At 44.8% G+C, this 72,089-nt stretch overlaps 3 protein-coding genes and 1 pseudogene across 3 annotated transcripts; 2 read left to right on the top strand and 2 right to left on the bottom strand.

The window, feature by feature from the left end:
- The first annotated feature begins 34,101 nt into the window (after positions 1 to 34,101).
- Positions 34,102 to 39,376, top strand: LOC125543735 (rab escort protein 1-like). Its single transcript, XM_048707195.1, has 10 exons — positions 34,102 to 35,186; positions 35,269 to 35,391; positions 35,578 to 35,677; positions 35,892 to 35,930; positions 36,630 to 36,846; positions 36,929 to 37,004; positions 37,125 to 37,320; positions 37,974 to 38,054; positions 38,411 to 38,516; positions 39,144 to 39,376. Exons 1-9 carry the CDS (start codon positions 34,426 to 34,428, stop codon positions 38,498 to 38,500), a joined length of 1,683 nt encoding a protein of 560 aa, XP_048563152.1. The 5' UTR covers positions 34,102 to 34,425; the 3' UTR covers positions 38,501 to 38,516; positions 39,144 to 39,376.
- A 1,757-nt stretch (positions 39,377 to 41,133) lies between these two features.
- On the bottom strand, positions 41,134 to 42,973 carry LOC125543732 (annotated as a pseudogene).
- Positions 42,974 to 44,083: 1,110 nt separating this feature from the next.
- On the bottom strand, positions 44,084 to 44,527 carry LOC125543734. Its single transcript, XM_048707194.1, has one exon. It carries the CDS (start codon positions 44,525 to 44,527, stop codon positions 44,084 to 44,086), a length of 444 nt encoding a protein of 147 aa, XP_048563151.1.
- Positions 44,528 to 44,897: 370 nt separating this feature from the next.
- Positions 44,898 to 47,147, top strand: LOC125543733 (protein NRT1/ PTR FAMILY 5.2-like). The gene is made up of 3 exons (XM_048707193.1): positions 44,898 to 45,035; positions 45,156 to 45,373; positions 45,451 to 47,147. Exons 2-3 carry the CDS (start codon positions 45,176 to 45,178, stop codon positions 46,909 to 46,911), a joined length of 1,659 nt encoding a protein of 552 aa, XP_048563150.1. The 5' UTR covers positions 44,898 to 45,035; positions 45,156 to 45,175; the 3' UTR covers positions 46,912 to 47,147.
- The last annotated feature ends 24,942 nt before the right edge of the window (positions 47,148 to 72,089 follow it).

The following is a 72,089-nucleotide window of genomic DNA, read 5'->3' as shown; positions in this document are numbered from 1 at the left end:
CCGAGGGAGAGGGGAGAGTCAGAGTAGCTGAGCACCTCGCGGGGGTACTCGTCGGCCGCGAACGCATCGAAGATGCGCAGCGCGGAGAAGGAGGCGGCAAGCGCGCCAACGACGTCGTCCGCTAGCGCAACGGACTCGTCGGTGTAGGAGAAGGGCCTCGTCTGAAGCATGCTCCCGGCCAGCTCCTCGAGCTGCCCCATGGTGGGCGCCAACTGTCGTGGTGGGCGCACGGCAGATGCCAAGGGATGGCTAAAGAGAGGAGGAGGCTCGAGGGCGCTGGTGGACTCCAGAGGCGAGGTTAGCATGTGCGGGCGCGGGACGCTGGACATACCCAGGTTCGGGGCTCTCCGGAGAGATAATACCCCTAGTCCTGCCGAGTGTAGTTGGATGATCGATAGTACAATGTTGCTCCTGGAGCTGTATGGAGGAGGAAGGAAGCTGGCCAAGGCTTGGGCTGCTCCTTCTCTTCGGTGTTGCTATTTTGTGGCTAGTCCTATGCTTACTTGTTTTTCTCTCGTATGTGTTTTCTGCTTGCCCTCTCGCTCGCCCCCCGTATGATCGCGGGCTCCCGGGAGGTTTTATAGTCCAACCCCCCGGGGGTACAATGGTAATGTTACAAGTTGGTGGGTCCGTATTGTCGGTGTCCGGGGACCTGGGCTGGGTCCCGCTGAGGGCTTGTGGTTCGCCGGGTTCCCCTATGTGCGGGCCCCGCATTCCTAGGGGACTGTGCGCCGTCTTGTCGATCGTCAGGGCGTGGCCGAGTCGAGTCACGTACAGTGCTCTCCGTCAGGTTGCCGCTTGCTGTCGTCAGCGGTGAAGGCGGGGGCACTATAGCCACGCCGGCCCTGGTCAGCGGGTAGGTGAGGGGCACTGTTGCCACGTTCCTGCTGACCAGAGGCGTGGGCGGGGCACTGTTGCCTCGGTCACCGTTGATTGAAGTCTCGTCCCCATAATACGGCCTGGATGGGACGGGAGTTGACACGCGGCTGGATTGCGTAGCACGCCACGGGTGGCGCTGGCTTGTTGAGGAGACTTTGGTCGTGTCGGGTTCGGCTGTCTTGCACTAGTTGTTGGGGCCGAGTCGACGTGTCTTGCCGGGTCGGCTAGTCTGGCCGGCTTGCGGGGCTTGGCCGGGTCGAGCGACCCGGCCAAGCGCGTGCTGGTATTGAGGGGCGGTGCTGATACATCTCCAGCGTATCTATAACTTTTGATTGCTCCATGCTATATTATCTACTGTTTTGGGCAATATTGGGCTTTAATATCCACTTTTATATTATTTTTGGGACTAACCTATTAACCGGAGGCCCAGCCCAGATTTGCTGTCTTATGCCTATTTCAGTGTTTTGAAGAAAAGGAATATCAGACAGAGTCGAAACGGAACGAAATCAACTGGAGAAGTTATTTTTGGAAGGAAACGCACCCGATGGACTTGGACCCTACGTCAAGGAAGGAACGAGGTGCTCACGAGGGTGGGGGGCGCCCCCCCTAGGGCGCGCCCCCCTGTCTCGTGGGACCCTCGTGGCTCCCCTGACGTACCTCCTGCACCCATATATACCCACGTGACCTAAAACTTCCAAAATGTAACATAGATCGGGAGTCCACCGCCAGAAGCCTCCGTAGCCACTGGAAACCAATCTAGACCCGTTCCGGCACCCTGCCGGAGGGAGTAATCCCTCACCGGTGGCCATCTTCATCATCCCGGCGCTCTCCATGACGAGGAGGGAGTAGTTCTCCCTCGGGGCTGAGGGTATGTACCAGTAGCTATGTGTTTGATCTCTCTCTCTCTCTCGTGTTCTTGAGATGATACGATCTTGATGTATCGCGAGCTTTGCTATTATATTTGGATCCTATGATGTTTCTTCCCCCCTCTTCTCTCTTGTAATGGATTGAGTTTCCTCTTTGGAGTTATCTTATCCGATTGAGTCTTTAAAGATTTGAGAACACTTGATGTATGTCTTGCCGTGGATATCTTTGGTGACAATGGGATACCACGTGCCACTTGATGTATGTTTTGGTGACCAACTTGCGGGTTCCGCCCATGAACCTATGCATAGGGGTTGGCACACGTTTTCGTCGTGATTCTCCGGTAGAAAATTTGGGGCACTCTTTGAGGTGCTATGTGTTGGTTGAATAGATGAATTGAGATTGTGTGATGCATATCGTATAATCATGCCCACGGATACTTGAGGTGACAATGGAGTATCTAGGTGACATTAGGGTTTTGGTTGATTTGTGTCTTAAGGTGTTATTCTAGTACGAACTCTAGGGCTGTTTGTGACACTTACAGGAATAGCCCAATGGATTGATTGGAAAGAATAACTTTGAGGTGGTTTCGTACCCTACCATAATCTCTTCGTTTGTTCTCCACTATTAGTGACTTTGGAGTGACTCTTTGTTGCATGTTGAGGGAAAGTTATGTGATCCAATTATGTTAGTATTGTTGAGGGAACTTACACTAGCGAAAGTATGAACCCTAGGCCTTATTTCCACACATTGCAATACCGTTTACGCTCACTTTTATCACTTGCTACCTTGCTGTTTTTATTATTTCAGATTACAAATACCTTTATCTACTATCCATATACCACTTGTATCACCATCTCTTCGCCGAACTAGTGCACCTATACAATTTACCATTGTATTGGGTGTGTTGGGGACACAAGAGACTCTTTGTTATTTGGTTGCAGGGTTGCTTGAGAGAGACCATCTTCATCCTACGCCTCCTATGGATTGATAAACCTTAGGTCATCCACTTGAGGGAAATTTGCTACTGTCCTACAAACCTATGCACTTGCAGGCCCAACAACGTCTACAAGAAGAAGGTTGTGTAGTAGACATCAAGCTCTTTTCTGGCGCCGTTTCCGGGGAGGTGAGTGCTTGAAGGTATATCTTTAGATCTTGCAATCGAGTCTTTAGTTTCTTGTTTTATCACTAGTTTAGTTTATAAAATAAAATTATAAAAAAATGTCTCATACGCTTCACCTTTTTAATATCTTTCGTGAGTATGATGGAAAGGATAATTGTGCTCAAGTGCTAGAAGAAGAAATCTATAAAATGCTTGGCACTAAATATTTGAATGATGAGCATTATTGCAATGTTGTTAGTACGAATTCTTTGAATATCCATGATGCTAATGATATGCAAAGCCACAAGCTTGGGGAAGCTATGTTTGATGAAGATTGAGGGAGTCCTGGATTAGGGGGTGTCCGGATGGCCGGACTATACCTTCAGTCGGACTCCTGGACTATGAAGATACGAGATTGAAGACTTCGTCCCGTGTCCAGAAGGGACTTTCCTTGGCGTGGAAGGGAAGCTTGGCGATACGGATATGCAGATCTCCTACCATTGTAACCGACTTTGTGTAACCATAACCTTCTCCGGTGTCTATATAAACCGGAGGGTTTTAGTCCGTAGGACAACATACCCAACAAAAATCATACCATATGCTAGCTTCTAGGGTTTAGCCTCTCTGATCTCGTGGTAGATCTACTCTAGTACTACCCATATCATCAATATTAATCAAGCAGGACGTAGGGTTTTACCTCCATCGAGAGGGCCCGAACCTGGGTAAAACTTCGTGTCCCTTGCCTCCTGTTACCATCCGGCCTAGACGCACAGTTCGGGACCCCCTACCCGAGATCCGCCGGTTTTGACACCGACATTGGTGCTTTCATTGAGAGTTCCTCTGTGTCGTCGCCGTCAGGCTCGATGGCTCCAACGATCATCAATAGCGATGCAGTCCAGGGTGAGACCTTCCTCCCCGGACAGATCTTCGCCTTCGGCGGCTTCGCACTACGGGCCAATTCACTTGGCCATCTAGAGCAGATCGAAAGCTATGCCCCTGGCCATCAGGTCAGATTTGGAAGCTTAAACTAGACGGCTGACATCCGCGGCGACTCGATCTTCGACGGATTCGAGCCACTGCCGAGCGCGCCGCACTGTCACGACGAGCATGATCTAGTTCTGCCGCCTAACAGTGCCCTGAAGGCCGCACCCGCATCGGCTTCGACCCTTAATTGAGAGCCAACTGCGCCGATCAAGGATGGGTGGTTGGACGCCGCCTCGGGGGCTGCGATCCTAACGGCGATCGAGCCGAACACCAGCCCCGCACTCCGCGAGACTCATGATTCCAAGGAGCCGGACTCCTCTCCGGACTCCGAACCATTCGCGCCTCTGCCGATCGAATCCGATTGGGCGCCGATCATGGAGTTTACTGTCGCGAACATCTTTCAGCACTTGCCCTTTGGCGATATTATAAAATCACTAAAGTCTTTCTCTTTATCAGGAGAGCCCTGGTCGGACTACAGTCAGCGAGATTGGGATACGGACGATGAAGAAATTCAAAGCCCACCCACCACCCACTTTGTAGCCACTGTCGACGATTTAACCGACATGCTCGACTTCGACTCCGAAGACATCGACGGTATGGACGCCGATGAAGGAGACGATGACGAACTAACACCTATTGGGCCCTGGAGCGCCACCTCGTCATATGACGTATACATGGTGGACGCACCAAAATATGACGACGAGGAGCGGAAGAACGCACCGAAGGCTTGTTCCCTCGAAAAGCAGTCAAAGCGGCGACGCAAGCGCCGCCCCAAATCCTGCCTCGACAGAAATAGCAATCACACAAACCCAGCGTTGGAGCAGGGCGAACCGCTGCCGGACAACGGCAATCCGGATAATCAAACCAAACAAACAAATCCTATCAAGGATAATGGTCCGGACGACATAACGCCGGACAGACACCTGGAGCAGCAGACTGCCCGTAAAAGGCTTGTTGCCACCGCAAGGAGTCTGAAAAAGCAGAAGCAAAGGCTCAAGGCTGCGCAAGACACACTCCACATCAGATGGAGTAAAATACTCAACACAGCAGCGATGTACGGCAACAATCGCCCCTCCAAGAGCTACCCAAAGCGGAAGCTGCTACCTGAATTTGATGAGGAGGCCTCAGACCCCCCACAACCAAATATCAAAGAAGCCACCTGGTCGGATAGACGACCCCTCTACCAACACATAGCGGCATACAACGCCGCTCACAATACAATATGCGACCCATGCGAGGGCTTGCACCCAAAGGACGGCGCAACAAGATCCATCTACGGACCATGCAAGCGCGCCCCAGCATACAATGCAACACAACAAACATCCGAACAACGCGGTACACCCAGCTACAGGGGTGCCGCACACCCCCTATGTTTCACCGATGAGGTGCTGGACCATGAATTTCCAGAGGGATTCAAGCCCGTAAACATAGAGGCATACGACGGAACAACAGACCCTGGGGTCTGGATTGAGGACTACATCCTTCACATCCATATGGCTCGAGGAGATGATCTCCACGCCATCAAGTACTTACCCCTCAAGCTCAAAGGGCCAGCTCGTCACTGGCTCAAAGGCCTCCCCGAAAGCTCCATTGGAAGTTGGGAAGAGCTCGAAGACGCCTTTCGGGCAAATTTTCAAGGGACTTATGTCCGACCTCCGGATGCGGACGATTTGATTCATATAACTCAACAGCCCGGAGAGTCAGCTCGAAAGCTTTGGAATAGGTTTCTTACTAAAAAAGAACCAGATTATCGACTGTCCGGACGCCGAAGCCTTGGCAGCTTTCAAGCATAGCGTCCGTGACGAATGGCTCGCCAGACACCTCAGCCAAAATAAGCCGAGAACGATGGCCGCATTAACAAACCTCATGACCCGCTTTTGCGCGGGTGAGGACAGCTGGCTAGCCAGATGCAGCACCAGCGACCCCAATACATCTGAAGTTAGAGATGGAAACGGGAAATCACGGTGCAACAGCAATTACAAACGCCGGAATAAAGAAGACAACACGAAGGGCGCGGCAGTAAATGCCGGATTCAAAAGCTCTCGGCCAGGTCAAAAGCCGCCCCCTAAAGGAACCAGGGATGAACTGTCCAGCCTCAACAAAATTCTTGACCAAGTATGTCAGATCCATAGTACCCCTGGTAAACCTGCTAATCATACCCACAGAGAATGTTGGGTCTTCAAGCAGTCCGGCAAGCTCAACGCCGTACACAAAGGGGAGGATACACCAAGTGAAGACGAGGACGAGCCCCCAAGCAAGACACGGGGGAACAAAAGAAATTTCCACCAGAAGTCAAAACAGTAAACGTGTTACACGTGATCAAGGACAACGCGGCACTCCCAGGAAATTATACCCAAGTGCCTGTCACCGCGAAGTCCTGTCACTGATCGTCTCAACTGATCACTTTCGACCATCGCGATTACTCAGCAAGTATCTGACACGCAGGATGGGATTCCCTGGTATTAGACCCAGTAATGGCGGATATCACTTCACAAGAGTCTTGATGGACGGCGGCAGTAGCCTAAACCTAATATATCAGGATACAATCCGCGGGATGGGGTTAGACCAAACACAAATTTGCCATAGCAATACTACCTTTAAAGGAGTAACGCCAGGCCCAGGGGCTCATTGTACGGGCTCCCTCCTACTACAAGTTATATCTGGCTCCCCCGATAACTTCCGTCGCGAGCATCTAACTTTCCACATCGCTCCGTTTCAAAGTGGCTATCAAGCACTGCTCGGACACGAAGCTTTCGCTCGCTTTAATGCAATACCACACTATGCCTCCCTCACACTCAAGATGCCCGGTCCACGTGGCATCATTTCAGTGCACGGAAATATCAAGCGATCTCTGCGCACCGAAGAGAGTGAGGCTGCCTTGGCAGCCGCACACTAAAGGCGCCCGGACCAGCGAAAGCATCCAATAGGTCGTCAAGACCTCAGACATAACTAATTGAGTCCGGCGCCGCTACTTATACCGAATAAATAGTCACACCCCTATTTGTCAATACAAGGGGCTCAACGCGCGCAGACAAGTGGCAATTTCTTCTCATCTTGAATTATACGTGGTTTCTTTAAAAAAACTATCTTTTTGCACGACAACTTTTTCGCCTAAACTCCTCTCTTTTACAGATGATCATCGTGCTACACCCGTCCAGGATACGGCACAACGGAGACACAGGCACAGACGTGCAGCAGGGACCCGCTCCAAGGATTCTTTTTAGATTAAGACCCTGCGTAAACCTTTTTTACTGTCTCTTGTTGATACATATCCACCGTTGAGAAGGATGCTGACGTCTTGGCATGTGGCCACGCCAGAACAATGCACGTACCTGGACACAAGGGGCTTCTTACAAAGGCCATTATTTGGGCCCGGTTTATACCACAAAGAACGAATACCTTAGGGAGTGTTCGGCGTCGCGAGTTTGGCCCTATATGCATCAGCTCCGAATCATTGTCTTTGGTCAAATGTTGGGTTTGCCCGGCTCCTGTGTTTTGGTGCCTTACGTTCCGCTTTACCGGCTAAGGTAGCACCAGGAGAACTACTGCGATTGTGCCCTGGTTCATCCGGACGAGCACCTCAGTAGAGAAAGCCGAAAACTGACTGTCATGATATAGCGTGAGACTGGTCAACCACTCGATGACCTGTGGGAATGTTAGAATTCCTCTGCCTTAATGAAGGGCCGTTTTCCGGCCAGGCATGTACGCACCCCGGGATCGGGAGAGTGCGGAGCCACCAGGGGCTATCTAGTAGCCCCACTGTCAAACTCCTATGGCTAAGTGAAAGTGTTAAAGCATTATAGTCCGGTTGCCTCGCTCGCTCCGCTATCACCTCCTTAATAGGACCAAGACATTGGGTTAAGTGTGAACGCGTGTTTTTGCGAGCACCTCCGCATTATATGCGTGGGGGTTGAAGCCGACGACTGCAATCTTTCAGGTTGTACACATGTATACATAAACGGCCGCCCAAGAGGCATCATATTACTTTCAGGCAAAAGTATAAAAATAGCCTTATAAAAATTTATAAAAGCATTTCGCTTACAATGAGATTACATATCACTCAAACATAATATTTTTTGAGCATTGGGTCTCTATCAAACGAGCACCCTCAAGAACTTCTTCAAAGTAGTGCTTAGCAGCCCTTCGACCTATGGCCGAATCCCGCGCTGCAACAGTGGTAGCATCCATCTCCGCCCAGTATGCTTTAACACGGGCAAAGGCCATCCGTGCACCCTCTATGCACGCCGACCTCTTCATCACATTAATGCGCGGCACCACGTCAAGGAACTGCTGCACCAAGATGGAATAGCTGTTCAGTTTTAACCTTTCCGGCCATAGCTGATCTACAACAGACCTCATGGGGAGTCCGAACAACCTATTTAGTTCGGCCCATTCGGCTAATTGGTTAGTCAATGAAAGCGGACGCTCGGGAGAATGGAATTGTCTCCAAAACAGTCGGTCTACTTCACGGTCCGTCTGACCCTGGAAGTACTTGGCCGCATCGGCAACGCTCGCCGCCAAATCCATATACACATCCTCCGAACTCCATAGCCGATCCAGAGGGGCATACCATGGATCTTCGAACTTCCTCCGCAACATAAAGGATTTCCCAGCTACAATATCCCCGGCTTCCCGCAGCTCCTCCTTCTTCGCCCTCATAGCAGAGCGGAGGTCTTTTCTCGTCGCAGCAGCCTTCTCAAGGTCCGATGCATTCGCTTGGTTTTCCTTTTCAAGAACCCGGCAATGGTCGGCGGTGGCTTTTAATTCTATGGCCATCTTGTCTCGGCTCTCGCCATGCGCGGCCTTCTCGGCTTGCAACTCTTCGGCCGCCTTCAAAGCAGCCGCATTACCCAACCTAGCTTGTTCCTTGGCTCGGGCAAGTTCTGCCCGCAAGGCTTCAACAGTGGCAGCCCCATCTGCAGTCACAACATATTAAAGATACTGGCATCATGCTGCTCTTCCTATGTGGCATTTACCAGATAATGACACTTACCCTGTGCCTCGTCAAGCCTTTTGTTAACAAGCTCGATGTCGGCGTCCGCCGCATCCAACTGCCGTTCTAAATGGGCAAACTCGCTAGTCCGGCTATCCACCGGAGCTTCCATCACCTGCACATAGAGGCAGTATGGTTATTACCTGGGAATATGATCCTCTGTTCGTCGTCGTTTCCGATGACAACCAGAGTCTCAGGGGCTACTATCTACACAGGGCACACCTAGCATGTGCAGGACTATCATACATTCTTTTATGTACCTCAAAGCCTGTCAGTAGACTCATAAAAGCTTCATGCAATCCGCTTTCGGCGGACGAGATTCTCTCCATCACCGTATTCATCAGCACACGGTGTTCGTCTGAGATGGCCGCTCGCCCCACTAACTCCCTCAGAACATCCGATCGCACACTAGGCGGTGCCGGACTCTTTTGTCTGCTCTCTTCGGGAGCCGGACACTGGGAGCTTCGGGGGTCAATGGGATTATCTTCTAGCCTCACCGGACTCGGAGAGGCCCTCCGCGACGACACTTCAGGGTCGCCCGCTTCCGGAGCGGAGAAGTCTGGAGAGGCGTTTCGCTCTCCATCATCTCTGGAAGAAGATCCCCCAAAGATGAGCTCATTTGAGAGGGGCTAAGGCCCGAACTGCAAAGATATATGCGGTGGTTATTTTCTCAGAAGAAAAAGATGGCATATTTGTACTATTAAAGTATTTTGGGTCACTTATGACTCGCGGGAGAATTGATCCCCCCGCGGACTTTGTGCGGCAACAGCGCCCCCCAAGGTAGGACCCTCTGTGGGAGACTTCTTCTCCCGTTTGGAAGCTTCGGCTTCCGAATCCTCGGGAGCAGTCCTTTTCCTATTACGATCGTCTTCCTTCATGGAGACGCTCGCTCCCTCGGTTAGAATGGGCAGCGTTGGGGGCCCGCGTCCACCCGTATTATCCTCCACAGTATCTTCCTTCAAGGGCTCCGGGCAAGGTGCGGTCTGGAGCATCTTTTCCAATACCGGATTTTCCAAAACCTCAAGGAGGGGGGCCGAACACCGAATCAACTTCGCCTTTGTTAGCCAGTCCTGGTCAAAAAGCGAACTCTCAGAAATAACTTCGTAACAAAGGAGAGATAGTATATTCGGCCAGAAGATGCCTTACCTGTTCGGCGGCGCGGTTACTACTCAGGCCCACGTCCTCGGTGATTTCCGGACACTCCACCTGAGGTCCGAAGAATGACTTGTACATCTCCTCGTGCGTCAGGCCGAGAAAATTTTGAACGACACGCGGTCCCTCGGGATTGAACTCCCACAGGCGAAGAGGCCGGCGTTTGCAAGGCTGGACTTGGCGAACCAGCATAACTTGTATTACCGCAACCAAACTGAAATCTCCATTGAAGAGATCTCGAATGCGGCTTTGCAGTATAGGCACGTCCTTGGCTGGACCCCAGCTCAGACCTCTGCTGATCCATGACATCAGTTGTGGTGGAGGGCCCGAGCGGAAAACAGGGGCGGCCGCCCACTTGGCACTTCTAGGAGCCGTGATGTAGAACCACTCCTGTTGCCACGATTCAGACACCTCTGGGATGGAACCTTTGGGCCACGGAGCTCCCGTCATCTTGCGTATTGAGGCACCTCCACACACTGCATGTTTCCCCTCGATCATCTTCGGCTTTACTTCAAAGGTCTTGAGCCATAGGCCAAAGTGAGGGGTAACCCGGAGGAAGGCCTCGCACACGACAATAAATGTCGTGATATGAAGAAAGGAGTCTGAAGCTAGATCATGGAAGTCTAGCCCGTAATAAAACATCAAAACCATGACAAAAGGATCCAGAGCAAGGCCTAGACCTCGGAGGAAGTGGGAAATGAACACGACGTTTTTGTTGGGTTCGAGGGTGGGGACGGCCTGCCCTCGGGGAGGCAGCCGATGCAAGATCTTGGCGGTCAGATATCTGGCCTCCCTCAACTTTTTGATGTCTTCTTCCGTGACGGAGGAAGGCACCCATCGGCCTTGAAGGCTAGATCCGGACATGACTGAAGGTTCGGAGCACCTGACCTAAGCTTTGCGCGTTTGAGCTTGAGGTGGGGGAAGGATTCGATTGAGCACGGGAGGGAAAAATAAAAGCCTTGTCCCTTTATAAAGAGGGTGAATATCAAGCGTCCTCTCCGTGTCCGTTTGGACTTGCCTATAATCTAGGAGTCCTAGAAGCGGTTGGGTTACCCACGCCCGTATTGATGAGAATCCCGGAATAAGGGGACATGATCTCTGCTTTAACAAGACGTGCCAAGGAAACCGCCTCGCATGACGCGCTGAGGTGGGATAATAAAACGACTCGGATAAAGGCTTGGCCGAGGTGTGTCACACTACGGAATACATCAGCAGATTAGATTTGTGTAAATATTATTCTCTCTATGGCGATATGTGGAAACTTATTTTGCAGAGCCGGACACTATCTTTGTGTTCAAAATCTTCTATGAAGTACTTGGAGGAGGAACCCGCCTTGCAATGCCGAAGACAATCTGTGCGCCGGACTCGTCATCCTTGAAGCTTGGTTCAGGGGCTACTGAGGGAGTCCTGGATTAGGGGGTGTCCGGATGGCCAGACTATACCTTCAGCCGGACTCCTGGACTATGAAGATACGAGATTGAAGACTTCGTCCCGTGTCCGGAAGGGACTTTCCTTGGCGTGGAAGGCAAGCTTGGCGATAAGGATATGCAGATCTCCTACCATTGTAACCGACTTTGTGTAACCCTAACCCTCTCCGGTGTCTATATAAACCGGAGGGTTTTAGTCCGTAGGACAACATACCCAACAACAATCATACCATAGGCTAGCTTCTAGGGTTTAGCCTCTCCGATCTCGTGGTAGATCTACTCTTGTACTACCCATATCATCAATATTAATCAAGCAGGACGTAGGGTTTTACCTCCATCGAGAGGGCCCGAACCTGGGTAAAACTTCGTGTCCCTTGCCTCCTATTACCATCCGGCCTAGACGCACAGTTCGGGACCCCCTACCCGAGATCCGCCGGTTTTGACACCGACAAAGATGATATTTTTTGTCCCCCAAGTTTTGATGAGAAAATTTACTATGATGAAAGCATGCCTCCTATCTATGATTATTATTGTGATGACACGTATGCTTTAAAGAATAATGATAACCATGAAACTTGTCATCTTGATCTTAATTTTCAATCACATGATAGTTATTTTGTTGAGTTTGCTCCCACTACTATTCATGAGAAGAATTTTGCTTATGTGGAGAGTAATAAAATTTCTATGCTTATGCATCATGAAAATAATGCTTTAGGTGCTGGTTATATTGTTGAATTCATTCATGTTGCTACTGAAAATTATTATGAGGGAGGAACATATGCTGGTAGGAATTGCAATAATATCAAATTTCCTCTCTATGTGCTTAAAATTTTGAAGTTATGCTTGTTTTACCTTCCTATGCAAGTTGATTATTGTTCCCACAAGTTGTTTGATCACAAAATTCCTATGCATAGGAAGTATGTTAGACTTAAATGTGCTAGTCATATTCTTCATGATGCTCTCTTTATGTTTCAATTCTTATCCTTTATGTGAGCATCATTGAAATCATCATGCCTGGCTAGGGGCATTAAATGATAGCGCTTGTTGGGAGGCAACCCAATTTTATTTTAGTTCCTTGCCTTTTGTTCCTTTTTAGTAATAAATAATTCATCTAGACTCTGTTTTCTGTTTAGATGTGGTTTTATGCTTTTAATTAGTGTTTTTGCCAAGTAGAACCGTTGGGAAGACTTGGGGAAAGTCTTGTTGATCATGTTGTAAAAAACAGAAACTTTAGCGCTCACAAGAATCGCTGCCATTTTTATTTGGAGAGTGATATTTAGTTAATTCTTTTTGAAGATGATTAATAGATAAATCCTCAGGTCCAGCAATTTATTTGAGAATTTTATGAGTTCCAGAAGTATACGTTTGATCCAGATTACTACAGACTGTTCTGTTTTTGACAGATTCTGTTTTTCGTGTGTTGTTTGCTTATTTTGATGAATCTATGGCTAGCAAAATAGTTTATAAACCATAGATAAGTCGGAATACAGTAGTTTTAACACCAATATAAATAAAGAATGAGTTCATTACAGTACCTTGAAGTGGTGATTTATTTTCTTGTACTAATGGAGCTTACGAGTTTTCTGTTAAGTTTTGTGTTGTGAAGTTTTCAAGTTTTGGTTAAGGATTCGATGGACTATGGAATAAGGAGTGGCAAGAGCCTAATATTGGGTATGCCCAAGGCACCCCAAGGTAATATTCAAGGATATCCAAGAGCCTAAGCTTGGGGATGCCCCGGAAGGCATCCCCTCTTTCGTCCACTTCCATCGGTAATTTACTTGGAGCTATATTTTTATTCACCACATGATATGTGTTTTGCTTGGAGCGTCAATTTATTTTGTTAGGGTTTGCTTGCTGTTATTTATAATATTAAAAATGCATCTTTTATTTCAACAAAAGTGGCATTGATAGCCTTTACTATGCCTATGTTACAAGTATACATGTCGCTGTTTGAAAATGGAAAGTTTACTGCTGTTGCAATAATTCCCTAGAAAAGTAAGAATGTTATAAAATGTTGAAACCTTTTGCATATTAAGATATGATAAATTTACTACAGTGGGAATTTTCTTTAATAATTTTTGGAGCTAGGGAAGTATGGATGTTGCAGCATTCTTTACAGACTATCCTGTTTAGGCAGATTGCTGTTATGTTTGCATTGTTTGCATATGTTTGCTCCTTTAATGATTCTATTTGAGGATGGGACTATTAAATATGCAGAGACATTTAGTACGCAATGTTGAATAATAATTTTAGTGATTTTCTACAGTAGAGTATGATAAGGTTTTTGCAATGGTTTATACTAACTTATCTCACGAGTCCTTGTTGAGTTTTGTGTGGATGAAGCTTTTGAGATTTAGGGAGACCGTGATATGAGAGGAATTAAGGAGACACAAAAACTCAAGCTTGGGGATGCCCAAGGCACCCCAAGATAATATTTCAAGAAGTCTCAAGCGTCTAAGCTTGGGGATGCCCCGGTTGGCATCCCACCTTTCTTCTTCAACAATTATTGGTTAGTATCGGTTGATCCTAAGTTTTTGCTTCTTCACATGATGTTTGCCATTCTTAGATGTCATTTTATTTTTATTTGCTTGCTGTTTGAATAGAGTACCAAGATCTGAAATTATTAAATGTTAGAGAGTCTTCGCATAGTTGCATAATTATTCGACTACTCATTAATCTTCACTTATATCTTTCCAAGTAGTTTGTTGTTTGCTCTAGTGCTTCACTTATATCCTTTTAGAGCATGGTGGTAGTTTTATTTTGAAGAAATAGATGAACTCTCATGATTCACTTAGATTATTTTGAGAGTCTTAAATAGCATGGTAATTTGCTTAAAATCCTAATATGCTAGGTATTCAAGAATAATAAAATTCTCTTATGAGTGTGTTGAATACTATGAGAAGTTTGATGCTTGATAATTATTTTGAGATATGGAGATGGCGATATTAGAGTCATGCTAGTTGAGTAGTTGTGAATCTGAGAGATATTTGTGTTGAAGTTTGTGATTCCCGTAGCATGCACGTATGGTGAATCGTTATGTAACGAAGTCGGAGCATGAGGTGTTTATTGATTGTCTTCCTTATGAGTGGCGGTCGGTGACGAGCGATGGTCTTTTCCTACCAATCTATCCCCCTAGGAGCATGCGCGTAATACTTTGCTTTGATAGCTTCTAGATTTTTGCAATAAGTATATGAGTTCTTTATGACTAATGTTGAGTCCATGGATTATACGCACTCTCACCCTTCCACCATTGCTAGCCTCTCTAGTACCGCGCAACTTTCGCCGGTACCATAAACCCACCATATATCTTCCTCAAAACAGCCACCATATCTACCTATTATGGCATTTCCATAGCCATTCCGAGATATATTTCCATGCAACTTTCCACCATCCAGTTTATCATGACACATCCATCATTGTCATATTGCTTAGCATGATCATGTAGTTGACATTGTATTTGTGGCAAAGCCACCGTTCATATTTTTTTTCATATTTGTCACTCTTGATTCATTGCATATCCCGGTACACCGCCGGAGGCATTCATATAGAGTCATCTTTGTTCTAGTATCGAGTTGTAAATAAATAGAAGTGTGATGATCATCATTAAATAGAGCATTGTCCCAAAAAAAGGAAGGCCAAATAAAAAAAGAAAGGCCAAATAAAAAAAGGGGAGGCCAAAAAAAAGAAAGGCCAAATAAAATAAAAGGGACAATGCTACTATCCTTTTTCCACACTTGTGCTTCAAAGTAGCACCATGATCTTCATGATAGAGAGTCTCCTATGTTGTCACTTTCATATACTAGTGGGAATTTTTCATTATAGAACTTGGCTTGTATATTCCAATGATGGGCTTCCTAAAAATGCCCTAGGTCTTCGTGAGCAAGCAAGTTGGATGCACACCCACTAGTTTCTTTTGTTGAGCTTTCATAAATTTATAGCTCTAGTGCATCCGTTGCATGGCAATCCCTACTCACTCACATTGATATCTATTGATGGGCATCTCCATAGCCCGTTGATATGCCTAGTCGATGTGAGACTATCTTCTCCCTTTTTTGTCTTCTCCACAACCACCATTCTATTCCACCTATAGTGCTATATCCATGGCTCATGCTCATGTATTACGTGAAGATTGAAAAAGTTTGAGAACATCAAAAGTATGAAACAATTGCTTGGCTTGTCATCGGGGTTGTGCATGATTTAAATATTTTGTGTGGTGAAGATGGAGCATAGCCAGACTATATAATTTTGTAGGGATAACTTTCTTTGGCCATGTTATTTTGAGAAGACATGATTGCTTAGTTAGTATGCTTGAAGTATTATTATTTCTATGTCAATATGAACCTTTGTCTTGAATCTTATGGATCTGAATATTCATGCCACAAGTAAGAAGAATTACATTGAAATTATGCCAACTAGCATTCCACATCAAAAATTATCTTTTTATCATTTACCTACTCGAGGACGAGCAGGAATTAAGCTTGGGGATGCTTGATACGTCTCCAACGTATCTATAATTTTTGATTGCTCCATGCTATATTATCTACTATTTTGGGCAATATTGGGCTTTAATATCCACTTTTATATTATTTTTGGGACTAACCTATTAACCGGAGGCCCAGCCCAGATTTGCTGTTTTATGCCTATTTCAGTGTTTTGAAGAAAAGGAATATCAGACGGAGTCAAAACGGAACGAAATCAACTGGAGAAGTTATTTTTGGAAGGAAACACACCCGATGGACTTGGACCCTACGTTAAGGAAGGAACGAGGTGCTCACGAGGGTGGGGGGCGCCCCCCCCTAGGGCGCGCCCCCTGTCTCGTGGGACCCTCGTGGCTCCCCTGACGTACCTCCTGCACCCATATATACCCACGTGACCTAAAACTTCCAAAACGCAACATAGATCGGGAGTTCCGCCGCCAGAAGCCTCCGTAGCCACCGAAAACCAATCTAGACCCATTCCGGCACCCTGCCGGAGGGGGTAATCCCTCACCGGTGGCCATCTTCATCATCCCGATGCTCTCCATGACGAGGAGGGAGTAGTTCTCCCTCGGGGCTGAGGGTATGTACCAGTAGCTATGTGTTTGGTCTCTCTCTCTCTCTCGTGTTCTTGAGATGATACGATCTTGATGTATCGCGAGCTTTGCTATTATATTTGGATCCTATGATGTTTCTTCCCCCCTCTTCTCTCTTGTAATGGATTGAGTTTCCCCTTTGTAGTTATCTTATCGGATTGAGTCTTTAAAGATTTGAGAACACTTGATGTATGTCTTGCCGTGGATATCTATGGTGACAATGGGATACCACGTGCCACTTGATGTATGTTTTGGTGACCAACTTGCGGGTTCCGCCCATGAACCTATGCATAGGGGTTGGCACACGTTTTCGTCGTGATTCTCCGGTAGAAACTTTGGGGCACTCTTTGAGGTGCTATGTGTTGGTTGAATGGATGAATTGAGATTGTGTGATGCATATCATATAATCATGCCCACGGATACTTGAGGTGACAATGGAGTATCTATGTGACATTATGGTTTTGGTTGATTTGTGTCTTAAGGTGTTATTCTAGTACGAACTTAGGGCTGTTTGTGACACTTATAGGAATAGCCCAACGGATTGATTGGAAAGAATAACTTTGAGGTGGTTTCGTACCCTACCATAATCTCTTCGTTCGTTCTCCACTATTAGTGACTTTGGAGTGACTCTTTGTTGCATGTTGAGGGAAAGTTATGTGATCCAATTATGTTAGTATTGTTGAGGGAACTTACACTAGCGAAAGTATGAACCCTAGGCCTTATTTCCACACATTGCAATACCGTTTACGCTCACTTTTATCACTTGCTACCTTGCTGTTTTTATTATTTCAGATTACAAATACCTTTATCTACTATCCATATACCACTTGTATCACCATCTCTTCGCCGAACTAGTGCACCTATACAATTTACCATTGTATTGGGTGTGTTGGGGACACAAGAGACTCTTTGTTATTTGGTTGCAGGGTTGCTTGAGAGAGACCATCTTCATCCTACGCCTCCTATGGATTGATAAACCTTAGGTCATCCACTTGAGGGAAATTTGCTACTGTCCTACAAACCTATGCACTTGCAGGCCCAACAACGTCTACAAGAAGAAGGTTGTGTAGTAGACATCAGGTGCCAACCCCGTTGTTTTTTGAAGAGGATCCGGGTTCTGTTGCCTGCCCGGGGTCCATCCCCCCGACAGTCGTGCTACTCCGGTGAGCCTCTGTCCGCAAGCGCGACAGGGACAAGGGCCTCCTCCATGTCGTTCCTCCTCCATTCCCCGCCCTCGAGCATGACGCATCCATGACGGCCTCCTCCCACTGTCCCCTCCCCCGCAGAGGTAGGTGTCTCTGAAGTTCGTCCTGGCTAGCTGCATTAGTTCGGTCCCGCCGCACCCTACGCCCCTGCCCTACCTCCACCCACCGGAGCCCCTGCCACCACGCAGCCTCCTCCAAGTGCAGCCCAATCGCCGCAGAACTTGGCGCATTCGCTGCTACCACCTCCAGCCGTTCAACTATGCAGCCCTAAGACGTTCGCCGCCTCAGCCATCCGGTTCCCACTGCTGTAGTGCCCGGATGAGGCCCAGGTCCTCCTTCCTGGCTCATAATTTTGATTGCATATACTGTCCATCGTTTTGCACCAGACTTATTCAGAGAGATGGTCAATGATTCTTGCCATGCTGTGCTACTGCAAGTTAGGAAAGGCAAAATGTGTATGAAACACAGTCTCGCGGGTATTTGGTTCTGGAAAAATGGTCTGAGTTCGGCATAGACTGCTACTACATTCAGTACTCCATACTCAGGAAGTAATTGTTTTTTCATTGAGAGGCTCGTGAAGTAGTTGTTGTTCTCACAGATCAAACCTAATTGGCACCTCGATGATCTCAGGGTCCAAGTTACGCAAGTATTTTAGTTCAGGAAGATTTGGTATAGATAAATTTTGCACGGGTTAGTTGTGGATGCATCATTTGTCTATCAGATTAGGAATTGATTACTTGCTCATGTATATATGTGAATGAACCTTCTCTGTATCAAAAATAGTATTGTGTTGTTCATCATATGGTATGCACCTCAAATATTCTTTTGGACCTTGGTTGATATGTACAGAAGTTTTCTTAGACCAAAAGATGACCTTCTCTCTGCCCTGCTGCTGACCTTCTTCCTTCTGTTGCACCCTCCTCCCCTTTGATGTCTACTACACAACCTTCTTCTTATAGACGTTGTTGGGCCTCCAAGTGCAGAGGTTTGTAGGACAGTAGCAAATTTCCCTCAAGTGGATGACCTAAGGTTTATCAATCCGTGGGAGGCGTAGGATGAAGATGGTCTCTCTCAAGCAACCCTGCAACCAAATAACAAAGAGTCTCTTGTGTCCCCAACACACCCAATACAATGGTAAATTGTATAGGTGCACTAGTAAAGCGAAGAGATGGTGATACAAGCAGTATATGGATGATAAATAAAGGTTTTTGTAATCTGAAAATATAAAAACAGCAAGGTAACTAATGATAAAAGTGAGCACAAACGGTACTGCAATGCGTTGAAACAAGGCCTAGGGTTCATACTTTCGCTAGTGCAAGTTCCCTCAACAATAATAACATAATTGGATCACATAACTATCCCTCAACATGCAACAAAGAGTCACTCCAAAGTCACTAATAGCGGAGAAAAAACGAAGAGATTATGGTAGGGTACGAAACCACGTCAAAGTTATTCTTTCCAATCAATCCGTTGGGCTATTCCTATAAGTGTCACAAACAGCCCTAGAGTTCGTACTAGAATAACGCCTTAAGACACAAATCAATCAAAACCCTAATGTCACTTAGATACTCCAATGTCACCTCAAGTATCCGCGGGTATGATTATACGATATGCATCACACAATCTCAGATTCATCTATTCAAACCAACACAAAGTACTTCAAAGAGTGCCCCAAAGTTTCTAGCGGAGAGTCAAGACGAAAACTTGTGCCAACCCCTATGCATAGGCTCATGGGCGGAACCCGCAAGTTGATCACCAAAACATACATCAAGTGGATCAATAGAATACCCCATTGTCACCACGGGTATCCCATGCAAGACATACATCAAGTGTTCTCAAATCCTTAAAGACTCAATCCGTTAAGATAACTTCAAAGGGAAAACTCAATCCATTACAAGAGAGTAGAGGGGGAGAAACATCATAAGATCCAACTATAATATCAAAGCTCGCGATACATCAAGATCGTAACACCTCAAGAACACGAGAGAGAGAGACAGAGAGAGTAAGAGATCAAACACATAGCTACTGGTACATACCCTCAGCCTCGAGGGAGAACTACTCCCTCCTTGTCATGGAGAGCACCGAGATGATGAAGATGGCACCGGAGAGGGATTCCCCCTCCGACAGGGTGCCGGAACGGTCTAGATTGGTTTTCGGTGGCTACGGAGGCTTCTGGCGGCAGAACTCCCGATCTATTGTGCTCCCTGAAGTTTTTAGGGTATATGGGTATATATGGGAGGAAGAAGTACGTCAGTGAACCTCCAGGCTGTCCACGAGGCAGGGGGGCGCGCCCAGGGAGTGGGCGCGCCCCCATCCTCGTGGGCATCCCGGGACTCTTCTGGTCCAACTCCGATACTCCGTGGGCTTCTTCTGGTCCAAAAATAAGTTCTGTGAAGTTTCAGGTCAATTGGACTCCGCTTGATTTTACTTTTCTGTGATACTCTAAATCAAGGAAAAAAACAAAAACTGGCACTGGGCTCTAGGTTAATAGGTTAGTCCCAAAAATCATATAAAACAACATATAAATGCATATAAAACATCCAAGGTTGATAATATAATAGCATGGAACAATCAAAAATTATAGATACGTTGGAGACGTATCAGCATCCCCAAGCTTAATTCCTGCTCGTCCTCGAGTAGGTAAATGATAAAAACAGAATTTTTGATGTGGAATGTATCTAACATATTTATCCATGTAGTTCTCTTTATTGTGGCAAGAATATTCAGATCCATAAGATTCAAGACAAAAGTTTAATATTGACATAAAAATAATAATACTTCAAGCATACTAACCAAGCAATTATGTCTTCTCAAAATAACATGGCCAAAGAAAGCTATCCCTACAAAATCATATAGTCTGGCTATGCTCTATCTTCACCACACAAAATATTTAAATCATGCACAACCGCGATGACAAGCCAAGCAATTGTTTCATACTTTTGATGTTCTCAAACTTTTTCAATCTTCACGCAATACATGAGCGTGAGCCATGGACATAGCACTATAGGTGGAATAGAATGGTGGTTGTGGAGAAGACAAAAAGGAGAAGATAGTCTCACATCAACTAGGCGTATCAACGGGCTATGGAGATGCCCATCAATAGATATCAATGTGAGTGAGTAAGGATTTCCATGCAACGGATGCACTAGAGCTATAAGTGTATGAGAGCTCAAAAAGAAACTAAGTGGGTGTGCATCCAACTCGCTTGCTCACGAAGACCTAGGGCATTTTGAGGAAGCCCATCATTGGAATATACAAGCCAAGACTATAATGAAAATTTCCCACTAGTATATGAAAGTGACAACATAGGAGACTCTCTATCATGAAGATCATGGTGCTACTTTGAAGAACAAGTGTGGTAAAAGGATAGTAGCATTGCCCCTTCTCTCTTTTTCTCTCATTATTTTTTTTTAATTTTTTTTGGGCCTTCTCTTTTTATGGCCTTTTTTTATTTGGGCTTCTTTGGCCTTTGTTTTTTTCGTCTGGAGTCTCATCCCGACTTGTGGGGGAATCATAGTCTCCATCATCCTTTCCTCACTGGGACAATGCTCTAATAATGATGATCATCACACTTTTATTTTCTTACAACTCAATACTTAGGACAAGATATGACTCTATATGAATGCCTCCGGCGGTGTACCAGGATGTGCAATGACTCATGAGTGACATGTATGAAAGAATTATGAATGGTGGCTTTGCCACAAATACGATGTCAACTACATGATCATGCAAAGCAGTATGACAATGATGGAGTGTGTCATAATAAGCGGAACGATGGAAAGTTGCATGGCAATATATCTCGGAATGGCTATGGAAACGCCATAATAGGTAGGTATGGTGGCTGTTTTGAGGAAGTTATATGGTGGGTTTAAGGTACCGGCGAAAGTTGCGCGGTACTAGAGAGGCTAGCCATGGTGGAAGGGTGAGAGTGCGTATAATCCATGGACTCAACATTAGTCATAAAGAACTCACATACTTATTGCAAAAATCTATTAGTTACCGAAACAAAGTACTACGCGCATGCTCCTAGGGGGATAGATTGGTAGGAAAAGACCATCGCTCGTCCCCGACCGCCACTCATAAGGAAGACAATCAATAAATAAATCATGCTCCGACTTCATCACATAACGGTTCACCATACGTGCATGCTACTGGAATCACAAACTTTAACACAAGTATCTCTCAAATCCACAACTACTCAACTAGCATGACTCTAATATCACCATCTCCATATCTCAAAACAATCATAAGGAATCAAACTTCTCATAGTATTCAATGCACTTTATATGAAAGTTTTTATTATATCCCACTTGGATGCCTATCATATTAGGACTAAATTCATAACCAAAGCAAATCACCATGCTATTTAGAGACTCTCAAAATGATATAAGTGAAGCATGAGAGTTCATATATTTCTTCAAAATAAAACCACCGCCGTGCTCTAAAAAGATATAAGTGAAGCACTAGAGCAACAACAAACTACTCCGAAAGATATAAGTGAAGATCAATGAGTAGTCGAATAATTATGCAACTATATGAAGACTCTCTAACATTAAAGAATTTCATATATTGGTATTTTATTCAAACAGCAAGCAAAACAAAAGAAAATAAAATGATGCTCCAAGCAAAAAACATATCATGTGGTGAATAAAAATATAGCTCCAAGTAAAGTTACCGATGAACGAAGACGAAAGAGGGGATGCCTTCCGGGGCATCCCCAAGCTTAGGATTTTGGTTCTCCTTGAATATTACCTTGGGGTGCCTTGGTCATACCCAAGCTTAGGCTCTTGCCACTCCTTATTCCATAGTCCATCGAATCTTCACCCAAAACTTGAAAACTTCACAACACAAAACTTAACAGAAAACTCGTAAGCTCTGTTAGTATAAGAAAATAAATCACCACTTAGGTACTGTTGTGAACTCATTATAAATTCATATTGGTGTAATATCTACTGTATTCCAACTTCTCTATGGTTCATACCCTCCGATACTGCTCATAGATTCATCAAAATAAGCAAACAACACATAGAAAGCAGAATCTGTCAAAAACAGAACAGTCTGTAGTAATCTGTTTCAAACGTATACTTCTGGAACTCATAAAATTCTCAAATAAATTGGTGGACCTGAGTAATTTGTCTATTAATCATCTGCAAAAAGAATTAACTAAATAGCACTCTTCAGTAAAAACTGGCAGCAATTCTCGTGAGCGCTAAAGTTTCTGTTTTTTTACAGCATGATCACAAAGACTTTCCCCAAGTCTTCCCAAAGGTTCTACTTGGCACAAACACTAATTAAACACAAAAAACACAACCATAACAGAGTCTAGATAAATTATTTATTACTAAACAGGAACAAAAAGTAAGGAACAAAAATAAAGTTGGGTTGCCTCCCAACAAGCGCTATCGTTTAACGCCCCTAGCTAGGCATGATGATTTCAATGATGCTCACATAAAAGATAAGAATTGTGACATAAAGAGAGCATCTTGAAGAATATGACTAGCATATTTAAGTCTAACCCACTTCCTATGCATGGGGATTTTGTGAGCAAACAACTTATGGGAACAATAATCAACTAGCATAGGAAGGCAAAACAAGCATAACTTCAAAACTTTAAGCACATAGAGAGGAAACTTGATATTATTGCAATTTCTAAAAGCATATATTCCTCCCTCATAATAATTTTCAGTAGCATCATGAATGAATTCAACAATATAACCAACACCTAAAGCATTCTTTTCATGATCTACAAGCATAGAAATTTTATTACTCTCCACATAAGCAAAATTCTTCTCATTCGGAATAGTGGGAGTATCATAAGAGACTCGAATACTATAAATTGTTTCCACATTAAAAGAGTAATGTTCAGAAAAAGGGTAATCATAATCATGACAAGTTTTATAAATATAATAATCACTACTTTTTATAGCATATGTATCATCACAATAATTATCATAAGTAGTAACTTTGTTCTCATCATAATCGATTGAAACCTCTTCCAGGATAGTGGAAACATCACAAAATAAAGTCATGACCTCTCCAAATCCACTTTCATAATTATCAAAATAAGATTCAACATCCTCCAAAATAGTGGGATTACTACTTCCTAAAGTCGACACTCTTCCAAACCCACTTTCATCAATATAATCATCATAAGTAGGAGGCATGCTATCATCATAACAAATTTGCATATCAAAACTTGAGAGGCTAAAAATATCATATTCATTAAACATAGCATCCCCAAGCTTGGGCCTTTTCATATCATAAGCATAATCACTCTCATCATCAATAGTATGGATAGCACCAATAGTATAGCAATTATCATATTCTTCCAAGCAAGTGCCAAAAAGATTTTCAAGATCATAAGAAGTATCATTATCTTCCATAATTATATTTTCATTAGGCACAATAGTTATAGGAGCAACATTATTTGGGAAAGATATCTTTTTACCTATCTTCCTTTTTCTTTTCTTCTTCTTCACCACATCATGTGTGGGTTCAATCCTCTTTTTGGAGCTCCTTATTAATGAGATTGGTTGAATAGGAGGCTCCTCCTCGTTACCTGATTCATCATAAGAAATAATAGGAGAATATTGGGAAGTCTCTTCCATTTCATTAGTATTCTCTTCATCCTCTATTTGTTTTCTTTTCTTTATGTAATTGGCAATATAAGGATTTTTGATGCAATTCACCGCACAATACATATAAATTTCCTCTAGATCAAAATGAAGAACTCTATCAAGGGCAAATTCTTGAATAACCTTAGTTATACGTTTCATTTCTTCATAACCCAAGAGCAAACTAAGTTCATTATGATGTGCAAGGGAAATCAAATCATCACAATTTTTGGACACGATACGATCATGAAACAATTTGCATTGGGTACTGAAATGATCATGTTCATTGCAAAGTTCACAAGTACGGCTAAGAAAATTTAAATTTTCAGCACAAACTTCTAGCCTTTCTTGCAACAATTTCGTTTCTAAATGCTTATGCCTCTTGCAATATCTATCTTCCCTATTTGGTGTGTACTTGCAAACCCAATGCACTCCACAAAAATTGACATGTTTATAGGAGACATTTTCATCATAACTAGTGCAATCATCATTAGTACTATGGATATTCAAGGAGTTCGTACTAACAACATTGCAATCATGCTCATCATTCAAAGATTTAGTGCCAAACATTTTAATGCATTCTTCTTCTAACACTTTGGCACAATTTTCCTTTCCATCATACTCACGAAAGATATTAAAAAGATGAAGCGTATGAGGCAAACTCAATTCCATTTTTTTAGTTTTCTTTTATAAACTAAACTAGTGCTAAAACAAGAAACAAAAAGATTCGATTGCAATATCTAAAGATATACCTTCAAGCGCTAACATCCCCGGCAACGGCGCCAGAAAAGAGCTTAGTTGACGGGGTGTTAGTGCCGCTTTCCTCGCCTCCCCGGAAACGGCGCCAGAAAAGAGCTTGATGTCTACTACACAACCTTCTTCTTGTAGACGTTGTTGGGCCTCCAAGTACAGAGGTTTGTAGGACAATAGCAAATTTCCCTCAAGTGGATGACCTAAGGTTTATCAATCCGTTGGAGGCGTAGGATGAAGATGGTCTCTCTCAAGCAACCCTGCAACCAAATAACAAAGAGTCTCTTGTGTCCCCAACACACCCAATACAATGGTAAATTGTATAGGTGCACTAGTTCGCCGAAGAGATGGTGATACAAGTGGTATATGGACGGTAGATAAAGGTTTTTGTAATCTGAAAATAAAATAAAAAGCAAGGTAATTAATGATAAAAGTGAGCACAAACGTTACTGCAATGCGTTGAAACAAGGCCTAGGGTTCATACTTTCGCTAGTGCAAGTTCCCTCAACAATAATAACATAATTGGATCACATAACTATCCCTCAACATGCAACAAAGAGTCACTCCAAAGTCACTAATAGCGGAGAACAAACGAAGAGATTATGGTAGGGTATGAAACCACCTCAAAGTTATTCTTTCCAATCAATCTGTTGGGCTATTCCTATAAGTGTCACAAACAGCCCTAGAGTTCGTACTAGAATAACACCTTAAGACCACAAATCAATCAAAACCCTAATGTCACCTAGATACTCCAATGTCACCTCAAGTATCCGCGGGTATGATTATACGATATGCATCACACAATCTCAGATTCATCTATTCAAACCAACACAAAGTACTTCAAAGAGTGCCCCAAAGTTTCTACCGGAGAGAGAGTCAAGACGAAAACGTGTGCCAACCCCTATGCATAGGTTCATGGGCGGAACCCGCAAGTTGATCACCAAAACATACATCAAGTGGATCAATAGAATACCCCATTGTCACCACGGGTATCCCACGCAAGACATACATCAAGTGTTCTCAAATCCTTAAAAAGACTCAATCCGATAAGATAACTTCAAAGGGAAAACTCAATCCATTACAAGAGAGTAAAGGGGGAGAAACATCATAAGATCCAACTATAATAGCAAAGATCGCGATACATGAAGATCGTAACACCTCAAGAACACGAGAGAGAGAGAGAGAGATCAAACACATAGCTACTGGTACATACCCTCAGCCTCGAGGGAGAACTACTCCCTCCTCGTCATGGAGAGCACCGGGATGATGAAGATGGCCACCGGAGAGGGATTCCCCCTCCAGCAGGGTGTCGGAACGGGTCTAGATTGGTTTTTGGTGGCTACGGAGACTTCTGGCGGCGGAACTCCCAATCTATTGTGCTCCCCGAAGTTTTTAGGGTATATGGGTATATATGGGAGGAAGAAGTACGTCGGTGGACCTCTGGGCTGTCCAAGAGGCAGGGGCGCGCCTAGGGGGGTGGGCGCGCCCCCACCCTCGTGGGCAGCCCAGGACTCTTCTGGTCCAACTCTGATACTCCGTGGGCTTCTTCTGGTCCAAAAATAAGTTCCGTGAAGTTTTAGGTCAATTGGACTCCGTTTGATTTTCCTTTTCTGCGATATTCTAAAACAAGGAAAAAACAAAAACCGGCACTGGGCTCTTGGTTAATAGGTTAGTCCCAAAAATCATATAAAAATCATATAAATGCATATAAAACATCCAAGGTTGATAATATAATAGCATGGAACAATCAAAAATTATAGATACGTTGGAGACGTATCACCCTTCAGGATGAAAAAACTTCATAACGCAGTGGTGTAGAACCGCCGACATTACTCGTCTATTTTGCATCACTATTTCTATCTTGAAAAAATTGATAAAATAAATATATGGGAGAAGGTCATGTACGTGTACTAGAAAAAAGTTTGCGTAAAAACATAGAAGACATTATTATCGAGGTGCTCATTTATACAAAACACATAGAGTTAAGAGCATAAAAAATCCTTTACAAAAGATGAGGGGTCCATTTGGACAAACAACGGGTATTTGCGAAAAAAAGGTTCAACAAAAAGGAAAGAGAGTTAACAAAACTCACAAGAGGTTCACGAGTCAAAAAACAAGAATGCTTAAAGTTCAAAATACGAAAATACTTGACAATAAAAAAGAAAAATAACATTCAAACAAATCGAAAACTTCAGTGAGATCAACAAGTAGATTTCATTCTGTCTCTCACTTCAAAACACATGAAAAAAAACATGTAAAAATTACGTGAGCAGTTCATCATTAAAAAGACGAAGTTCTAACGAGAACAAATGGAAGAAAGTATCGCTAGTGATCATGCATCCCCCTGGATCCGCCGGCGGCGGCACCTCCTCCCCCTGATTCCGCCCGCGGCACCACCCCCCTTGATCCGTCCGCGACCTACCCCCCGCACTAAATGCGTCATCGGACCCCTGCACAGTCGCGCGCCGTCGGGACCCGACATCCCCGTGCGCCATGGCCCCCGCCTGCAATCCACCCAAGAAACCGCCGCCAGTGGAACACTCATTGTTGCGCGAGAACTGGTCCATGCGGGCGGCCTTCTTGTTGTCGAAGTTCATGGAGGACTGGGCATGCAGCTCAAGGAGAACTCGACCTACAGTTAGGTGGCTCATCCAGGAGCAACTGAGAGGCAACGGGAGGTTCCTCCTTCGGTTAGTGTTCAACAGGTCGAAATGACGCTGCCCAGCGTGGCAGATGCAACGTCAATCCTCCATGCGTGCTTTTGAGCCGTGCCGGCACATGTTGATTTTTGGCTCCTCCTGGATTGCGCCATGTGCAGGTCGAACAAAATGTTCACGGCAGGTCAAGTGAAAAACTAGTGGCAGGACGAACACAAATGATTTTCTACAGGAACAAAAAAATGATTGTGCTACTTGCCACAGAATAAAAAGCTCAATGTGCTTTTGAAAAAGAAAAATAGAAACTGACGTTTGAAAATGTTCAGCAGAAGTTCATGTCAAACTAACGGGGTGATTCAGCGTTTATTCTTGAAAAGGTGGAGAAAATTGTACATGTTGTCTAGGTCAAAAGTTTGGGTTTAATTTATGTTTTGCGAAGGTCAAAATGTTGTGTTCGAGAAGGTCAACTGTGTTATCTCAACAAGTTCAAAATAAATTTAAACATGCAAGAAAACAAAAAGAAAGGATAAGTTCAATTTCTAAAGATGACGCAGTTCGACGTGCTAAACAATGTTGAAAGAAAACAAAAATAAAAGGAGAAGTTTAATTTCTAAAGATGACGCGGTTTGATGTGCAAATCAATGCAAAAACACACACACAAATGTTGTTTTGGTGTCTTGAAATATTTTTATTCATAAAAAAGAATTAAGAAATAAAACCAGGAAGTCCATATTAAAAAGATAGAGAAGTTCGATGATTATAGAAAACTAAGATTTTTCTCGTTATTAAAAAATGGAAGCATGAAGTTTAAAAATAAAATAACAAGAAGTTCAACTTTTAAAAATTGTGCGCTTAAAAATTCATAAAAAAGATGAAGGAATTCAAATTGAAATTCATAAAAAACTCAGATATTTTCACGTAACCGAGAGAAGTTCAGATTGATAATTCCCAGAAGTTCACGTACTACACGGTGTGCATTTTGTATGAACAAAAAGAATGAAAAAGCAAAGGCTAAAAGTTTTGTTTCTAGAAGTTCAAGTGCTCGGCCCAAAAAAGTTCAAAAATTCTTGTGAGGAAGGTTGAACAAAAATACATGACCGAAGTTCAAGGTGAAAACAACAAAAAATTCAACTACTACACGGAATGGGTTTCAGATAAGAATATAATAATAGAAAAGAAAGAGCTTAAAAGGTTTGTTGCAAGAAGTTCACGTGCTCCTCCGTGCACGGTTCACAATTTATATTGTGGGACACCCGGCCTCCAATTACATATTTTAAAATGGCAAAAAATGACGTCCCACCTTCAATTGCGTGTAATTCGACGTATACACAAACATGCGACAGAAGTTCATAGTGAAAACAACGAGAAGTTCAAGTACTGCAAGGAATGCATTTCAGGTGAAAAAAAAGTATAGAAAAATAAAAGCTTAAAAGGTTTGTTGAAAGAAGTTCAAGTGCTTTCTCCGGGGAAGTACAAAAATTCTTGTGAGAGAGGTTCACCTGGTATTTCCATGTTCGTAAACACAAAAAAGAAATTGTTTTTTGCCTTTTAAAATAATTCTCTCAATCCAAAAAGAAATTTTGGGAGCAATTTGATTTCAAAAAGAAAATAAAAAATTCGAATTATGAAAATGGAAAAAGTTCTTGTACTACATGGTGTGTTTAATATGAGAAAAATGAATAAAAAGGCAAGGTCCAAATTTTTTGTTGTTATAAGTTCAAGTCCTCGGTCGGAGAAAGTTAAAAAAATATTTGTGAGAGAGGTTTGTACAAAAGGAATATCATTTGTGTAACACTGACGAATGAATGAGATAATTACAAATGAAAGTACGTCACAGAAGTCCAACGTGAAAACATCACGAAGTTCAACTACTACGCTGAATGAATTTCAGATGAAAAAAACTTTTAAAATCATCGCGAGTATGAAAAAACGATCAACACGGGAAAGTTGTGTGCTTACAGCAGCTTTCCACCGGTATATCACTTGCTCAATTCTGGTGAGTGGGTGGAGAGCTACGAGCAGTGGATGGAGAGCTACGAGCAAAAAATCACGTGAAAAACAGAGTGAAGTTCAGGTACATGCGCCGAGAAGTTCAGGTTCTTCACGCGGTGCATTTTCGAAGAATCTGTTTCGTGATAAAGGCAGAACGAATGATCTCGCCATTTTTGAAATTACAGGAAAATGGCTAGGAATCAGAGAAAACCATCAACATGGAAAAGTTTCGCATTTTTCGTAGCTTTTCAGCGGTATATTATTTGCCTCATTTCGATAAAGTTTGTAGGAATTACGAACAAAATACGTTTTTAGCCATTTAAAAAATTGACTTAAAACCGTAAGGAATTGGGAGAAACAATATATACAAAAAATTTCCGCATTTGTTCAAGCTTTCCAACGGCATATCATTTGCTGCATTTGGACACACGGTTAAAAAATTAGCTCAAAAATACGAACTCGATGGAACTTGTATCATTTTCTAAATTACTTTTAAACCGTTCAAAATTAGAAAAAAACTTTTAACATGAAAAATTAGCGCATTTTCATAAGCTTTCCAGTGCCATATTATTTGTCTCAATTGGATTAGCCGTTTAGAAATGGCATCAAAAATACAAACTCGTATGTTTTGTTTGTGAAATTCTATGATTTTCCGAATTACTCTTTATTCATAGGGAATTAGAGAAAACTTTCAACATGTGGAAGGAGCGGTTTTGCAACAGCTTTCCAATGCCATATTATTTGCCTCATTTCGATAAATGATTTAAAAAAGCGATCGAAAATACGATTCACGTTTATTGTATGAAGAAAAAACGGTTTTCAAAATTGCTCTTAAATCGCTTATACTTTGCCAAAAATTTAACTTGGGCCATGATACTGATGTCCATAGCTTTCCAACGGTATATCGCAAGCCCCGTTTGGGCGATGTTGGCGGAAGTTCAACCTAGCACTGAGAGAAGTTCAGGTCGAACAACTGAGGCAGTAAAATTGCAAAAAACGCAATTTCATCACGAGTCGAGAGCAAAATTTGACAATGAGCGAGATTCCTATTTAAAACCGGTATTTAGTTGCTAAAAACGTTCCTAGATTACACTAACATCATATAGAACACGACTAAACAGAATAATTCGCGGGGGAAGCCACGATTGCGAAGATAGCGCGAAGGTCGGGTTCATACAGAGGGAAGTCCAGGCGCATTACTCAGGCAGTTTGGTTGTGATCAGAATATTATTCTGATCCCGTGATCAGAATAATATTTATATAGTTACTATTCATCACCCCGGGTGTAGAATAAGTTATTCTTCAACCGAGGTAATTTTACAATCGCTTCATAAATAAATTACATTTGGAATTTAAATAGTTACATTCATATTGATTCATTACGTAAATTTTGGTATAAGAAAACAAGAAAATAGGTTATAAGACCAAAAATATCGCATTTTATGTATGTTTTTCGTTCGTAACTTTACGTAACATAAAATATTTTTTACGGGGAGTATATATTTTCTTACGTTCTCTTTTTAGTATGGCATAAGACAAAATTTATGAAATCTAAAAATATGATGCATTGATTTCAAAATAGAGAGGGGGTGAAGAATAACTATTCCTCACCTAGGGTGACGAATAGCGCGACCCTATATATATATGTGTGTATGTGTGAGGAAGTGAGGAATTTATTTGAAGAGTGACAAATTCCTGAGATGGTCAATTCCATGGTGTTAGTGCTTATATTGGAGTTTATATCAAAGTGATGCTAGCTTTATGTCGACATCAAAATAGAAAGCTACGATACTGGTCTTACGAGGCCATGCTACATCCTTGATCAGAGGCCAAGCGTTATGGTATGGTCAAGCTGCCAATTCTTTAATCATGGAGGCTCTTGCTGTCAAAGGCGGAATCAAGCTCTCTTGTGATCTACTCCTTCCGTTCCAAATTACTCGTCGCAAAAATGAATGTGTGTAGAACTAAAATATATCTAGATATATCCATACCTGCGATAAGTAATTTGGAACGGAGGGAGTAGGTCTTGGCAACATCACGGTAGAAATTGATGCGAGTGAAGTGCTAAAATTGTGGAGGGGTTGGGATCAGGGTTGAACTAAAATTGCATCGATTCTCAAAGAGATTGAAGAGCTTCGTGGCAACTTGAATTTTTTTTCAAAGTGAACTTCATTATACATGAGGCTAATGAAGGGGCACATCTTTGTGCCAAGCAGGCTTCTGCTAGTAGAAGATGTATTTGAAATAATTTTATACCCACTTTTTAGTTGTTTGCCTGCAGAATGATTGTAAGCCCATTAATTAATTAATAAAAGCTCTTGATTCAAAAAAGGGACCACCTTTGGTGGCAAACCTTCGCTTGGGGTTAGCATTTGCGAACGTTTTCCATGGAATTTTTTTAGGGGAAAGCCACTTGATGCACTTATTAAAATCAAATCAAAGTTACATCATCCACGATGTCCGAAAGTAAAAAAGCTAGAAGGATCACCATCCCAAATAAAAATAGAATTTAAATTGAAACTATGTCTAATAAGGTTGTGCGCTAATCTATTAGCCTTTGTAGGATAATGAGCGAAGGATAGCGCACCAATATAGTATGCTTTTTGAAAACAATTAGCTGAAATAATAGTATAGGGGCTCCAAATCTCGATCACACCATTGCATGCTTAAATAACTTACAACTAGTCGGATTCAACAACGACTTGTTGACATCCAAATCCTTCAACGAACTCTAGTTCTCGCTGAATAGCCATTGCTTCCGCTGTTGTTGCATCAAGGAGATGATACAACAACCAGGATGCTCCTGCAAGAGCCTCTTCTTGGCTGTTTCGAAGAATTGCCGCTGCTGCATCTGTTCCATCTTTAAAAAAGCGGCATTAATATTTTATTTATAAGAATTGACAGGAGGTTTCATCTACACAACTTTATTGGTTTCTGAACGTTCTTGCCCTTAACAAATTCTCGTCGCTGCCACCATATATACCATGCCCCGAACACCAAATACTCAGAATCCCAACCTACCAAGAACAGGTGACTGTCTCCCCGGCCGCATGAGTAATTCTTCAACGATCACACTACCCAACCTGTCAATATGAATGACTTTGCCTATTGTTTCATGTAACCCGAGTTTCTTTCATACTTCTTTTGCTCTTTCACATGCAAACATCATACGCAGCATATCTTCCAACCCTTGCTTGCATGTCAATATGAATGACTTTGCTTATTGTTCCATGTAACCCGAGTTTCTTTCATACTTATTTTGCTCTTTCACATGCAAACATCATATGTAGCATATCTTCCAACCCTTGCTTGCATACTGGGCATTGAGGCTGTACCTTGATGTGTCTGTTTGCTAACATCGACATCCCTGAGACAATACCATGTAAAGCACGCCATGCAAAAAATTTCACCGTGCTTGAAATTTGTAACTTCCACAAAATATCCATACCAGGTTTGCATTCATAGCTCCTTGGCCACCACCCCGCCTAGTTTGAGCACCAAATTGATGTTCCCATTCAACATATATAGTAAGTTGATCGGACTGAGAATGAGAACGACTTTGTATATCGCCATGCCACAAAATCTTCAGTCATGTTCGTGCTCAAGGGTTTTTTTATTATTCTTTCCGCATCCACCTAAATAAATTATCTCTAATCAGAGCCTCATCCCACTATCCCGTATAGGGATCAATTAAATCATCTACATTTTGTAGAAGTCTTTGGATTTTTACATTTATTACTTTCCTATTCGGACTGCTAGGCATCCGATGGTCTTCCCATATGTTGACATTTGCTTCAGCACCAACTCTCCACATGCGTCCTCTCATAAACGTGCGTAGCCCAGCTATTATGCTCTACCAAGTAAAAGAGGATCACTCTTTCGGACCCGCTTTCAGTAATTCCATCGGGGTAATACTTAGTTCTGAGAACAGTTGCACACAAAAAATTTAGTTTTGTAATCAACCTTCAACTTTGCTTTGCTAACATAGCGAGACTAAATGCATGCAAAACTCTAAACCACATGCCTCCATTCTTTTTTGGTGCACATATTTTCCAACACGCCCATCAATATATTCTCTTTTGTTCTACAGTATCTCTCCACCAAAAGCTAGACATTTCATTTGTTATGAGATAACAAATCTTTTTGGGAATATTAAAAAATGCCATAGCAAAATCAAGGAGAGACTGGATAACAACTTTCAATAAAGTTTCTTTGCCGTCCACCGGAATTTTTCTCACCAAACCTTCGAGTCGCTTTATTACTCTTCCAAAAAGATGAATAAAACTGTCACTTAGCATGTCAATTCTTCATAGAGAAGACATTTTCTTTTGAAAAACTGCCATCATTTGATCTTGATCAAACAGCTGCGAGGCGTTCGCTGTGAGTTTCTTCCCAGAGAAAACCTTTACCTATACCGGCTAGCATTATACCGGGGAAAGAAAAGCATCTGCGTCGCCTTCCTCCCAAAACCCAAATCGAACTCGCGGCGATCTCTCGCCTTCCCAAACCAACAGACTCTGTACGGTCTTCTCGCTCTCGCGCCCCTCCCACAGTTTGTAGCGTGGCTGGCAGCAGCAGGGTGCCTCGCCGGCAGCTGGAAACAAGTATGATCTTGCCACTGAGCTGTGCCTCCAACGTGTTTGCGTGAATGCGCAGGTGGCGCGCTTGCTTTCTTCCACGCACTAGATCTTGTGAATTTTCCGTCTCCACCTGATTTTGAGATTCGCCGCTGACCATGGCTGACGCCTCCGTCGCCGGCGGTTCCATGGACGACTACCCAACCATCGACCCAACCTCTTTCGACGTGGTCCTCTGCGGCACCGGCCTCCCGGAGTCCATCCTCGCCGCTGCCTGCGCGGCCGCCGGGAAGACCGTCCTCCACGTCGACCCCGACCCCTTCTACGGCTCCTTCTACTCCTCCATCCCGCTCCCTTCCGTCCCCTCCATCCTCTCCCCCAACTCCTCCACCCCTTGTCCTCCCTCAACCACAGCCTCCTCGTCCGCCACCGCCGCATACACCGCCGTCGATCTCGAGCGCCGCAGTCTGTACTCGGAGGTTGAGACCTCGGGGACGGTTCCCGAACCGTCCAGGCGCTTCACGGTCGACCTGGTGGGTCCCAGGGTGCTGTACTGCGCCGACGAGGCCGTGGACCTTCTTCTGAGGTCAGGAGGAAGCCACCATGTGGAGTTCAAGAGCGTGGAAGGGGGTAGCCTCATCTACTGGGATGGTGCGCTCTGCCCGGTGCCAGACTCTAGGCAGGCCATCTTCATGGACAGCACACATCGGTCAAAGGAGAAGCTTAATCTTAGGGATAATCTTAAGGAGAAGACCCTCTTGTTCAGATTCTTCAAGCTTGTCCAGTCACACATTGCCGCATCGTCTTCTGGTGATAAGGATGGGGAGGGCGAAGCCTCTGGTAAGATATCCGAGGAGGACTTGGACCTCCCCTTCATCGAATTCCTCAAGAAACAGCAGCTTCAACCCAAGATTAGAGCGTAAGAGCATGCTCAAGTGTAATAGTGTACTCTATTTTTTTTAGCAATTTGACTGATTTAGGCTTTTGTGTCTTGTTTCTAGGGTTGTGCTATATGCAATAGCCATGGCAGATTATGATCAAGATGCTGCAGACTCATGCGAGAAATTGCTAACGACGAGAGATGGAATCAAGACCCTAGCTCTTTATTCCTCGTCCATTGGGAGGTCACTTTGCTCACTCGATCCTTTTTTGGTACTCTTTTGAGAAGACATATCTTCTATGATGTATATACCTTTGTTGGGTAATCTGTTTAGTCTGGTGTAGCTTAAGAGATGTCTAACATGTGGTGATTTTATATGTGACTTGCTGTGGTCTAAATTTTCTATATGTGCTCATTTTATCTTTAACAGGTTTGCTAATGCCCAAGGTGCTTTCATTTATCCTATGTATGGGCATGGCGAGCTACCGCAAGCTTTCTGTCGCTTTGCTGCTGTTAAGGGTGCCCTATATGTAAGATGTTATTCTCAGCTATGTTATTTTTCTTTTTGATAAATCTTACATATACTACTGGAACGTGATGATAGTGATGATGTGGTAGGCCAAGGGTTTAGCACCTCTCTGCTGGAATGACCTGCCCTTTTAAACCAGAACATGGCCAATTATATTGTCTTTTTTGTGACTCTTTGATACTTAGACTCTGGTATATCTCTCTTCTGTCAATCAGGTGTTGAGGATGCCAGTCACAGCCCTTCTCATGGACCAGGTATGATAAAATTTAAGCTCTATGCTGGACGTGTTCGTGCCAATGTTTGTCTGTCTGATATAGTCAATTGTACAATATAATCTTTCCTTTTTGTTGCTCAGTATTTATATATTTTCATTATAGATTTTACTGTCATCTTCAAATGTGTACCAACAAATTGCAAATCGGCATAGGATTCTATGACACCCACTTGATCCAGCAAAGATAGAGTAGAGAGAGTTGGCAAAATTACCTGCTGCTGCTGCTGCTGCTGCTTCAAGAGGGAAAAGATGCAGTGTTACCATAATTAGGTTCTCCTGTACTATCAAAGTCTGGAAAAAGATAAAACAATCTGCAAAATTCATTTTTTTGCATCTTTAGATGGTGAAAATTTGTTGGCAACCACCATGGTTATGCATCTCAGTCCTGAGCTCAACAAGAACAGTTCTGCCAAAGTGTTTGTCCAATCTGCAAAGCAGTCAGGGAGAGCCTGATTTCAAGTACATGCAAGGGATATTTTTTTTTCCGCTCAGGATAAGAATGATACTGACTCATTTAATATATTTGAATGCATTAGGTCGATTCCCAGAATCAGTAGATCAGCGATCATTTTCAGTGTTTATTTGCCTCTGAGTGATGTCGCATGCTTTAGTTAGGGATCTGCACGATCAATTTTGTAATCTGTGAATAGCACCCAACAATCAACATTCTCTTGTTCAGGAAAAGAAGCGTTATATAGGCACCAGATTGGCTTCTGGTCAGGATATTTTGTGCCAGCAGTTGATACTAGGTCCCTCATACAAAATTCCTTCATTGGACATGCCAGCTGATGCTTCAGACTCAAACTTGACGAGAAAAGTTGCCAGGGGAGTATGCATAATCAGCAGCTCCATAAAAGAGGCTTCATCAAATGTTCTGGTTGTTTTCCCCCCAAAATGTGAGGACAGTTATTTCTCCTCTGTTAATGTTTGTATTGCTTGAATAAGTGATTTGCTTCTCATTTGTTTCCTTCATTTTAGCATTACAAGAGCAGCAAGCTACAGCTGTTCGGGCGCTTCAGCTGAGCAGCAATGTAGCAGTATGCCCTCCTGGAATGTAAGTTACGTATGCAGTGTTAGTGTTTACTTTTCTGCATCTGACATAGGAACAACTGCATTTGAAATTGTCACCATATAGGCAGGCAACTTTGCTTACAAGCTGATCTCCACCTTGCAGGTTCATGATATATCTGTCTACTCCCTGTACCGATGCCTTTACGGGAAAGCAGTACATAAACAAGGCTATGGAGGTTCTTTTCAGTACTCAGGTTTCAGATGATTCAGAAGGCCATTTGGAGACAACCAGCAAAAACATCGAGGATACAAAGCCAGTGCTAATCTGGAGTTGTGTGTATGTTCAAGAGATCACACAGGTGCATTTATTTGATCATTTTCAACACTAGTAAAAATATGTGCTGTTAAGATGTCATATACTGTATTTTTTCGAAAAAAAGGGGCGCTTTATTACGTAAAAGGTTTAAGTAACACCCGGCCTCTGCATAACTAAGATGCACACAGCCAATAAGTCCTCACACAAGCGAAAAAAAAATAAAAAGGAAGGCGAAATACAAAGAAAAATGTATATTTGTATAGCGCCTAAACCATCGGTGGCCCAATCCTAAGATCATGCTGCCACCCATGTTGGGTAAAAGTATCCCTCGCCGTAGCCTCCAATCGTGTACACACCTCCGTAAACAGGTCTCGATTCTCCACTCGTTGTAGAGAGGACCATAAACGAAGCGTCCCAGTACATCTGTAGATAACCTGCATGCATAAGCGAAGTACTTTTATCGTTAAAAATCTTATCATTTCTACATAGCCAAAGCGACCAAATCACGGCAAGCGCTCCCACCCTAAGTAGAATTCTAAACTTGTGATCAATCCCATGTAACCAGTTGCCAAATATATTAGCAACACTACAAGGAGGGTACAAGCCAGAAGCTATTTGGATGATTGACCATATAGATTGATCATATACTGTATGTATTTGTATTAAGACATCCATTGTCCCGTCTTCCACTATCAGGGAACATCTGGTACTGTATTGTCATGCCCCATGCCTGATGAAAACCTGGACTACAGAGATATACTGGAATCAACAAAACAGGTATTGCGTTCGTTATGTGTTGGTAAATTTTATTCTTATTTCTGTACTTGCAGGAGATACAGGCCAGGATTCTGGCTCATCATGGAGGCTTCAGAACTGAATTGTACATGTCAATAGCGAGTGCTTTATTACGGTGTTTGCATTGAAGAAAGAGTAACTAGTACACCTATATAGTGCTGGAGTGAATTCGTCTAGTTGTTAATTTCGTTGTGTCTGATGTAGGCTTGGAGATTAGCTCTTCATTTACTTGATAATGTCTCTAGCTCTGTCGAGCATAATGAGATGTGAACACAGAAAAGGCACATGCAACCATCTGCCCTTCATCTTATAAATTCCTCTCATTGTTTTTCTTGCAGTTATTCACAGATACTTATCCTGACGAAGAATTCCTGCCTAGAAACGCAGCTCCTAAATATGCCGATGATGACTCTGATCTTGCAGAGTAGAAACATGTTTGCAGAGGTAATAACATCCCTGCATGTGGAACTTGTACTGTTTTCTCATTTTATTGTTACATGTGAAGATATCAAAATCATTGCACATGGAGCTGTATATTTACTCATAGTTATCTCAGTGTGCTTGAAAATGTTATAACATTTACACATCGGACTTTGCACTGTTTGCTCATAACCTCATTACATTGAAATGTGAACAACTGTGAATTTGCACATCAAAACTTTTGAAACAGTTTTCTCCAGACCTGCTTGGATCCTGAATGAGAAAAGATGGGTTAACAAAAGAAATGCCAGGGAAGCTCCACTATCAATTTTTTTTATAGAACACCAAAATATGTTGCTGTTGAAGCATCTATTTAAATATTGGTCACATTCTCTCCGGAAGGTACATATGGTGCCAAATAACCCAAAATATCGAATAACAAAGAGTTAAATATATCTCAATTTCGTTAGGACAATGTATGGTGATAGATGATGTGACATGGCTTTCGTTTTGAAGTTCACGTGCTCTGGTAATTCCCAGTTTGGCTTGGTCAAGGTGCACTATTGGTTACAATGTTCTTGTGAACACTATCATACTGGCTCACCTTACAAAAAAAAAATCTTGTCCTGAGTTGGTTGTTATTTTCCGCAGGGTTAGAGTTTTTCTGGACAAATATTCTACAGAAGATACATGAAGGCATTTTAGATACATCGCACCAACATGGATGATCTGCTCAGTGAGCGAGAGCACAGACAACGTTGATGGTTGTATGGCTTGTTGCAGTACCTGTAGTTGTTACTGCACAAGCTACATGTGGCGCCTTTCATTTGTTGCACTGGTTCTTTGTATGAGTGAAACAGAGTAATGAAATTGAGTTTAAACTACTGGTCTGATGCATCCATGGAGTCTGTTACCATAACTATCCTTGGAGTCGAAACAAGGATAACTTCGAGGGCACCGGCCTTGTGTTGTGCGGGTGATGAGCTTGCTGTCGATGTATCGTCAGCGCATGTCGATCACTGCAATTGGTGCTGGGATCTTCTGGAGTGCATGCCTCTTCACCTTTGCTGGAAAGTCCCGGGTCTGCTCCTCCCATAGCAGTCATGACTATACTGTCTGGCGGAGGTGGAGGGCGGCATGTTGGTGGAGCGGGGCCTCCCCTTGGTATGTGTTTGTGTTGTTGGCGTCTGTTGCAGTGTTTGACATGTTGTCGACGGGAGTGGGGTTGGCCTTGTTGAGTTTTGATGTTTGGAGTGGGCTTGACCTTTGATAGATGTATTGGGTTTTGCTCGGTTTTCTGTAATTAATTGGGCAACAATCTTAATTAATATAACTGGTAAAGCTTTTGCCTGTGTTAAAAAAAAGGCTTCCATATTTCGAAAGATCACCCAACGGAACATTATAAAAGGATGTACACCATAGGACATTGATCTCGTACCCTGCATAAATATCAACATGATGAAACAGTGAAATTTTGGTAGAAGAACATAAACACTATGTATTTAAAAAGTTTGCTTCAAAACCAAACGCGTTCCACACCCGTTTCATCTGGTTTTCATGGTGCATTATAGTATGCCATCTACCATCAAGTCCACATGGTATTTTGGTTTGGTATCTATAATCATCTAATTCACTATGCTTCCTAATTTGGAGCCCTCTCGTTCAGTTGAGGTGTTCACTTTTGGATTTCGTTCATGATTTTGACAGGGTCAACTATTTCTTAGCGAGCTTTCTCATTCAGTTGAGGTACTATTCAATTTTTGATTTGATCCATGATCTTGGTTGGTCAACGATTTTTCAAATTAATCGGCAAAACCAACCTATAACAACACATTGGTCCTGTGCGCCCTCTCACCATCTAAACAAAGAAGCGCCGACATGTGACATTGTAGAATAGAAACAATATCAGTACATGTGGTCATGAAAGCAAAAAACCTTCCTCACATAAGTTTTGGTTGATTAGCAGATAACACAAAATAACATCATCCAGAAAAGCCCACTAAAACATCACATTAAAAAGAAAGAAAACAGACTTCAGCATCTTCCCCACACGTTAAACCAATTTTGTGACCAGAAATTTGAAATGAAATCCTCATTCGAGGCTTTCTCTCAAGCTGGATCGATATATAGGCGCTCCCATTTTTATAGTCGCTTCTAAATACTTCATCACCATAAAATAACAGTCTGGATCTTTTGCACCAGGATACTTATTTTGTTTTGTTTGTTCCATTATATCCATGATAGTGAAACCTAACCCTTTTCTGGATCGTATGGAATTTTTTTGAAATAGCAGCGTGGATGCAGAAGCCTTGATCTTCATCCTTTTTGAAATACAGAATAAATCCGAGTAGATAAGCACAAATCAACTACAGCTAATTGTTTTTATTTATTTGATGAGAAGACTGTCCTATTTAGAATTGTAGTTGCTTGATACTCGATCGTGTATTATATAATTCCATTGCTTGATATTCGATCGTGTAGCAGTTAGCTAGTCAGAATCGTATATACAGTTAACTAGCATTGCCCGTGTCACGGAATTAGACCCATCGATCTCAAGTTCTCACCCTTGCGCATCGAGAGCTCAAGTCAAGTGCAGCTGGGAGAGGAGTGCTGTTAGGGTACTGGTAGATACTCTCTCGATCTATTACATGCACAGGGGAATTCGAGATACAAGTGCGAATTACAAGCTCTGGCTAGAGTACAGGAATGGAGAGCGAGAGAAAGAAGAAGGAAAGGAAGCCGCCGCCGTTCGTGATCCACTGGATACCCTCCTCGTTGCCTCCTCTCCACTTACTTATAGCTGGCAACGATTCAACGTATGCACAGCCCAGCCCAGCCCATATGCTATCCACGGATGGGCTGGCCGGTTAGGAGGGCTCCTAACATCCCCCCCTCCTTGAAATGCGGCTTGCCCCCAAGCCGCTGTCCTGAAGAGCTCGCCAGGATCCCACGGTGCTTGAAGATCATCAATCATGTTGGAGTCGCCATGGTAGTTGTCGCAGTAGTAACCATTGTTGAGGTGGACTTGAACGAGCTTGAAGAAGCGGTCGTAGTCAACGGTGGTAGCCGAAGCCGGGGTGGATTTCGACGTGGTCGCAACAGTAGTTGTGGACAAGGTAGGCCCCCCCCGGAGGATGTATAAGACTTGAAAGGCTCACACCACCTTGATCCCACAAAACTTGTTGTACCTTGAATCCATCGGAGTCCATGTAGTAGCCGAAATGAAATGTAGTGGCATGGACGAGGTAGGCCGCAGTTAAGATGATGACACACTTTCCTCCTTCGAAGACCACTAGCTGAGCCAATTCGGGTAACAACGGCCATGCCATCCCTCCAGGATCCCAAGATATGTCCAACAGGTAGATGCCCTGGTCAGATCCAATCACATCCATAGCATAATTGAGCACATAATCTGAACCGAGCCACAACAGGGAGCAACAATTGTTAGAAACATCAAGCCGTGAATTTGGAATGTCGAGGTGCTGGTCCAGAACTAGCATAATGTCCAGGTGCTGCCACTGTACTGAAATGTTCATGTGTTGCCTTGTGTCTGGCATTTTGTCAGTCCTAGGAAAAGGTAACTGGGGAAAGAACTGCTGCTCAAAATGTGTGAATGTATATCTGCAGGAAGGCCATGGTTGCAGCTTGACTGAAGGAACTAGAAAAATATGCAATATTCTGAACTTCGCAAGCACACCACGATCTTTTGTTTGATCTGGTCCATGCCGCAGCTCATAATCAATGTCAGCAGAAGATAGTAGAACCAAGCACCACATCATCACCTTTAGACAAATCGGAAACAAGCAATCACTTTTTGCAATCTGAGAGAAGCGCTGGCTGGACTCCGCAATGATACACATAACATGCCATTGTGAACCGCTACTAGAAGTAAGAAACCCCGTGGTTATTCTGAACAAATAACCCCCTGGATTCCAAGGGAACAAGCATAATGTAGAATCTGAATCAAACTGCCTGAATGAACACAGCTCGTGGAAATTAGCTTTTACTAGCAGTGGCCATTCCCCTCGTAGCTCAAGATTAACTTGTCTGAAATAGTCCTCAAGCAAGTAAATAACAGTAGCACAGCCTAGTTCATATGGCCCAATTTGCATGAACTGAAGAAAAAATTTGTTGGAACATCCTGCGCTTAGAGCGCCCATTTCCTGCATGTTCTGAAATAGATGTGCAGCCATAGAACAGATAAGTAGACGCCATACCACAACACCCAGGTTCAGATCACCCATAAATTGCATTATCGGCTGACTCAGGATTGGCATATCTCTCAGCGCCATGGGGATCCAACAAGCCAACTTCTCATAAGTACATGGTTTCAGTCGCGCACTTGGCAAATGCCTCAAGGATGCTCTCCAAGAATTCAGATCATGAGATAAATACTGCATCGCATATGTAACCTGCGGTAGCAGCCCTGTATGCTTCAGAATCACTTCTTCAGGAGAGGAAGCAAATGACGACCATGGCATAAGACAAGGCCTGCTAGTACATGTTTTCCTCTTGGAACTAAGTGGCCATGCAACTTTCCATTGGAAATGTTTAGAGCAATTAGGGAAAACAGACAGAGTGTTGAATTTCACTCTCTTTGATCCAGCCTCACAACAATTGCTTGGCTCAGCGGAAATCAAGAAAGTGTGCTGCCCTTGTTCAGTGATGTTAGCTAGATCAAAAGATAGCACTGGCTCACACTGTATTAACTAAAAACCAAAAATGCTCGTCGTGTTCCAAGCATTGTGTTTTTTCGCACGCCGAAACTGATGTACAGCCATAGGAGTAAGACCAGGATGATGCATTCCCAGAGCAAGAATAATACTGCATGTACAACGTTCCGAAGACCACTGTTTACTGTAAGAAAATAGCTTGGCGTGCTTACGGTGACAGGAACCAACATTGTTCTGTTGCAAAGACCATAAGCACAAGGGCTCGATAGAGGTTATCCGGATGCAGTGTACATTGTAATTGCCCACAAGTTCTCCAGCGTGACATGATTCCATAGGAAAGGTGCTACTAGTCATATCAAGCAATTGGACAAACTGGAATGGATGTGCCCTGAATGTCCATGTATGAAGGCCATAAATAGAAGTAGTCACCGAGAAGTTTCAATGGGCAACACTAGAATGACAGACCTCTGATGGCACACTGACTGCAAATGATGGCCATGGCATCGGCCGTAGCAGCAGGCCTTGGTGGCTTGGGTGCGGCGAGATGTCCAAGTCATGCTTCTAGAACGGCTACATCGAATTGACAGTCTTGGTAGCAGGACAAACGAGGTCGGCGACGAGCTCATGTGTGGCTGCTGGGAGTAGCGACGCCGTCGTGACTGGAGATGGGAACGAAGTGGCACCAACTTGGTTGGAGCATTTCGTCGAACAAGAGAAAGGCGTCATGCCGATGTAGACAGGGGACACTCTGCGGGAGACAACAAGGACCTCATGGAGCTTGTTGGTGGGCAAGGAGACGCTTGAGAGGACGGCAAGCTCGAGGGCGACGTCTGGAGTGGCCGCCACGAGTGTGTACTCGTCCGGTCCTGCAACAACGACGCCGCGGGTGCTGTCGGCGACGGACTTCCATGACGGAACCTAGACGTGGAGCAGCGGGTTGATGCTGGCCATCACAGGAATGGTGAGGGCGCCGAACTTGTCGCTGAGGTCGACGACGGACTCGTGGTAGACGATGGTGACCTTGTCGACGCTATTGGTGGCGACAACTTGGTTCAGGCCATCCGTCGAACAGGTGATGTGCGCCATCACGATGCAAGCAGGGGGCGCGTCGTGGATGACCTCGAGCACTTCCTGGGGCTTGGTGGTGGAGCCGGAGACGTCGGGGACGGGTGTAGGTGAGGCGTCCGTCGTGGTTGAGGCCGCCGGATCGACAAGCGAGGTGACCACGGGAGGGTCACCCACTCGTGCAATACCCAACACTGAGCTCATCTCGTCTGCCTGAGCACATAACCTCTCCAGATACCACAACAACTGCTCCTTGGCAGGCATGGCATCCCACTCTGATGGTTTGACGGCGGGCATGGCGTCGTCCCCGGTGGAACGGAGGAATCGGGTGTGGACGAAAAAAATTGGGGAAAATTGAGGAGTGAAAGGGTGGTGGCCTGGCTCTGATACCAGATGTTAGGGTACTGGTAGATACTCTCTCGATCTATTACATGCACAGGGGAATTCGAGATACAAGTGCGAATTACAAGCTCTGGTTAGAGTACAGGAATGGAGAGCGAGAGAAAGAAGAAGGAAAGGAAGCCGCCGCCGCCGTTCGTGATCCACTCGATACCCTCCTCGTTGCCTCCTCTCCACTTACTTATAGCTGGCAACGATTCAACGTGTGCACAGCCCAGCCCAGCCCATATGCTGTCCACGGATGGGCTGGCCGGTTAGGAGGGCTCCTAACAAGTGCCAATGGCGGGGACGCCGCAGCTGGAGACCGGCGGCGGCGAGTACACGCAGGACGGCACGACGGACCTCTGCGGCAACCCGGTCATCCGATCCAACTGAGGAGGCTGGAAAGCCTGCTCCTTCGTTCTTGGTAAGGAAGCTCCGCGTGCCTAACCTTCATTTCGTTGCACGTAAGGTCGTAAGGAAGAAGAAGCCCGATATCCCTGGTCTGCAACGCCGAAGAAGCCATGGCTGACCAAGTGACCTGCAGTGTACGAGGTGTTCGAGCGGATGGCGCACTATGGTATCGCGTCCAACCTGGTGCTGTACCTGACGAGGGAGCTGCACCAGGGCACGGTGCGCTCCGCCAACAACGTCACCAACTGGGCCGGCACCAGCCTCATCACGCCCGTCCTCGGCGCCTACATCGCCGACGCCCACCTCGGACGCTACCGCACCTTCATGGCCGCCTCCGCCATCTACCTTCTCGTAAGTCCTTCCCTTCCTTCATACCTCGGCCCGATCGCAGGCAAAAGCTCTCGCTGAAAATGAAAAACTTTGCGCAGGGAATGTGCCTGCTGACCATGGCCGTGTCGCTGCCGTCGCTGAAGCCGCCGGCGTGCGGCACCGGCACGGCGGACCCGAGCTGCGAGCGCAAGGCGTCGAGCCTGCAGCTGGGCGTGTTCTTTCTGGCCCTGTACACCCTCGCCGTCGGCACAGGCGGCACCAAGCCCAACATCTCCACCATCGGCGCCGACCAGTTCGACAAGCACGAGCCGCGGGAGCGCCGGCAGAAGCTCTCCTTCTTCAACTGGTGGATGTTCAGCATCTTCCTGGGCACGCTCTTCGCCAACACCGTCCTCGTCTACATCCAGGACAAGATCGGCTGGACCGTCGGCTACGCGCTCCCCACCATCGGCCTCGCCGTCTCCATCGCCGTGTTCACCGCCGGAACGCCCCTGTACCGCCACAAGCCGACCTCACCCGAGAGCTCCCTCGCCAAGATGGCCGGGGTCATCGTCGCCGCCGTCCGCAAGTGCCGCGTCCCGGCGCCCGCGGACCCGCGCGACCTGCACGAGCTCGACCCCGAGCACTACGACAGGAAAAAGACGTCCCCGCTGCCCCACACGCCGAATTTCAGTGTGCTGAGCAAAGCGGCGGTGAGGACCGGGACCGGGAGCACGTCGCGGTGGTCGCTGAGCACGGTGACGCAGGTGGAGGAGACGAAGCAGATGCTCAAGATGCTTCCCGTGCTGTTCATCACGTTCGTGCCGAGCGCGATGCTGGCCCAGATCAACACGCTGTTCGTGAAGCAGGGCACGACGCTGGAGCGGCGCGTCGGCGGCTTCGACATCCCGCCGGCGAGCCTGCAGGGGTTCGTGACCGTCTCCATGCTCGTCTCCGTCGTGCTCTACGACCGCCTCTTCGTGCCCTGCACGCGGCGCCTGACAAAGAACCCGCGGGGCATCTCGCTGCTCCAGCGGATGGGCGTCGGGCTCGTCCTCCACATCGCGATCATGATGGTCGCGTCGGCGACCGAGCGGCGCCGCCTGGCCGTGGCGCGCGAGAACGGCGTGCTCGACAGCAGGGGCACGATGGTCCCGCTCTCCATCTTCGTGCTGCTCCCGCAGTTCCTGTTCATGGGCGTCGCCGACGCCTTCCTGGAGGTGGCCAAGATCGAGTTCTTCTACGACCAGGCGCCCGAGGGGATGAAGAGCCTCGGCACGTCCTACGCCATGATCAGCCTCGGCGTCGGCAACTTCCTCAGCAGCTTCCTGCTGTCGACGGTGTCGCGCGTCACGCGGCGGCGCGGAGGAGGACATGGAGGCTGGATCCAGAACAACCTCAACGCCTCGCGGCTGGACCTCTACTACGCCTTCTTCGCCGTGCTCAACTGCGCCAACCTCCTCGTCTTCTTCGCCGTGTGCCGGATGTACGTGTATAACGCGGACATCGCTGACGGTGGCAGGGAGAAGCAGGGGAGGCCAGGAATGGTGAAGGAGCCAACCGTACCAGCTACAGAGTAGTATCTCCTGGGAATTAGCACATACCCAAAACCCAAAATAACATTTAAAATGTTCAATTTCAGATTTCACATAAAAAATCAGTTGCACCAAAATAAATGTGCAATTGCACGCAATTACAATAGATAAAATATGCAATTGCACACAATTACGACAAATAAAACATGCAATTGCGCAAAACACAAAAGAGCAATGTTATTCGTGCGAATGGATCTTACAAAAAGTTTTACATACTGGTACAATCGGAAGGTAGTTAGGGCATGTACAATGATTGATAAAACAGTCTTATTTTAAGCCTTGCATGTAATTTAGATATGCCAGCAAAATATGTCTACAATGGGTTATATCTTAGTAGTATCTCTAGTAATTAGCTATTCCTAAAAATATAGTGAGACATATAGGGCATGTACAATGGTTCTATCTTAGGAATGCAACATAGGATAAATGATGAGTGGGTAAGAGAGAAAACATAAGAAAAGGTTCGTCTTCTCTTATCTAAGAGAAGACAAGAGATGATCTCTTAGCATAATATGTCTCACCACGTTTTTGAAAATAGCTAATTATTGGAGATAATGCTAAGAGATAACTCATTGTAGATATGTTGTTTTGTCATCTCTAAACTACATGCAAGACTTAAGATAAGACTATTTTATCAATCATTATACATGCCTGAGATCATCTCTTAAATAAGAGAAGACAAAACCTTTTTTTTATGAATTCTTTTTTTTCCACATCAGTATTTATCCTACGTGGCACTTCTAAGATAGCATTATTGTACATATCCTTAGCTAAAATCATGGGGCGGTTACCCAACCTTCGTCCGCAGCGTTCCTTTGTTCGCCCTACCTCATTTCTCTTAGGTTTTGTCCGCCAGTCCGCCTCCCTCTGTTGATTTTTGTTTCATTCCCCATCGATTTCTCATGTCCCACCTTCTTCCCAGTTCTCTCGTTCCGTCTGAAGTGCACCCACGGACATAGCGAGCAAAAGAACTTGTTCTGCTAGCCCCGCCACCACGCCCGTTCGACCAGCCATCCGCACTCCGCCGCCCATACAAGCTCCGCCACCTCCTGTACGTGCTACAGATCGCCAACCCGTCCGCACACAACCTCTGATGTGCCGTCGGTGCTAGAGCTGCGCCGCGCCGTTCATGCTCGATGTCCATCGCCGGCGGTGCGAGCTCCACTGCCACCCATCCAAGTTCTGCCTACTACTGTTTCTCGCATGCCCGCCACTCAGCTTGGTTCGGTCGAATCTCTCCTGCTGGTTACTGGCGTTGGGATATCGTCTCATGGTCGTCGTTGCATCAACTCCCGACCCGACCGCTATGCTGGCAACCGCTGTTTCTGATGATGTTGCTTCCACCCTTGTCACGGTTCATATCCTTTCTCTACTAGCTTTCCCTTCACAGAAGATTTTGTGGTTGATCTGTTGATTGGGCTAGGTAGACATTGTTGAGTGTTTTGCGGTGGATGTGATATGGCTGCGACTGACTGACCAACCCCATATGTGTTTAAGTAGACAGTAAAGCTTCGTGCGCTGCTTGTGAACTACATCAGTCCAAAAAAGCATATTTTAATTACTGGGGTTGTTCCTATGCTTGCACTACATTTGGTTTTTATAAGGTTTGGGATCTTCTTACACTGCGTAACACGTTAATTCAACGATTCTAATGTGGTTTGCAAGCCACCGATCTGCTGTAGAAGTACTCGCTAAATCGCAGTCCAAAGGTGTTACACCCACGATGCGGCTATATCTCCCACGTGTCGAAGCACGATTTAGAGGCATAATCGCATTGTAGGCATGTCACAAGAGGGGTAATCTTTACACATCCCATGTACTGAATAAGAAAGAGGTATAGGGTTGGCTTACAATCGCCACTTCACACAATATATGAATATAACATTACATCATCCAGCAAGGTCCGACTACGGAACCAAAATAAAAGAAGACCACCCCTAATGCTAGATCCCCGATCGCCCCGACTGGACTCCACTACTGATCAACTGAAACGAAACAACACAATGAACAAGATCTTCATCGAGCTCCTCCTTGAGCTCGGTTGCGTCACCTGCACAGTATCATCGGCACCTGCAACTGGTTTTGGAAGTAATCTGTGAGTCACGGGGACTCAGCAATCTCACACTCTCGCGATCAAGACTATTTAAGCTTATGGGAAGGAAAATGTAGTGAGGTGGAGCTGCAGCAAGCACTAGCACATACGGTGGCTAACTTACACAAATAAGAGCGAGAAGAGAAGCAAAGCACGGTCGAGAATCTATGATCAAGAAGTGATCCTAGACTACTTACGTTCAAGCATAACTCCAACATCGTGTTCACTTCCCGGACCCCGCCGAGAAGAGACCATCACGGCTACACACGCGGTTGATGCATTTTAATTAAGATAAGTTTCAAGTTCTCTACAACCGGGCATTAACAAATTCCCATCTGCCCATAACCGCGGGCATGGCTTTCGAAAGTTCAAAACCCTGTAGGGGTGTCCCAACTTAGCCCATCACAAGCTCTCACGGTCAACGAAGGATATTCCTTCTCCCAGGAAGACCCGATCAGACTCGGAATCCCGGTTACAAGACATTTCGACAATGGTAAAACAAGATCAGCAAAGCCGCCCGATGCGCCGACATCCTGATAGGAGCTGCACATATCTCGTTCTCAAGGCAACACCGGATGAGACATCTTACGAGTAAAACCAACCCTCAAGTTTCCCCGAGGTGGCCCCGCAGTCTACTCAGTTCGGACCAACACTTAGAGAAGCACTGGCCCCCGGGGGGGGGGGGGGTTAAAAAAAAGATGACCCTTGAGTCTGCAGAACCCAAGGGAAGGTGATAGGTTGTTAGTGCAAATGATAAAACCAAGGTTGGGCCTTACTGGAGGAGTTTTATTTAAGGCAAACTGTCAAGGAGTTCTCATTATAACCCAACCGCTTAAGGAACGCAAAATCAAGAAACATAACACCGGTATGGCGGAAACTAGGGCGGCAAGAGTGGAACAAAACACCAGGCATAAGGCCGAGCCTTCCACCCTTTACCAAGTATATAGATGCATTAATTTAAATAAGAGATATTGTGATATCCCAACAATAAACATGTTCCAACATGGAACAAACTCCAATCTTCACCTGCAACTAGCAACGCTATAAGAGGGGCTGAGCAAAGCGGTAACATAGCTAAACAACGGTTTGCTAGGACAAGGTGGGTTAGAGGCTTGACATGGCAATATGGGAGGCATGATATAGCAAGTGGTAGGTATCCCAGCATAGACATAGCAATAGAGCGAGCAACTAGCAAGCAAAGATAGAAGTGATTTCGAGGGTATGGTCATCTTGCCTGCAAAGTTCTCCGAGAAGACGAAAACTTGATCCTCGTAAACGTACTCAATGGGTACCTCAAACAACGAACTCGTCTCCCGGCTCTACCCAAGACAAGAACACAAGCAAAGGAAACAACAATCAACCACGGTGCAATGCGCAAGCAACATGGTGCAAAACATGGCATGATATGCGGGATGTGATATGCAATGCATATGCGAGCTCCGGGAGAAAAATATTAAACAAGGCATCAACTTGGAAAACCAAGAGTGCCGCTAGAAAGATGAGTTGATTTCTGTCGAAATCGATATAAAGATCACCAGAAATGGATGCACGGTTTGCAAATGGCAAGCAAAACAATAATGGCACTAAATTGCGATTAATAACATGATGCCATCAAGAATGCAACAAGAAACTAAGCTACTGCACTCCAACATAGCAACAAAGCACATGGCAGTGATCCATTCAAGAAGCTTGACAAAATATGAACACTGAGCTACGGCTAAATCATACAATAGCAGGTTCAAACAAGCATGACAAAAGTGCAAAAGATATCAGGTTCACAGACTTAGTGAAGATAACATGTCAGGATTAACATCAGGAAGCAATGTTTAGATCAAGATAACAACATGCTATAGGAACAGAACATAGCAAACAAAGGCATGGCATGAATCTACTCAAAGCATATAACAAAAGTCCCTTACTGACCATAAGCCAAAAAGGATCAGAAGATATGATGGCACCCATGTAAACATAGCAAGTTTCGTTAACAGATTCAGACTTAGCAGAAAACTGGACATGGCAAAAACAGAGTTACGTAGGCATGTTTGCGAGCTCGATGCACTCAACACAAGGCATTGCATGACAAAATAAGAATACACCCAACAAGAAGACATGTTAAAGTAGCTAACCATGGCAAGAGCAATCTCATAGCATGCAAGGATCAACTACAACAACCTCGCCAAAATTTCTTAACACGTAAACAATCTGCTAGGAACATTTTATAGCAAAAGTAGAGTAAGATTGAGTCATGCTAGAGTACTCCATAATTGCAAACAAAGACATGGATGGATAGAACATAACAATATCTCAAAATCATCCTTAGTGAACATGCTCAAAAGAGGCATGGATCACTCTATAGCAACAAGAATACATGGCATAAAAATAACATCAGGGAAATGACTTAGAAGAATTCTAAGTCCCTGAAATCAGCAACATCACGAGAGCTACTTTGCATGCTTGTGCTAGTCACCATATTGATCACAAAAATACATGGCATACACCCCTGTAAAGATGGCATGGCATATAACAAAACACATGTAGAGCTCATACTCATATGAGGCACACAATAAACATGGCAAAAATGACAAATGCTCATAAACTGATAAGAATCAACACCTAACATTTTATAGCACTCTTGCTACAACATTTAGGGCATCAAGATGGACTCAAACAGGCATGGTGCAATGGAATGAAATGAAGAGCACATCCAGACGAACAATTTGATATATTACATGCCCAAAACGGAGTTACGGATGCAAAGTTATGATGCGATGAACAGGGCTATAAAATTACTGAGATCCTCGGGACTTGGTGGAAATTAGCACCTCGGGGAAAAGTCAATGGGCGAGGTGGCGGCGGATCTCACCGGAGCCAGGGAAGAAGATGGCCAAAGAGGAGGGGCCGTCGAGGGGGGTGCCGGATCCGGCCTTCCCGCGGCCGGATCTGGCCGGGGCGGCGCGGTGGTGGTTGAACGGCAGCGGCGGACGGCGCGGAGGGCGGAGCAGGGCACGCCGGCGAGGTCGGCAGGGAGGCGCGCCAGCGGGGACGCGCTCCGGCGCGGCGGCCGAGGGCGGCGGGCAGCGCGGCGACGAAGGACGGCGGCGGCGGCGCGGGGCGCCTCAGGCGACGGCGAGGGAACGGGCCCCGCGGGCCAGGCATGGGCCTCGCGGGCCGGTGGGAGGCGCGGGGCGGTGGGCGCGCACGTGGCGGCGGCGGAGCGACGTGGCAGCGTGCCATTGGCCAGGGCGACGTGGCTGAGGGCGGTGGACGCGTCCGGCGCGGACGGACATGTCCGGCGGCGCGGAGGGAGTTGGATCTAGGGTTTGTCTACGCGAGAATTTCAGAGGGAGACACATATTTATAGGTAGAGGGAGCTAGGAGAGTCCAAATGAGGTGCAGTTTTTGGCCACGCGATCGTGATTGAACGACCGAGAGGATGGAGGGGGTTTGGATGGGTTTTGGGCCACTTTGGAAGGGTGTTGGGCTGCAACACACACGAGGCCTTTACGGTACCCCGGTTAACCGTTGGAGTATCAAACAAAGTCCAAATGGCACGAAACTTGACAGGCGGTCTACCGGTAGTGAACCAAGGCCGCTTGGCAAGTTTCGGTCCAAACCGAGAACATTTAACACCCTCACACAAAAAGAGGCAAAAGAGGGCGCCGGAGGACATAGGAGTGCCGGAATGCAAAACGGACAACGGGAAAAATGCTCGAATGCATGAGACAAGCACATATGCAAATGCGATGCACATGATGACATGATATAAAATGCATGACACGCAAGCAAATGACAAGGCAACAACATCGAATAACTGGAAGACACCTGGCGCAACGGTCTCGGGGCGTTACAAAAGGTGATCCACGGAAACAGCTGGTGCCAGAAAGGTGTGTTAGTTTACATTTTTCATGTGTTCTGGATGTATCTACTGATTCCACAAGGGATGACCTTGTGATTGTTAGGGAACTGTTTATTACTTAGTCTTTGTTCTTAATTTCTCTGAATTCGTCTTGAAAAAGTTTGTTCTGAAATGATTATCTCTCGTAACTTCACTTAGTTCCCTAATTTTGGAGCCCAGTCATTCAATTGAGGTCTACAATATGAGATTGAGTTGCTTAATTTTAACTGGGTAAAATCCCTTCTTTTGCAGACAAAAATTGAAGGAAATATGCCCTAGAGGCAATAATAAAGTTGTTATTGATATTTCCTTATATCATGGTAAATGTTTATTATTCATGCTAGAATTGTATTAACCGGAAACTTAGTACATGTGTGAATGCATAGACAAAACAAAGTGTCCCTAGTATGCCTCTACTTGACTAGCTCGTTAATCAAAGATGGTTAAGTTTCCTGACCATAGACATGTGTTGTCATTTGATGAACGTGATCACATCATTAGAGAATGATGAGATGGACAATGCCCATCCGTTAGCTTAGCGTAATGATCGTTAAGTTTTATTGCTATTGCTTTCTTCATGACTTACACATATTCCTTTGACTATGAGATTATGCAACTCCCAAATACCGGAGGAACACCTTGTGTGCTATCAAATGTCACAACGTAACTGGGTGATTATAAAGATGCTCTATAGGTGTCTCCGAAGGTGTTTGTTGGGTTGGCATAGATCATTAGGATTTGTCACTCCGAGTATCGGAGAGGTATCTCTGGGCCCTCTTGGTAATGCACATCACTATAAGCCTTGCAAGCAATGTGACTAATGAGTTAGTTACGAGATGATGCACAACGGAATGAGTAAAGAGACTTGCCGATAACGAGATTGAACTAGGTATGATGATACCGACGATCGAATCTCGGGCAAGTAACATACCGATGACAAAGGGAATAACATATGTTGTTATTGCGGTTTGACCGATAAATATCTTCGTAGAATATGTACATACCAATATGAGCATCCAGGTTCCGCTATTGGTTATTGACCGGAGATGCGTCTCGGTCATGTCTACATAGTTCTCGAACCCATACGGTCCGCACGCTTAATGTTCGATGACGATTTGTATTATGACTTATGTGTTTTGGTGACCGAAGTTTTTTCAGAGTACTGGATGAGATCACGGACATGACGAGGAGTCTCGAAATGGTCGAGAGGTAAAGATTCGTATATTGGAAGGTAGTATTCGGACATCAGAATGGTTCCAAGTGGTTCGGGTATTTTACCGGAGTACCGGGGGGGGGGGGGGGGGGTTATCGGAACCCCCCGGGGGAAGTATTGGGCCTAGATGGGCCTTAGTGGAGAGAGAGGAGGGTCGCAAGGGGTGCCCCCCACGGCATTCTGAATTGGTCTAGGGAGGGGGCGGCTCCACCCTTTCCCTCTCCCTCTCCTCCTCCTTCCTTTTCCCCTCCGGTGAGAAAGGAAAGGGGGGGAGCGAATCCTACTAGGAGTGGAGTCCTAGTAGGACTCCCTCCCATGGTGCGCCCCTTCTGGCCGGCTGCCTCCTCCTCCCCTCCTTTATATACGGGGGCAGGGGGCACCCCATAGTAGATCAATTGTTCTCTTAGCCGTGTGCGGTGCCCCCTCCACAGTTTACTCTTCCGGTCATAGCGTCATAGTGCTTAGGCGAAGCCCTGCGCGGATCACATAACCATCACCGTCACCACGCCGTCGTGCTGACTAAAATTCCCCCCCGACCCTCTGCTGGATCAAGAGTTTGAGGGACGTCATCGAGCTGAACGTGTGCTGAACTCGGAGGTGCCGTACGTTCGGTACTAGATCATGAAGACGTTCGACTACATCAACCGCATTAACCTAACGCTTCCGCTTTTGGTCTACGAGTGTACGTGGACACACTCTCCCCCTCTCATTGCTATGCATATCCTAGATAGACCTTGCGTGATCGTAGGATTTTTTTTAAATTGCATGCTATGTTCCCCAACAGTGGCATCCGAGCCAGGTCTATGCGTCGATGATATGCACGAGTAGAACACAAAGAGTTGTGGGCGATAATAGTCATACTACTTACCACCAACGTCTTATTTTGATTCGGCGGTATTGTTGGATGAAGCGGCCCGGACCAACATTACATGACCACGTTCATGAGACCGGTTCTACCGATGTGCTTTTCCACACAGGTGGCTGGCGGGTGTCTGTTTCTCCAACTTTAGTTGAATCAAATTTGACTATAGTCGGTCCTTGTTGAAGGTTAAAACAACACACTTGATGAAAAATCGTTGTGGTTTTGATGCGCAGGTAAGAACGGTTCTTGCTAGAAGCCCGTAGCAGCCACGTAAAACTTGCAACAACAAAGTATAGGACGTCTAACTTGTTTTTGCAGGGCATATTGTGATGTGATATGGTCAAGACGTGATGAGATATAAATTGTTGTATGAGATGATCATGTTTTGCAAAAGTTATCGGCAACTCGCAGGAGCCTTATGGTTTTCGCTTTATTGTACGAAATGCAATCACCATGTAATTGCTTTACTTTATCACTAAGCGGTAGTGATAGTCGTAGAAGCAATAGTTGGCGAGATGGCAACGACTCTACAATGGATATCAAGGTGTCAAGCCAGTGACGATGGAGATCATGACGTTGCTTTGGAGATGGAGATCAAAGGCACAAGATGATGATGGCCATATCATGTCACATATTTTGATTGCATGTGATGTTTATCTTTTATGCATCTTATGTTGCTTAGTACGTCGGTAGCATTATAGGATGATCCCTCACTAAATTTCAAGGTATATGTGTTCTCCCTGAGTATGCACCGTTGCTATAGTTCGTCGTGCCGAGACACCACGTGGTGATCGGGTGTGATAAGCTCTACGTTCACATACAACAGGTGTAAGACAGTTTTGCACGTGCAGAATACTCGGGTTAAACTTGACGAGCCTAGCATATGCAGATATGGCCTCGGAACACTAAGACCGAAAGGTCGACCATGAATCATATAGTAGATATGATCAACATAGAGATGTTCACCATTGAAAACTACTCCATCTCACATGATGATCGGACATGGTTTAGTTGATATGGATCACGTGATCATTTAGATGACTAGAGGGATGTCTATCTAAGTGGGAGTTCTTAAGTAATATGATTAATTGAACTTAAATTTATCATGAACTTAGTCCTGATAGTTTTTGCATATCTATCTTGTTGTAGATCAATGGCCCGTGCTACCGTTCCCTTGAATTTTAATGCATTCCTAGAGAAAGCTAAGTTGAAAGATGATGGTAGCAACTACACGGACTGGGTCCATAACTTGAGGATTATCCTCATTGCTGCACAGAAGAATTACGTCCTGGAAGCACCACTAGGTGCAAGACCCGCTGCAGGAGCAACTCCAGACGTTATGAACGTCTGGCAGACTAAAGCTGATGACTGCTCGATAGTTCAGTGTGCCATGCTTTACAACTTAGAATCGGGACTTTAAAGACGTTTTGAATGTCATGGAGCATATGAGATGTTCCAAGAGTTGAAGTTGATATTTCAAGCAAATGCCTGAGTTGAGAGATATGAAGTCTCCAACAAGTTCTTTAGCTGCAAGATGGAGGAGAACAATTCTGTCAGTGAACACATACTCAGAATGTCTGGGTACCACTTGACTCAGCTGGGAGTTAATCTTCCTAATGATAGTGTCATTGACAGAGTTCTTCGATCACTGCCACCAAGCTATAAAGGCTTCGTGATGAACTATAATATGCAAGGGATGTGAAAGACAATTCCTGAGCTCTTCGCAATGCTAAAGGTTGCGGAGGTAGAAATCAAGAAGGAGCATCAAGTGTTGATGGTTAACAAGACCACTAGTTTCAAGAAAAAGGGCAAAGGGAAGAAGGGAAACTTCAAGAAGAATAGCAAGCAAGTTGCTTCTCCCGGGAAGAAGCCCAATTCTGGACCTAAGCCTGAAACTGAGTGCTTCTACTGCAAAGGGACTGGTCACTGGAAGCGGAACTGCCCCAAGTATTTGGCAGATAAGAAGGGTGGCAAAGTGAAAGGTATATTTGATATACATGTTATTGATGTGTATCTTACTAATGCTCGTAGTAGTGCCTGGGTATTTGATACTGGTTCTGTTGCTCATATTTGCAACTCGAAACAGGGGCTACGGATTAAACAAAGATTGGCTAAGGACGAGGTGACGATGCGCGTCGGAAATGGTTCCAAGGTCAATGTGATCGCCGTTGGCACACTACCTCTACATCTACCTTCGGGATTAGTTTTAGACCTGAATAATTGTTATTTGATGCTAGCGTTGAGCATGACCATTATATCTGGATCTTGTTTGATGCGAGACGGTTGTTCATTTAAATCAAAGAATAATGGTTGTTCTATTTATATGAGTAATATCTTTTATGGTCATGCACCCTTGATGAGTGGTCTATTTTTGTTGAATCTCGATCGTAGTGATACACATATTCTTGATATTGAAGCCAAAAGATGCAAAGTTAATAATGATAGTGTAACTTATTTATGGCATTGCCATTTAGGTCATATTGGTGTAAAGCACATGAAGAAACTCCATGCTGATGGGCTTTTGGAATCACTTGATGCTTGCGAACCATGCCTCATGGGCAAGATGACTAAGACTCTGTTCTCTGGAACTATGGAGCGAGCCACTGACTTATTGGAAATTATATATACTGATGTATGCGGTCCGATGAGTGTTGAGGCTCACGGAGGGTATCATTATTTCCTGACCTTCACAGATGATTTGAGCATATATGGGTATATCTACTTATTGAAACATAAGTCTAAAACATTTGAAAAGTTCAAAGAATTTCAGAGCAAAGTGGAAAATCATCGTAACAAGAAAATAAAGTTTCTACGATCTGATTGCGGAGGCGAATATTTGAGTTACGAGTTTGGTCTTCATTTGAAACAATGTGGAATAGTTTCGCAACTCACGCCACCTGGAACACCACAACGTAATGGTGTGACCGTACTTGATTAGATATGGTGCGATCTATGATGTCTTTTACCGATTTACCACTATCGTTTTGGGGTTATTCTTTAGAGACGGCTACATTCATGTTAAATAGGGCACCATGTAAATCCGTTGAGATGACACCATATGAACTGTGGTTTGGCAAGAAACCTAAGCTGTCGTTTCTTAAAGTTTGGGGCGGTGCTTATGTGAAAAAGCTTCAACCTGATAAGCTCGAACCCAAATCAGAGAAATGCGTCTTCATAGGATACCCAAACAAAACTGTTGGGTACACCTTCTATCACAGATCCGAAGGCAATATATTCGTTGCTAAGAATGGATCCTTTCTGGAGAAGGAGTTTCTCTCGAAAGAAGTGAGTGGGAGGAAAGTAGAACTTGATGAGGTAGTTGTACCTTCTCTCGAATTGGAAAATGATTCATCACAGAAATCAGTTCCAGTGATGCCTACACCAATTAGTGAGGAAGTTAATGATGATGATCATGAAATTCATATCAAGTTACTACTGAACCTCGTAGGTCAACCAGAGTACGGTCCGCACCAGAGTGGTACGATAATTGAAAGGATCGATATAGTTGACTAGAGGGGGGTGAATAGGCAACTAACAATTTTTAGCCTTTCTTTACGAATTTAAACTTTGCATCAAAGTAGGTTGTTTAGATATGCAACTAAGTGAGCAACCTATATGATGCAACAACAACAAGCACACAAGCAAGCAAGGGATACAACACAATATAAACTTGCACAAGTAAAGGTAAGAGATAACCAAGAGTGGAGCCGGTGGAGACAAGGGTGTGTTACCGAAGTTCCTTCCCTTTGAGAGGAAGTACATCTCCGTTGGAGCGGTGTGGAGGCACAATGCTCCTCAAGAAGCCACTAGGGCCACCGTATTCTCCTCACACCCTCACACAATGCAAGATGCCGTGACGACACTATTGGTGCCCTTGGAGGCGGTGACCGAACCTTTACAAACAAGGTTGGGGCAATCTCCACAACTTAATTGGAGGCTTCCAACGACACCACGAAGCTTCACCACAATGGAATATGGCTCCGCGGTGACCTCAGCCGTCTAGGGTGCTCAAACACCCAAGAGTAACAAGATCCACAAGGGATTAGTAGGGGGAATCAAATTTCTCTTGGTGAAAGTGTAGATCGGGGCCTTCTCAACCAATCCCTAGAAAATCAACAAGTTTGATTGGCTACGGAGAGAGATCGGGCGAAAATGGAGCTTTGAGCAACAATGGAGCTTGGGAAAGGAAGAGGTAGTCAACTTAGGGAAGAACACCCCCGTATATAGTGAGAGGAAAAATCCAACCGTTACCCACCTACTCAGCCCGCGACATGCGGTACTACCGCACATACACGCGGTACTACCGCACAGGCTTGCGGTACTACCGCTCGTGCGGCAGGAGCCAGGTGAGGCCCTGTTGCACAAGGCAATGAGCGGTAGAACCGCTGGAGTGGTACTACCGTTCACCCTTGCGGTAATACCGCAAGGCAGGGCTCATCCAGGGCTGGGAAGGCACGGACTAATAAAATTACATTCGTGACTACTTCCGCTGAGTTTTGGTCAATGCAAAAATCCGACATGGTACTACAGCTCACAGGAGCGGTACTACCGCGTAGGGCGCGGAAGTAAAAATTACTTCCGCCCCTACTTCCGCTCACGCCACTAATCTGGGCCAGAGGCCACGGTACTACCGCGTGCTAGGAGCGGTACTACCCCTCTTGCGGTACACCGCTGCCATGGGCGGTACTACCGTGGGCAGCTGCGGTACTACTGCTCCCTTGAGCAGTACTACCGCACGCCATGGATCAGCAACACTAGAAAGCCTTCATCTTTGCAACGACAAGGGGAACAACCGGTGCTCCAATGAAGCAAGGAAAGGTGGTGCAAAGGAACAGATGTGTACATGTTGATTCCACCCTAACCTTTCCAAAGCAGACCCCCTCTTAATAGTATTGCTTTCCTACGACTCAAATCCACCGAAAAGAAACATAGAGAAATGCCGTCTTCGATAGGTTCCGAGGGGCACCTAATCGTCTTGTGCCTAGACATGAGATATCAGAAATGCTCAATGCACACGCTTAGTCTGCAAATGCATTGTCATCAATCACCAAAATCACTTAGGGAGAAATATGCCCTTACAGTAATCTGATACGTCTCCAACGTATCTATAATTTTTGATTGTTCCATGCTGTTTTATTATCAATCTTGGATGTTTTATAATCATTTTATAGTCATTTTTTGGTACTAACCTATTGACATAGTTCCAAGTGCCAGTTGCTGGTTTTTTTCATGTTTTTACATCGCAGAAAATCAATATCAAACGGAGTCCAAATGCCACGAACTTTACGGAGATTTTTTATGGACCAAAAGGAAGATGTTGGTCCCTGGTTGCACCTGGGGGGAGTCCCGAGGAGGGGACATGATATAGGGTAAAACCCTAGTGGCCTGATCTTTCACTAAAGGAGCGAATCCCGCGATGAACACGAAGAACACGAGGAGGGAAACGAGGGGAACACAAGAGAACACTCAAACCAACAAGAATGATCACACATGGTCTTCTCCGTGAGGGAGATACAATATCCGAAGTCAACAACGAAATATACAAGAGGTAACTGGTCTTCTCCGTGAGGAGGTCTTGAATCCACGGGGGGATCTTCCCTTAGAAAGGGGGCTTGAATCCAAAGGGATCTTCTCCGTAGAGGCCGCGGTCTCTCTCGTGGAGTAGATCCGATATGGATGAGTGTAGCTCTATCTCTCAAATGAGCTATCACAATGCTAACCCTAAAACGTAGGTAGAGGGGGAGTATATATAGTCTAAGGGGCGAAGGGGTACATGGGCCTCGGCCCAGATACACTGCACACAGGCAGGGGAGGCCGGACGTCCGGGCGTCGGGCCGGATGTCCGGGCATTCGCGGAGGGCCGGATGTCCGGACTGGAGGGGCCGGATGTCCGGGCTGGCGGAGTTGGTCTTGTTGCTCTCGGGTTCGGCGGTGTCTGGATTTCTGGGGCCGAGGCCGGATGTCCGGCCGCTGATGCCGTTGGCCGTCTGTTGGGGCAGCCCCTGCGCGTCTTCCCAGGCGCCGGATGTCCGGCCTCTAGCCCGGATGTCCAGCCGCTGTAGCTTCAGTAGCTCCGTCTTCTTCCATTGTCGCTTCCAGGCCTCCCTCGCGGATGGTGTAGTTGTTCCTTGGCGCTTGCACTCCTCCTCGTCGTCCGTAGTGTTCCGGCAATACTTATGCATGCACACGAGTGGAGTGTCAAGTAGTATACCATCCTCGAAGGGGTCAGGCGAGCACGTGTAAAGGAGATGATTCACCTTTGGGTATGTAAAGTATATGTCGCACGTGTCACTCGCCAAACAGACTCTTGACATGGTGATGTCCATAGGATGCTCCGCATCATCTCCCCTCCCTTGGGAAAGATCCGTCCTCGGATCGGAAACCAAATCACCATGGGAAAGAGATGGCTTCGCTGTGTAGAAGTGGACGTTCACCAAGTACGTGTCATCTTGAAGCTTGAAATAGGCACTCTCCAATGTCGCACCGTCTTGTGATTCCTTCAAAAGGAGTAAGGACAACAAACACTTGGAAAAACAAATGTGGTTAGCGTTAGTGCAAAACCAAGCATTCGAGAGGTGAGTCACCAAACAAGTGTCGTCATCATGCAAAGCATATGGTGTGACAAAGGATTGTGACATGGCATGTAATCATATCAATCGAGCACAAGTAAACATATCAACACCAAATAGAATGAAGTGTCTAAACACATGGTTCAAGTGCAAGACAATCCAAGCATAATGTGCATGGGGTGTATTGAATATCGTGTGGCACTCAATACGATGGAAAGAGAAATTGTTCATCATGTGTGAGGCAATCAAGGCAAGCATGTAGCAATCAATGGGACATGGCATATGTGAAGTGATGGCATTGTTGCAACCAAACATATGAGAGGAGCAAGTAATCCAAGAATTGGATGCAACACACAAGGCATATATATCATGATGCATGGAACGGTGAAAATGACAAGTCGAAGCAAGATCTCTAATATGTGTGCAATCAAGTGGTCCAAGATGAACAATAAGTCTCATGGTGCAAGCAACACAAGTAGTATGATCCGCAATATCCATGCTCAACAAAGATGTCACCTTGAAAGCGTGTCCTCGTGCATCCTTCACAATGCCGAAGTACAAGCAAGTGCGATGTAGAATCGTCGTGGTAGGAGGTGGTTCGCTCTCAAGAGCTCGAATGGTCAACTCACGTGACACGAGGTCCAAGTTTCCTACACATGCACAAAACAAGGCAAAGAATGTATGCACATGGTAGATAAACACATCATCCATCATGATGGTTCTCTTGTTTTGCACATAACCATTAGAAGCACAAGTGCATGAATAATATGATGCAACAATGGCAATATTCATGGCACGAGGTATATGGTTCAAAGAAGGAAGGCAAGCATGATTCACAAGAAATATATCAAAATCTCCAAATATATGTGAGAATGCTATGGGGGCAAACTCATTATCAAGACTAAAGGCATAATTGCACTCAATACATGGCAAATCATCTAGCATGAGAGAGGCAACATATGGAGAGAGATGACAAGAAGCAATAACAATCATGTCGTGCAATGCATGTAGATGGTTGTCATCAATCGCATGAAATGAGCAAGTATGAATCATCGATGATGCAATAAGCCAAGCAATCATAGTAATGAAGTCGTGCAAGCTAGTAGTGCGAAGATGCAACATACTAGAGGAAATCATGGCAATCAAGTCATGTGAGCAAATAATAGGCATAGACAATGCACATGACATATCGCAAGCACGAACACAAAGCAAGATGAAAGTATCATCATAGGCATGGGGTACAAAGCAAACATGGCAATGGCAAGCAATATCTCCACCAAGCTTGCAAATACACATACAAGTAGTAGAATCAATCATCATGTGCAATGCAAAGCATGGGTCACAAATGCATGGCAAAGGTATAGGAATGAGCATATCATGCAAAGTGAACATGGCAAGGTGGGCATAGAATATGTAATGAACAATAACCCATAGCCAAGTGAGGGTCATGTAGAAGAAATGCGTGAAGTCTTTGCGCGAATAGAGCGGTGGGAAAGAAAATCCATGGGATCCCAAGTCATCATTGCTCTCTAGATCTCATTTTGTCAACTCATGCGATTGCGAGGTTGATAAGAATTCATGGGTACCTACACAAAAGAGACACAAACGAAAGAGATTGTGTGTGTGGAAATGTACACATCATCCATCATGATGTGTATGTGCACGTGAGAGTTAGTACAAGGTAACATTGATCAAAGAAATTTGATGCATGGTATAAGAACATGTCATCCATCATGAAAGAATAGTTATTGTGTATAACACTATGGGGATGCAAATTGAGCATACAAGTATAAGGCACAACAATAGCATTTTTATTCATGGGGAGCATATTGTGCACACAAGTATTGGGATCATGCAATGAATGGGATGAATCAAAATCTCCTAAAATGCATTAGGAAACTATGGGGGTCTCCTCATGAGCAATATCGGAAACATCATATGGAGAAAATGGACAACATCCAAAACAATGCATATCCGAAGCTAGGTGGTTATGGCATGGCATATGAGATAAATGATGCAAAAGTAGCATGTCAATATCATCACAAGAGAAACAAATGCCAATAACCATAGGCTTGTCATCTATGCCATATGTGCAAATTGGGTTTATTTTAATAGCATATGCATAGTCACTATGAAGAGATTGCAAATATGACATATGATTGATCTCATGCATAGCATATGACAAGTCAAGCGGATTGGCAAACATGATGTGACCGAGAGAATTAGCACAATAAATTCTATGTAACATGGCATCACAACTAACAGACTCCACATGGCAATCATCATAGTCATCATAAATGGGTAAATCATCGCATGGGGAAGTCACACTAGCATGAAGCATGGAAATAGGTTGATCAACATCATGCAAGCAATCAATGTCAAGAATGTCCACTAGTGGGACTAGAGCATCACCTTCACCTATGTTACCTTGTTCATTCCACTCAAGTGGTGTAGGTCAGGTGGGAAAGACCAAATGGTGGTCATCTTCATCTTGATGGAACCATGTGGGGGGTGCATCATATTCCACCATGGCCATCATCTTGTCCAAAGGTAGGACGAAGTCGTCGAGAATCGGCGCGTCATCATATAAGGGACCTAGCACAAATGAGGACACACAATAGAGGTAGAGGTCAAGTCGTTAGTGTTGAAAGTGGCCTCACATGATCTATCAACTATCTCACTCTCTCTATGTGGTGGTTCACTCACTCCCTCAAAATAGGTGCACTCAAACTCATATATGGTGGAGTCACTCATCTCACTCAAGTGGTGGGGGTTGTGGCTCTCCTCACATGTGAATTATGGCAACACATATATGGGGCTAGTGGTGAAGTCACTCTCACTCTCAATATGGTGGCACAAGTCACTCAAGTCATCATACGTCGCCGTGGTCGAAGGGAAAATCCCATGCTCAACCATCTCATTATTGTCGCCGTGGATGAAGGCCGAAGATGGCACATCATCACTCTCGCCTCCTAAGATGGAAGCATCCTCCTTGCTCGTCACCATGTCGCATGCCTCCAAAGCTTGTTCCTTGAGGGTCTCCGTAGTCGTACTCATCGCCGCACCATATTGAAAAAGAGTCATGGAGGACTCAACATCATCAATGCCACAAAGAGGGAGGGCGGTGAAGTCGAACTTGGGAGCATCTTCTTGGAGCTCGTCGGGCTTGGACATCGTGGTGGTACTAGCCTCATGCCCGTTCTCATGGAGCTTGGTCGTCGCGAAGTGAGCTTGGGGTGGAGAAGCCTTGGCCTTCATGAGTTCTTCTTCCGCCTTGAGAGCACCAATGTAGTTGTCGTCGAGGGACTTGTAGTTCTCGAGGAAGATTGTCTTGGAGATGTCGTTGTGTAATCCCATCATGAAGTGGAACTTCATCGAAATGGGGTCGTCCACGCCGGCTCGTCGCAAGGCTTTCTTCATCTCCTTGAAGTACTCGTCGATGGACTTGGATCCTTGGATGGTGTTCTCCAATTGGCGTTGAAGTTGTTCCATGTAGGTTGGGGGCACAAACTCATGCCGCAAAGCTCTCTTCGTCTTGGGACAACTCATGTGTAGGTCTCCGAGGGTGTGTGAAGCCACCATGTGGACGCGTAGTCGTGGAAGTTCCTTGTGGCGCACTTCACTTGATCTTCGGGAGGAACTTGATGTAGCTTGAGGTAGTCGTCCATAAAACGCTACCACTCGAGATACTCCTCGGGTTCTAGAGTCCCATAGAAAGGAATCTCACGGTCTATGTCGAGGTCGTAGTAGCTCGTGGAAGTCACGGACTTGAGCTTGGGGAGCTTCTATTGAAGTGCTTGTGGGCGAAGATGCCGTATGTCCGTAGGCGAAGATGCCTTGAAGTTGCTTGGTGAAGATGCCAAGGGAGATGGTGAAGTCGTTGAGCGGTTGTTGGTGTTGAGCTCTTGACCTTCACGTTCATGGTGGTGATGGTGTCGATGCCGATGTGACCTTGCCGGAGATGGTAGCTCGGAGGCATGTGCTCTTGAGCGTCTTCTCGAAGATGAGGAAGACCGCTTGTAGGACTTGATGAGGGCTTTGATCTCCTCCATTTGAGCTTGCATCTTGGCGTCGTTGGAGTTGTTCGTGGCATCGAACTCTTCGTTGTTGTTGTAGACCGAAGATGAAATGCCTTGCCTATCCATCACAAGACTCGAGCAAATATGAGTGGGACAAAGAGAAGAACGAATACCAAATGTACCTTGACCGAAGTTGAAAGTGGATCAATGATCACTCCAATGTGGACAAGGAAATAGCACAATTGGTACCAATTCTTGTCGGTTTCTCACACCTACACAAATAAGGCTTATGGTGGAGCTCGGTGAGGATAGTGGCACAAAAATTTAATGCAAAATGTTAGCAAGAGTCAATAATGTTGAAAAAGATTCACAAATTCGCAAGTGAGACAAGTAGACCAATAGCAATGAATGGCACACGGAAACACACACATGGATAGATAAATGGGGTCGTGCAACCAAGGATGAGCACAAAATGTGGAATCCACGGAAAATGCTCGTGTTGCACAACTCAAGAGAGATGCTAGCACGATTGCTCTATAGGCGGATACGACACTTGTGCACAACCTATGATATGCAAAATGTATTGACTTTCTATCCCAAGTATGCTATATATGTATGATGTTCCGGTGGTATGATCCAAGATGATCGGATATGAAAATCTTATATGCAATGTGGTATGATGCTATGGCTCTTGCTTACAAGCTTCTTTGCTCTTTCTCTTTTGCTTAACAGCTTATTCCTTCTTTTTTTTGTATGGCCACTTTTGCACGATGCACAAACCAAGATAGCAATTGTATATATGCGGGAACAAACTTGAGGCACAAGAGATGATATGATGATACCAATATGATATGGTATGTATGCAATGGAAGGTGTAGATCACTAATGTGCAAAAGTAATGTTGCCGGCAATACTCAATTGGTAGTCTCGATAGGTAAGTGACGCAAAATGGGCTAGGGGTTATCAATGCAATGGCGAATGGATATACAATGGAGGGATACCACGATACCGAGATGATATGGAGGTTACCGTCCTTGGCGATGATGAGTGGCAGTGATCTTGATGGAGATATCAAGATGATGGAGACTCGTCCCTAAGTAGCCGAAACACCTTAGGAAACGTAAAAACCGCGAACTCAAAATCTCAAACGTCAAATGGTGGTAGCGGGAATGCGGTGGTGGTTTTGTGGAAGTGCAATGATGGGTTATACGAGTAGGCAATGCGGAAGTGGAGGGTAAGGTTGGCTATACACGGTGTCGGAGTTGGAAGCACGGTCCCTAAGTAGCCTAAACACCTTAGGAGACACAACTCACAACACAAACAAAATTGGGTTAAGTTGGGGTGGTGGAAGTGTATGGTGGACAAGCCTATGTGGGAGTTATGGTGGTGGTGGTGGTTGATGAAGAAGCAATCATCCCTAAGTAGCCTAAACACCTTAGGAGACTCGAATCACTACTCAAGCAACCACAAATGCTATAAGGAACAAAATTGGTTAGGTTGCGGGAGTCGGTGGTGGTTATGCGGAGGTTGTGGTGGAAGCCCTAGGCAAAGATGCCAAATTTCCAAAAATTTGATGGAGTCAAATGGTGATGGTAGTATTTTTGTGCGAAGGGGGATGTCAAGAGCTTTTCAATGAGCTAAAGAACGTCAAAAACGGACTCCGGATGAATTAGTTACGGACAAAACGGTGAAACGGGGATGGGTGAGATGTCAGGGGCCGGACATCCGGGCTCGGGGCCGGAAATCCGGGACCTGATGTCCAGAACCAAGCAGATTTGGTGCTCCAGGAGCCGGATGTCCGGCTTGGGGCCCGGATGTCCGGCCCGATGGCCCAGATGTCCGGCCCGACGATTCCAGATCGGGATTTGGACTTCGAAACTCGATTTGGGGGCAGAAATAGATGATTCCAAAGGCAAAATTGGAGAGATTTCGTGGATGGAAAGTGGGGGAAAGTGGGGATATGCTAGATCCACTTGAAACCAAGCAAATCCATGGATCAAAATCAACAAAACTTCATCAAACCAACAAATCACCAAAAAAATTTGGGGCTATTTTCGGTGGGGATTTTCGAATTTAGGACGAAATCAACAAAATTAGGCTAGAAAACAAAGAGGGGAGGTTCCGAAATCATGATCAACATGGCTCATGATACCAAGATGATGTAGGGTAGAACCCTAGTGGCCCGATCTTTCACGAAAGGAGCGAATCCCGTGATGAACATGAAGAACACGAGGAGGGAAACGAGGGGAAAATCACGAGGGGTACACAAGAGAACACTCAAACCAACAAGAATGATCACACATGCGCTAGATCCATGAACACAAAGGGAGATACAAGATCCAAAGTCAACAACGAACGATACAAGAGGTAACCGGTCTTCTCCGTGAGGAGGTCTTGAATCCACGGCGGGATCTTCCCTTAGAAAGGGGGATTGAATCCAAAGGGATCTTCTCCGTAGAGGCCACGGTCTCTCTCGTGGAGTAGATCCGATATGGATGAGCGTAGCTCTATCTCTCAAATGAGCTATCACAACGCTAACCCTAAAACATAGGTGGAGGGGGAGTATATATAGTCTAAGGGGCGAAGGGGTACATGGCCTCGGCCCAGATGCACTACACGCAGGCAGGGGAGGACGGACGTCCGGGCGTTCGCGGAGGGCCGGATGTCCGGACTGGAGGGGCCGGATGTCCGGGCTGGCGGGGTTGGTCTTGTTGCTCTCGGGTTCGGTGGTGTCCGGATTTCCAGGGCCGAGGCCGGATGTCCGGGACTTGGCGAGGCGCCGGATGTCCGGGGCTGGCGCCAGATGTCCGGCCGCTGATGCCGTTGGCCGTCTGTTGGGGCAGCCCCTGCGCGTCTGCCCAGGCGCCGAATGTCCGGCCGCTGTAGCTTCAGCAGCTCCGTATTCTTCCGTCGTTGCTTCCGGGCTTCCCTCGCGGATGGTGTAGTTGTTCCTTGGCACTTGCACTCCTCCTCATCGTCCGTAGTGTTCCAACAATACTTATGCATGCACACGAGGGGAGTGTCAAGTAGTATACCATCCTCGAAGGGGTCAAGTGAGCACGTGTAAAGGAGATGATTCACCTTTGGGTATGTAAAGTAGATGTCGCACGTGTCACTCGCCAAATGTACTCTTGACATGGTGATGTCCATAGGATGCTCCAGATCAGGACAACCCCAGCAGGGCGCGCCAGGAGGCCTAGGCACGTCCTGGTGGGTTGTGCCCACCTCGGGTGCCCCCCGGACCGCCTCTTTGCTCTATAAATACTCCAATATTCCAGAAACCCTAGGGGAGTCGACGAAATATTCATCCAGCCGCCACAGAGTCCAGAACCACCAGATCCAATCTAGACACCATCACGGAGGGGTTCACCACTTCCATTGGCTCCTCTCCGATGATGCGTGAGTAGTTCTTTGTAGACCTTCGGGTCTGTAGGTAGTAGCTAGATGGCTTCATCTCTCTCTCTCTCTTGATTCTCAATACAATGGTCTCTTGGAGATCCATATGATGTAACACTTTTGCGGTGTGTTTGTTGGGATCGATGAACTTTGAGTTTATGATCAGATCTATCTTTTTATATCCATGAAAGTATTTGAGTTTCTTTGATCTCTTTTATGCATGATATCTTATAGCCTCGTATTTCTTCACCGATATTTGGGTTCTGCTTGGCCAACTTGATCTATTTATCTTGCAATGGGAATAGGTGCCTGGTAGTGGGTTCGATCTTACGGTGCTTGATCCCAATGACAAAAAGGGAACCGACACGTATGTATCATTGCTACTAAGGATAAAAAGATGGGATCTATATCTACCGCCATAGATAAACAAATCTCGTCTACATCATGTCATCGCTCTTACTGCATTACTCCGTTTTTACATGAACTTAATACACTAGATGCATGCTGGATAGCGGTCGATGTGTGGAGTAATAGTAGTAGATGCAGGCAGGAGTCGGTCTACTAATATTGGACGTGATGCCTATGTAATTATCATTGCCTGGATATCTTCATAATTATTTGAGGTTATATCAATTTCCCAACAGTAATTTGTTCACCCACACTTTGCTATTTTTCTCGAGAGAAGCCACTAGTGAAACCTACGGCCCCCCGGATCTTCTTTCTATATATTTGCCTTTGTGATCTATTTTTCTCTTTCTTTTATTTTCAGATCTATTAAACCAAAAACCCCAAAACACTTTGCTACACTTTATTTTATTTGCGATCTATTTATTCAATCTATTACAACTTTCTCCCGTCCACGCACTGTTTCTGGCGCCATTACCTGAAAGGGATTGACAACCCCTTTAACACGTCGGGTTGCGAGGTGTTGTTATTTGTGTGCATGGGCTGTTTACGTTGTGTTGCTTGGTTCTCCTACTGGTTCGATAACCTTGGTTTCATAACTGAGGGAAATACCTACCGCCGCTGTGTTGCATCATCCCTTCCTCTTTGGGGAAAAAACCGACGTAGCTTCAAGCGACATCAAAAGGAATTTCTGGCGCTGTTGCCGGGGAGGATCTTCATCATAACCAGGTTCCTAATCACAAATCTCATCTCCTTGCAATTTACATTATTTGCCATTTTCCTCTCATTTTCCTCTCCCCCACTTCACAAAAATTTGTCATTTTATTCGCCTCTCTTTTTCCGTTCGCCGTTTTCTTGCCGGATCTGTTTTTGTGTGTGAGATATTGTTTGCCGTTATGGATAATTCCTCCTCTATTGCTTGCACTCCCAAGAACAAGGTTCTCAACTTTAAACAAAGGGGAGGAGAAAGTTTGAAAGATGCTTGGTATAGAATTTGCAATGCTCATAATAGATCTATCCGTAAGCAATCTACTATTGTGCTTCTGCGTTGTTTTTATGTTGGCATCACCACTTGCTATGGATTCGTCCTTGATACGATTACCGGTGGAAATTTCTTAATGAGTCCTCCTTTTGATGCTCTTAATTCTATGGGAAATTTAGTGGGCTCACCACCTCTTATGGTTAATGAAACAATTTTGACTCTTGAGCATGTTATGGAAAGACTAGATGCTATCAAAAAGAAAATGCTCACTGAAGATCATATGGAAATTATACATAAAAATATGCATAATTTTGCTACTAATCTTGGGTCAAAAGTGGGCGATATTTTTAATTTGTTAAAAGAGAGGGGTACCTTAATCCATGAAAGAATAGAAGAAAGTCCGTCTCGAATCAATAAATTGGAAGAAATCTTTAGTAATCTAAGCACGGCTTTTACTACCACTAAAATTATTGAGGAAACCCCCGTAAAGAGTAGGAGATCCAGAAACAAGGGTACAACTTCTAGTGATAGCAATAAAGGAGATCTTAAGATGATTAGTATCCACCCTGATTCTGTTGAAGTGATAAGAGATCCTTTTTGCAAGAATGAAATCTTTAAATTTACTCCTGGAAGTATTGATATTGAAATTCTTTATGTTAAATCTTTGAAGGATTCTAAGTGTTTGATTGAAGAGTTGGACAAAGATGACAAAACTTAGATCCTTGCTTTATGCCTAGCTAAGGGCGTAAAACTATAGCGCTTGGGCAACTCAATGAATAAAATTTATTTTTGCCTTTTGCTTCCTGTTTTTGAGTTTTAGCACAATTATGCTAATGTTATGATTGTGTTTTTTATGTTTTAATTAGTTTTTGTACCAAGTAAAGCCTTTAGGATCTTCTTGGGTAATAGTTGTTTGATCTTGCTGAAAAACAGAAACTTTTGTGTTCACGGAATTAATTTTCATTTTTAACCAGAGGGCGATAAAATACCCATTCCACTTGAGGTAGATCAGTATACAAATTTCTCAGGCCTTCCTAATTTTTCAGAATTTTTGGAGTTACAAAAGTATTCGAAATAGTCAGATTGCTACACACTGTTCTGTTTTGACAGATTCTATTTTCTTTGTGTTGTGTGCTTATTTTGATGGCTCTATAGTTTTCTTTGATGAGTTTTTGCCATAGAAAAGTTGAAATACGGTAGATATAATATAAAAACAAAATACGAATTGGTTTGATACATCACTTATAGTAGTGGTTTATTTTTTCTTATACTAATGGATCTCACGAAGGCTTTGTTGAGTTTTGTGTGATTGAAGTTTTCAAGTTTTGGGTTATCTTACGATGGATGAAGGAAGGATGTAAGAGCCTAAGCTTGGGGATGCCCCGGGATCCCAAGCTATTATCCAAGAATGATCAACCAACTAAGCTTGGGGATGCCCCCGAGTGGCATCCCCACTTTCTTCCAACAACTATCGGTATTTTACTTGAGAGTATATTTTTATTCATCACATGATATGTGTTTTACTTGGAGCGTCTTGTATGATATGTGTCTTTGCTTGTTTTATTTTGTGTTTTAAGTCATCAATCCTTTCTAGACACACCTATTTGAGAGAGCCAAAATTATTTCATGACTTGTTAGAATTGCTCTCTATGCTTCACTTAAATTTTTTATGAGTAATGGACTTGCTCTAGTGCTTCACTTATATCTTTTTGAGCATGGTATGCTTTGTT

This window comes from Triticum urartu, chromosome 3 (assembly GCF_003073215.2).
Source record: "Triticum urartu cultivar G1812 chromosome 3, Tu2.1, whole genome shotgun sequence".
Taxonomy (NCBI): domain Eukaryota; kingdom Viridiplantae; phylum Streptophyta; class Magnoliopsida; order Poales; family Poaceae; genus Triticum; species Triticum urartu.
The sequence above is the reverse complement of the archived record's forward strand: the minus strand, read 5'-3'. Positions and strand labels throughout refer to the sequence as shown.

Bases quoted from the DNA above. Each gene is read 5' to 3' on its own strand.
- LOC125543735 (XM_048707195.1), top strand. From the start codon at position 34,426: ATGGCTGACGCCTCCGTCGCCGGCGGTTCCATGGACGACTACCCAACC. The intron at 35,392-35,577 runs GTCACTTTGCTC...TATCTTTAACAG, and splicing joins TATTCCTCGTCCATTGGGAG to GTTTGCTAATGCCCAAGGTG. The intron at 35,678-35,891 runs GTAAGATGTTAT...TCTGTCAATCAG, and splicing joins CTGTTAAGGGTGCCCTATAT to GTGTTGAGGATGCCAGTCAC.
- LOC125543734 (XM_048707194.1), bottom strand. From the start codon at position 44,527: ATGCCCGCCGTCAAACCATCAGAGTGGGATGCCATGCCTGCCAAGGAG.
- LOC125543733 (XM_048707193.1), top strand. From the start codon at position 45,176: ATGGCGCACTATGGTATCGCGTCCAACCTGGTGCTGTACCTGACGAGG. The intron at 45,374-45,450 runs GTAAGTCCTTCC...AACTTTGCGCAG, and splicing joins CCTCCGCCATCTACCTTCTC to GGAATGTGCCTGCTGACCAT.